The following is a 53,326-nucleotide window of genomic DNA, read 5'->3' as shown; positions in this document are numbered from 1 at the left end:
GAAACGATTACCGTGATAAACTAAAGGATATCAGGGTTCGTACGAAAAGATATTGGTGTTCGTTCTTTCCGCGCTGTACGACATTGGAATGATAGAGATTTGTGAAGGTTGTTCGATGAACCCTCTGGTAGGCACCGAAATGTGATTTATAGATGCTCCTGTGGATGTAGATGTAGATGTGGATTCACAATGACAATTTTAAAAATCAGTAAATAACAATAAAATAATTTTTATAGTGATAGTAGCAAATTATTACAAATGATTGCTAGTTTAGCTCACTTAATGATTATCTCTACGTAATTAAATAAAACTAAAACATCAATAAGTATCTGTTGAAGAATATAACATAGATCGAAACTGTTTAAAATTCTTCAAATTATATCCGATTAATCACGTTGTGAAAGTCGGTTTTTGTGAAAGAATAAGCTGTAAAATAAGAGGAAAGACGCTTTACCAGGCTTTTAAGAAACCAATCAGCATCATACAGGTCATGTGTCATGGTGATATGAGGGAGGAGAAAGGGTGAGGTACTGGTGCGACAACTACACTGTGCTTTCTGCCAAAGGCCATATCAAAAGACCGAAGGAGCGGACAGAGTTTCATGGCACTCTCTTATGCTTATGGTGGAAAACTGCTCCAAAAAGGCGGAAATGATCAACGAAATGAGGATGCAGAAGGCAACGTAAACCGCTGAATTACAGACGCATAATGTATATTCACGGTATTTCTGATCTGTAATTGAAAAAGTGTCAGAATCTTTTCAACGGCAAAAGATTCCATAGTAGTCCCTCATTCCAGTCTCTGAGAGGGGATTGAAAATGGAGAGAGAGGTGACCATGAAAAAAAAAGGAATAACCAATGAATGAATTTAATTCTACGAGTCAGAGCATGGAATGCCAAATGCTTGAAGATTGTACAATGCTAGAATATAAAACAAGGACATGCAAAGGCTCAATCTGTATGTAGTGGGTGACAGTGAAGTGAGCTGGAAACTAGACATGGATATCATTTCAGGCGGACATAGGATCAATAACAGCAGAAAATAGAGTAACGGGCGTAGGATTTGTTATTAATAAGAAAGTGAGCTACTGTAAACTATTCATTAGTAGATTTGTTCTCATCATATTCGACAGCAAATCAAAGCCCATAGTGATAGTTGAAGTAAACATGCCGCGTTGGAGGGAGAACTTGAAGAGAGAGGGAAACTATATGACGATTTTGAACGGGTAATTCAGTATATAATGCCAGATGAAAAGCTAACAATCGTGGGGGACTGCAACGCAATTTTATGGGGAGGAACAGAGGAACAGGTTACGTGAAAATACGGACAAGGAAGTAGGAATGAGACAGGAGAATGACTAATTGAGTTCTGCAATAAATTTCAGATGGTAATAGCTAATACTCGGATCAATAACCACAAGAGGAGGATGTATACTTAGAAAAGACTCGGAAATTCCAGCTGGATTACACCTTAGTAAGACAGAGTTCCGAAATCAGATATTGGATTGTAAGATGTACCAATGGACAGATATAGATTCAGATTGTAATTTAGTAATGATGGAGATTTGACTAGTTTAAGAGATTCATACGAAAGATTTTGTGGAAGGAAGAGGGATACTGATGTACTGAGGAATGATGAGGGGAGTTTGAGGTGCACTGGGGATGTGGATACTGCGAGAGGGAATATCACAGCAAGTATTTCAGTCGAGAAGGAGTGGAAATCTTAAAAAAGTACAATAATGGCTGTTAGACAGTCAGACACAGGTACAAGGAAGGTAACTTCGAACAAACCTTGGATGACGGAAGAAATACTTCGAATTGATCACTGAAGGGAGAAAATGTTCAGGGTAAGACATGAAATAAAGAAATGAAATAAACAGGAAGTTCCCGGCAGCCAAGGCAAAATGGTGGCAGGGAAAATGTGAAGAAATTGAAAATGATATGATCGTCCGGGGGACTGACACAGCCTATTGAAAAGTTAAAACCACTTTCGATGAAACTGAAAACAAGGGCGGTATTGGCTCTGAGCACTATGGGACTTAACATCTGAGGTCCTCAGTCCCTTAGAACTTAGAACTACCTATACCTAACCACCCTAAGGACATCACACACATCCATGCCCGAGGTAGGATTCAAACCTGCGACTGTGGCGGTCGCGTGGTTCCAGACTGAAGCGCCTAGAACCGCTCGGTCACACTGGCCGGCAAGGGTGGTAACATCAAGGGTGCAATGGTAATTTCACTGTTAAATGAAGAGCAAAGAGCAGACAGGTGGAAAGAGTACATTAAAGACCCCTATGAAGGGATTTGTCTAATGACATGACAGCAGAATGTGGAATCGATTAGAAAAGATAGGAGGTCCGGTATGAGGGTGAGAATTTAAAAGAGCTCTTGAAGAGATCGTGTAAAGCAGAGGGGAATGACAACCAAACGCTATTCAAATTGGTGTCTAGACTGCTGACGAAACCTCACATTTTCAGAAAAGTGTCATCCACACAGGTCCGAAGAGAGAAAATGCAAATAGGTGTGGAAACCATCTCACAACTGGCGTAACGTCTCATGATTCCAAGCTGCTGACAAGAATAACACACAGGAGAAGAAAAGAAAACTGAGGTATAATATGTGTGATCAATTTGCCCTTAAGAAAAATAAAGGCACCAGAGAGGCACTTCTCACGTTGCGGTTGATAATGGAAGCTTTACTGAAGAAACATCAAGATAGACTCATAGGATTTGTTACTCTGGAAAAAGCCTTCGACAGTGTTAAATGATGCAAGATGATCCAAATCCTGAGAAAAATAAAGAGTAAGCTACAGGCAAAGTGTGGTGATATACAATGTCAGCAAGAACAAAGAGGGAACAATAAGAATGAAAGACCAAGAAAGAAATGCTTTGATTAAACAGGGTGCCAGGCAGGGGTGCAGTGTTTCACCCCAACCGTTCAATCTATAAATACAAGAGGCAATCACGGAAGAACGGAATTAAAATTCAAGAAGAAAAGATGTCAATGATAATATTCGCTGATGACGCTGATATCCACACTGAAAGTGGAGAAAAATTACAGGATCTGTTGAATGTGATGAAAATACTAATGACTACAGAATATTCACTGAGAATGAATCGAAAACAGAGAAAATTAATGAGTAGTAGCAGAAACGAAAATAGCTATAAGCTTAACATCAAACTTGGTGATCAGGAATTAGCAGAAGTTAAGAAATACTTCTGTCTTAGAAGTAAAATAACCTTTGATGGACGAAGTTAGGAGGACATAAGAAGCAGAATGCCGCAGGAAAAAATCGCATTCCGGTCCTGAGGAAGTTTATGGGTCTCAAACATAGGCCTTAAAATGGGGAAGAAATTTCTCATAAAGTACTTCTGAATCACAGCATTGTACGATACTGAACCATGGACAGTGGGAAAACAGGAAGAAAAGATAATTGATGCGTTTGAGATGGGGTGCTACACAAGAATGTTGAAAATCAAGTCGAATGGTAAGTAATCAAGATGTTATCCTCAGAGTCGGCGAATAAAGGAAGAAATGGAAAATACTGACCAGAGGAAGAGAAATAATACATAACAGGACATTTGCAGAGGATTCAGGGACTTACTTCCATGGTACTGGAGGGAACTGTAGAGAGTAAAATAACTGATGATGTACGGTGCGAGCGGTCATCTCAAAAAGTTTACTCTCTACAAGAGAGGAAGTTTTGGTGAGCTGCATCAAAGTAGTCAGAAGACTGATGTCTAAAGAAAAATTAGAAAATGTGTCAAAAATATTTTATAATTACTAATTAAAGTTTTGTCCTTAAACATAAAGTGCCAATAGTTTTCTCCAGGGAGCGTCTGAGTTGTATGCTTCTGCCGGTGTAAGCCGAACTCAATCTGTCCGTGGCTGTACTGCCGCGATGCCTACCTAGTGCGGCGAACCGCTAAGACACATGGTCTCCAAACGCTCTAATACTTCATAGTTAAAATGGACTCAGTAATGCCGGCATCCTGACCTGAATACTGTTTAGGATAGACCTCGCATTTAATTAACTTAATTTTATACGCACCAGGTGCCTCGAAGTTCTTCATTTCTCTTTGCCTTCCCTTATTTTGAAACGAAGCATTTCTGTTGTGAGAAAGTCTGTTCTTACCTTAGTTTGCGATATCATATCTGACGCTCTTCAAATGGTTCAAATGGCTCTGAGCACTATGGGACTTAACATCTGTGGTCATCAGTCCCCTAGAACTTAGAACTACTTAAACCTAACTAACCTAAGGACATCACAAACATCCATGCCCGAGGCAGGATTCGAACCTGCGACCGGAGCGGTCACGCGGCTCCAGACTGAAGCGCCTAGACTGCACGGCCACACCGGCCGGCCTGACGCTCTTCCTCTGTGCTCCTATGGATATCAATAGTCTTTTTGCGCTTAATGTCTCTCTCTTCATGAAATACTACCTCTTCTCCATTTGTGTCCTATTTTAATTTTTTGAAATTTTTAGTGACTATCTCAACATTCTAACCATTACTTACACTGACTTGCTTGAGAACGGGTTTCTTTTCTCCTCCCTGCTCACTTAATGGTAGTTTCAGTAGTCTGCTGATTAGTGAGCGAAAATATGCCACTTCTCACAGAGTTGCATGCTATGATGTACATTCTATGAAGAAACTGCAGTCTGACGAAATTTGTACAGGTTGTTTCCTTTAAATGCTGAATTTATTACTGCTATTTTCTTCGGAGGTAGTTATATCAAGAGAGTTAACAAGTTCTTCATATTCATGTTCGAAAGTGTAGTGTATTTTATGACGGAAAGCACGAAGCTTCAAATTACGTCGTTAATATCATTTTCATTCCTTCTCAGTCAAGGAGCTTAAGGGCGCCCAACGCCGATTTTGTCATAGTTTTTCAGTCAAAAAATGGATCCGGCAGCGTATCCTTAACGATATATTATTTTCTAAGCTGATTCTGGGTACTCATATAAACATTTTTGCTCCATGTTGTTCATGGAAATTTCTGCTATGACAACAGTGAAGGCGTTACCCGTTGCTAAACACTTTTGTAGGCAGTAAAATTTTCCGTTGAAATGGAAATGAAAATAATCTAAGGTAAGTTCTAATAACTGTACAAATCCTACCGTTTATCGTACACATACCTTTTTTATAGATCAGCATACACCTAACTGCTTAATATCACCTCCTAAGTTCAAGTAAACTCCTAAGTTCAAGTAAACTAACGAGTATCACTCACTACTCGCCAGTTACAATGGGCTCTAAGTTAACCACCCGGTTGTGGCCACACATGGTAGCTGAACTACCACTGAATTCTCCAGCAAACAACCTTTCTGAGTAATGTATGCACGTTTGGTCCGTATTACCAATCCTGTGTTTTACGCTGATATTTTGATGGAAGTGAAATAGATAGGTTGGTGGCACAAAGCCATTGTCTTCCACTAATTGTTACCCTCAAACCCTAAATCTTGTCTATGACTGCCCTAAGCTTCTCCAACAAGCTGAAGTCGAAGTTTTGGTTTTTCGTCAATCTTTCTAACACTTCTTCTTTCGAGATTCGATGACAGCTTCCAATCGTGTGGAATGCATTGGCTTTGAAATCTCCCTCTCCGTCCACACGTTGTGTTCCGTCGCAGCGTAGAAACGTGAAATACAGGAGAGGAAAAATGGCAGACATATGGAAGTTTCTGGTTTTTGTTAATTATACACTTGTTAAGAAAAATAATAAGAAATAAATGTTCTCGGCAGAAGTGATTGTTTTACTTTTGCTGCCGATTCAGATTATTGGTATTGAGAGCCAGAATGACATTTTCACTCTGCAGCGGAGTGTGCGCTGATATGAAACTTCCTGGCAGATTAAAACTGTGTGCCCGACAGAGACTCGAACTCGGGACCTTTGCCTTCCGCGGGCAAGAGCTCTACCAACTGAGCTACCGAAGCACGACTCACGGCCGATACTCACAGCTTTACTTCTGCCAGTACCTCGTCTCCTACCTTCCAAACTTTACAGAAGCTCTCTTGCGAACATTGCAGAACTAGCACTCCTGAAAGAAAGGATATTGCGGAGACATGGCTTAGCCACAGCCTGGGGGATGTTTCCAGAATGAGGTTTTCACTCTGCAGCGGAGTGTGCGCTGATATGAAACTTCCTGGCAGATTAAAACTGTGTGCCCGACCGAGACTCGAACACGGGACTTTTGCCTTTCGCGCGCAAGAGCTCTACCAACTGAGCTACCGAAGCACGACTCACGCCCGGTACTCACAGCTTTACTTCTGCCAGTACCTCATCTCCTACAAGAGGTGACCGAGACGTGTAACCAATGGCACCCCATACCATCACGCCGGGAGATACGCCAGTTTGGCGATGACGAATAACGCTTCCAATGTGCGTTCACCACGCAGTCGCCAAACACGGATGCGACTATCATGATGGTCTAATCAGAACCTGGATTCATCCGAAAAAATGACGTTTTGCCATTCATGCACCCAGGTTCGTCGTTGAGTACACCATCGCAAGTGCTCCTGTCTGTGATGCTGCGTCAAGGGTAACCGCAGCCATGGTCTCCGAGCTGATAGTGCATGCTGCTGCAAACGTCGTCAAACTGTTCGTGCAGATGGTTGTTGTATTGCAAACGTCCCCACCTGTTGACTCAGGGATCGAGACGTGGCTGCACGATAAGTTACAGCCTTGCGGATAAGATGCCTGTCATCTCGACTGCTAGTGATAGGAGGCCGTTGGGATCCAGCACTGAGTTCCGTATTACTCTCCTCAACCCACCGATTCCATATCCTGCTAACAGTCATTGGATCTCGACCAACGCGAGCAGCAATGTCACGATACGATAAACCGCAATCGCGATAGGCTACAATCCGACCTTTATCAAAGTCGGAAACGTGATGGTAGGCATTTCTCCTCCTTACAGGAGGTATCACAACATCATTTTACCAGGCAACTCCGGTCAACTGCTGTTTTTTGTATGAGAAATCGCTTGGAAACTTTCTTCATGTCAGCACGTTGTAGGTGTCGCCACCGGTGGCAACCTTGTGTGAATGCTCTGAAAAGCTAATCATTTGCAAATCACAGCATCTTCTTCCTGTCGGCTAAATTTCGCGTCCGTAGAACGTCATCTCATGGTGTAGCAATTTTAATGACCAGTAGTGTTTGCATACTTCCTTTAAATAGATGTAATGGACCTACCATTGTGGTCATTCTATTTGTAATTTCGCTTTCTGTCAGACCGTGTGAGCTTAATTTGTCTGGATTTATAAACTACTCTTTATTTTTAAGGGTTTGATGTAAAATTTGGCTTGGTCTCGCTCCGGGAAAGTCTGGTAGGATGGAATTCACGCCGTATCAGTTTATTCAGTGCTTAATATCTTTCTGTAGCACCACGTTTCCACATCATCCAGTTTCTCATTCCCATGAACTCTGGTGCTCCAGTTTCTTTCTGGCACATTTAGATGGGCAGCTTCTATAACAGCTTCCTCAATTACATATACACGTAACACCAAGTGGAGCCCTTTCATTGTGGAAATTTTTCTTCATCTAATGTAGAATTATGGCACAAGTTTTGTGCTCACGGTTTTGAAGAATGTAAATCTTCTCTAATAAAATCGAAGTGGATTCCGCAGACAGAGATCTTGCGAAAATCAGCTCGCTTTGTTACTCCAAGAGATCCATAGCACTGTAGTCAGCGGTACTCTGGTTGATGCCGTGTTTCTTGATTTCACGAAAGTTTTTTATACCGCCTCGCACTGCCGTTTAGTGAAAAAAATACGAGCTTACCGAGTATCGGACCGGATTTGCAAATGGATTCAAAACTTCATTACAGACAGAACTCAACACGTGTTCTTAACAGATCTAAAGCTGACGTCCGGGGTACCACAAGGAAATGTGATAGGACTGTTACAATTTACAATGTATATAAATGACCTAGTAGAAAGCGTCGGATGTTCTTTCAAACTGTTCGGGGATGCTACGGTTGTCTATAAGAAAGTAGATCGGTTTGCAGAAAATTATGTAGGTTCTGGCTATTGAGCCTGAACATCAATAAATGTAACATATTACGCTTACAGACGAAAAGAGGAGGTGGAGGAGATTAGCGACTAACGTCCCGTCAACAATGAGGTCATTAGAGACAGAGCACAAGCTGGGATGCGGAAAGGATGGAGAAGAAAAGCGACCGTGCCCTTTCGAAGGAACATTCCCAGCATTTGACTTAAGCGATTCAGTAAAATCACGAAAAACCTAACCATTGGCCCGAGGCAGGTTTTGAAGTGTCGTTCTCCCAAATGCGATCCCGGCGTGTTTAGCCACTGCTCTACCCTGCTCTGTTAGGAAAAGAAATCTACTATTGTACAACTACACTGTTGATGAGAAACTGCTACAAGCTGTGTCTACTATAAAATATCTAGGAGTAACTATCCAGAGAGACCTTAACTGTAATGACCACATAAAAAGCGTTGAGTGCTATTGAGAAGGGATTTCGGAACGATTCCGTATTTCTGGATTTCGAGAAGGCTTTTGACACTGTACCACACAAGCGGCTCGTAGTGAAATTGCGTGCTTATGGAATACCGTCTCAGTTATATGACTGGATTTGTGATTTCCTGTCAGAGAGGTCGCAGTTCGTAGTAATTGACGGAAAGTCATCGAGTAAAACAGAAGTGATTTCTGGCGTTCCCCAAAGTAGTGTTATACGCCCTTTGCTGTTCCTTATCTATATAAACGATTTGGGAGACATTCTGAGCACCCGTCTTCAGTAGTTTGCAGATGACGCTGTTTTTATCGACTAATAAAGTGATCAGAAGATCAAAAGAAACTGCAAAACGATTTAGGAGAAATATCGGAATGGTGCGGAAAGTGGCAGTTGACACTAAATAACGAAAATTGTGAGGTTATCCACATGAGTGCTAAAAGGAACTCTCTAAACATCTGTTATATGATAAATCAGTGTAATCTAAAACCCGTAAATTCAACTAAATACCTAGGTATTACAATTACGAACAACTAAAATTGGAAGGAACACACAGAAAATGCGGTGGGGAAGGCTCAACAAAGACTGCGTTTCATTGGCAGGACACTTAGAAAATGTAACAGATCTACTAAGGAGACTGACTACACAACGCTTGTCCGTCCTGTTTTAGAATACTGGTGCGCAGTGTGGGATCCTTACCAGATAGGACAGACGGTGTACATCAAAGAAGTTCATAGAAAGGCAGCACGTTTCGTATTAGTGGCAGTTGACACTAAATAACGAAAATTGTGAGGTTATCCACATGAGTGCTAAAAGGAACTCTCTAAACATCTGTTATATGATAAATCAGTGTAATCTAAAACCCGTAAATTCAACTAAATACCTAGGTATTACAATTACGAACAACTAAAATTGGAAGGAACACACAGAAAATGCGGTGGGGAAGGCTCAACAAAGACTGCGTTTCATTGGCAGGACACTTAGAAAATGTAACAGATCTACTAAGGAGACTGACTACACAACGCTTGTCCGTCCTGTTTTAGAATACTGGTGCGCAGTGTGGGATCCTTACCAGATAGGACAGACGGTGTACATCAAAGAAGTTCATAGAAAGGCAGCACGTTTCGTATTAATGCGATATATGGGAGAGGGTGTCACAGAAATGATACAGAATTTGGACTGGAAATAAAAAAAGAAAACCGTTTTTCGTTGCGACGGAATCTTCTCACAAAATTCCAATCACCAACTTTCTCCTTCGAATGCGAAAATATTTTGTTGAGACCGACTTACATAGGGAGGAACGACCACCACGATAAAATAAGGAAATCAGAAGTCGTACGGAAAGATATAGGTGTTCATTTCCGCACGCTATACAAGACCGGAATAATAGAGAATTGTGAAGGTGGTTCGATGAACACTCTGCCAGGCACTTGAATGGAATTTGCAAAGTATCGATGTAGATGTGGATGTAGAAAACAAATAGTAGGAAAAATCGGTGCAAGACTGAGATTCATGGGAAGAATGTTAAGGAAATGTAACTCTGCCACGGAGGAAGTGGCTTTCGAGGCGCTTGTACGACCAATTTTTGAGTGTTGTTTTTCAGTCTGAGATTCTTGCCAGATAGGTCTGATAGAAGAGACAGAGAAGATATAACGAAGAGCGACGCGTTTCGTTATGGAACGTTTCGTCTGTCCGAGAGTGTTACAGAGGTGCTCAATAAGATCCAGTGGAAGACGATACAAGAGAGGCGTTATGCATCACGGAGACGTTTACTATTGTCATTTCGAAAGAGCATTTTCCGCGAAGAGTCGGATGATATATTACTTCCTTCATATACGTCTCGCGAAATTACATAAGATAGAAACATCGACAACTACTGTTCCGACACGTCATTCGCAAGTGGGACGGGGGAGGGGGAATCAGTTAGTGGTAGCAGACGTATCCCTCCGCTGCACCGTTAGGTGGCTTGCGGATTATGATGTACATGTAGATCTGTTTCTGAGATCTTCCTTGACTTATCCGTCTGGTGTATTAGAGTTCTCAAGATATGAGAATTTATTGACTTATCACTGTGTACTGATCTTTATAAATTAACTATCAAATGGTACCATTCTTCGGCACTTTCATAATAGTTTTGGGTTGAATGAACTAAATCCTTTGTTAAGCAGGGCTATTAGATTACACGTGTACTTTACACTGAAGGCTCTGTCAGAGTGAGCCATAGAAATGGTATGTCTCCTCCAAATAGTTTTGTTGGGTATCACCAATTGAGGCGGAGCATTGGTTAGGATCCTGCGCCGGTATTCTAGAGATATGGTGTTCACTTTTTGGTTTATCCATCCAGGTTCAGATTCCTCGTGGCTTTCCCAGATCACTTCAGATCAAAACCGAAATGGTTGCTTCGCATGTGCTTTTCCCGAATTTAAGTCTGCATCCTTGTCGATATGACTAAGTGGACCATTTCAGCTATGGAACATTAGATTAATTACCTTCTGTAACCAGATCCTGGGACTTTCTTTGACTACCTACATTGTTTCCTTCAAATATAAGCTAGTCAACGGCCGAGACAAGTAGCGTTACAAGCATTCCATTAAACTTTCTCGATTTTTTACCTTAATCGCAACAATTAGAATTTCTTCGTTATTGCATCTTTTTATCCATCCTCGTCTCAGAATTCCATACATCTTGTTCTACCTTGCATCGTTGAGATTTCTCCCAAAATCGATGTAAAACAACGACACGGAGTAGTGGCTTTCACTACGATCTCCCAAATCACCTTTCCCCACTGTTGTCACCAGATATCCAGTGTATCAATTATGATTGTATTTCCAAACTATGGAATACCGAATGGTACTGCATGTGCTGTACTGTGCGACTCAGGTCTCACAAGGCCTTTCTGCCTTTTCACAGTGAGCGTATCTTGAGGCCACCTGTCGTCAGAATGGATACAGTGAAAGACTGATCAGAAGTACATTGAGCTATCGACTAACCGTGCCCCGGAACAGTTACGATAATACCAGGGTGGTACCAAGCTCTACGGCCTTTCTTCCTTCCACAGGGATCATCTCCAACAAGACATCGTATTTCGAGAACTATTATATGAATTTTTACGACTTCTATCCAACATTAGCGTCTTTTATGTTCCCTTAAAGACGGTATTGGTTTACGTAAAGTGGGTGTCTATCGTATTCCTTGCAGTTTCGGCATGTCTTATATCGGTCAGACTACCAGGACTGTGGACGACGAGTGATTTGAGCACAAGAGTCGCATTCACTTACACAACAGCCGAGTAAATGGGCTATTGAAGAACAATGTCTCGGCACCGGTCATCTTATGGTATATAGCAACACGGAAATTCTAGTGTTATATAGGAATCAGTTGAGATTTAATTAGCAAGTTCAAAAATGTTTAAATGTGTGTGAAATCTTATGGGACTTAACTGTTAAGGTCATCAGTCCGTAAGCTTACACACTACGTAACCTAAATTACCCTAAGGACAAACACACACACCCATGCCAGAGGGAGGGCTCGAACCTCCGCCGGGAACAGCCGCACAGTCCATGACTGCAGCGCCTTAGAACGGTCGGATAATCCCACGCGGCGATTAGAAAGTAACTTTGCAAATAGAGACTGAAGTTTTTCCTTAAATTCTGGTGGGAAACCTGCTCCCTCCATTGTCTAAGAGCAGAGAGACTGAATTAATGCTATCTTACCTGTTCTTTAGTAATGTTGACTATCAATAACTTCTGGTGTTGATCGCACTTAGGATGTAGTGGCACTAGCGTTGACAGTGTGTGTGTGTCTGTGTGTGTGTGTGTGTGTGTGTGTGTGTGTGTGTGTGTGTGTGTGTGTGTATGTGTTTTATCATTCCGGAATTACTCTGCAAACTGAGGTTTTAAGTTCAGTAGCATAGGGCCTACATGCTGCAAATTTTTCTTGAAAATGACAGGTTGCTGACCTGTCCAAATATCGGCAGTTGTTGATGACGTTATCCAGCTGCATTCCCATAAGTTATTTGACCAGAGAGTCTTCCAATAAATGATGGCGTCGCAAGAGCTCAACAACTGGAAATGTATCATTCCAGAGAAAACTTGTTGAACTAGATCCCATTGCCATCAACGGCACCCACTTAAATTATTGCTGCAAACAAACGTTTTTCTGTATTGACATCTAGTAAAAGGATATGGGACTCTTTTTGCACAGATTAACAGTGGTTGAATGGATAGTGCATTCCGTTTATCCAATATCGTTTAGATAATTGAAGGTTTTTCACTCTACTACTATTGATTAAGTAAGTAGGTTCCAGAGAGGAGAACACACAAATAAATTTGTACATTTAATTATAAATATCTATGTACATGAATCTCTGTAGCCTCTGTGTGGTGCTCTAATATAAAGCTCTAAGACATATTCATTTGTGCTCAGTCGACATAGAAGTTGTTGTGGAGTGCAGTTCAGCCCAGCAGGGCAGCCTTGGCCTGCAAGTGGGCGGCAGCAGCCAGGGCTCCAGGGGCGCCAGCCACCGCTGGGCCCAGGGCGGCGATCGAGGGGGCGAGGCCGCCGATCAGCGCGGGGGGACCGACCGCGTAGGCGGGGGCGGCGGCAATGGCGGCGGGGGCGGCGATGGCGGCGGGGGCAGCGATGGCGGCGGGGGCGGCGAGGATGGCGGCCGAGTTGATGATGGCGTCGCGGGCCCGCGTCTGAGCTACGGTGGCCAGGTGGGCGCCGCGGGCTGCCGCCACCTCAGGGGTGTCCAGGGGCACACCACCAGGTCCGATGATGATGTTGGCGGGGGGCTGCGGGATCGCCGGCACGGCGATGGGGGCGGCTGCGATGGCCGGGGCTGCCAGACCAGCACCCAGCAGTCCAGCGCCCAGGTATCCGGGCTTCGCCACTGCCACGGCCAGCACCACGCTCAGGACGATCTATGGGACAGAAAAATCATACTCAATATTGTGTTTTAACCTTCTGATTTTCAGATCAGTTCAAAATAGAAGCATATGAATTCATAACTATCTAAGACAGAAAGCAATTTGATCTAAAACCGTGTGTTCATACTGTTGCAATAGTCCTCCGTCCTACTCTCTACAATGTAACTCACTTGATCTCTGCATAAGTACTGCTACTTACACTCATCTGAACCCGCTTGCTGTAGGCGACTCTTGGCATCCCCCTAAACGTTTTTGCCCCATACTCTCCTCTGTAGTCAAGAGCTCGTGGTCTAGTGGCTGTCGTAGCTGCCTCTGGATTATGGGGACCCGGGTTCGATTCCCGGGCGGATTCTCCCCGCCTAGGGACTGGGCGTTTGTGTTGTCCTCATCATTTCAACATCATCATCATCCTCATTCATGACAGTGGCTATATTGGACTATGACAAAAATGGGACTGTGTAAGCATTGGGACTTTGTAATGGCACTGATGACAACGCACTTGAGCTGCCCACAAACCATGCATCATTATCATCATCTCCTCTGTAATCAAGCTTGAAGCTTCTGTTGTCTTCTTGTATGGATTTGTTTTACACGTTTTACGTGTGTAAAAGATTACAGTCCTCACAAATGCCTTCAGAAAAGATATGCTTGGTCGTAAATTTTAATTTCATGTTAACAAAGATATATTTTTCCATAACCCGTTTTTTACTAGTGCCAGTCTGCGTTATACACCCCCTCTACCTTTGATTTGTCAGCTACCTTTCTGTCCAAATAGCAAAAAGTCATATACTACCTTCAATGTCTCACTTCCTAACCTAACCACCCCAGTACTGCCTAAATAACCCACATCCTCTATTTATTTTCACCCTCTATCACTTGTATGAGAGTTCCTATTAATTATGAAATTTATATCCTGATAGTACAGCAGAATTTGTTATATCTGAATTTGTGGATGACGATTTCATGCTAGATTACGTTGCATTTCTGTTGCACGTTGATCGTTTCTGAAAGTAACCCACTGCTAAACTTGCTGAAAGTACGGTAGAGCGATGTCAGAAATGATCATTCCATGATGCTGCTATTTTATGCTTATCTGTGCTATAAATTAGTCGATAGTGATAGCACCTTTAGGGATAGCTTAATTGCATTTCCTGTTTTTGTGTGTTAGGCCATTATGGGCAAACGCCACAACTGCATGACATGCACTGAACGTGTATCATACGGATATTTTATTCTAAATAGTCCTAGTAGACTGACTCATGACCATCTTGTCGAAGGGATAATGCTCCAAATTACTAGTGATTTCATGTTCTTAGAACTAGTAGAATAGTTCTTTGTGTGGTTTAGGTAGTCCAGAGATAATGCAAATCATGGTGAGAACAAATCTGGTTAGAATGCACTAGAGCTATAATGTACCACCTCAGTCAGCTTTTACTGAGAAATGGAACAAAATGGAAACCACAAATACAAATTGTGGGTTCGATACTACATAAGTATGTGTGGCAAGCCACATCATAGTGATCAGACGTTTCCGAGACCAGCTGCGAACACTAGATGACGCTATTGCACTCACCAGAGTCTTCATTGTTGGCTCTTGGGGTTGTTGGCTGTTGCAGCTGCTGAACTGTGACTGGGCTCCAGCTACCACGCTATTTATATCATTGTCCGGCGGCGCCTTGACGTGAAAGTACTGGACGCTGACCTTCCCTCCATGTACTCCTTGGACGAGAACCGTGCGTCGAGGCTGATGCAACACTTAGTGCGTACAACACTCGTAAGGCAGCGATATTGCCTCTATTGTACTGAGGTGAATCGACTAATTCGTTGTCGAGTGATTGGGATGACAAATTCTACGAATATATTTCACTAGAATGCCAAGTATTCATATAACAATGATTCCAACCCAAACAGTTCGATAGTACAGTTGGCAATCTTAGCTCTTTGTGGAGGTTTCCACCAATCGTAAATGCATATATGATCGTATGGCATTTATTGGCCGGGATGTCCCCTTCGGCGTTCGGCCGCCGTACTACAAGTGTTTTTAGTTGACGCCACTTTGGCGACTTGCATGTCAATAATGATGAAACACCCATTCCTCTGCCGGGAATCGAACCCGGGCCCCCTTGCATGATAGGCGGTAACGCTACAGCTGCGCTACGGAGGCGGACATTGTAAAGGTAACTACGGCTTTTATGAATTTAAGAAACATCTTCAAGGTGCACGTGTTATGTTTCAGGAGGATGTAAATCTTCTCGATAAAAATTCAAGGAGAGATCTTGCGAAAATCAGCTCGCTCTATTAGTCTGTGAGAGCCACGGCTGTATAAATGCCGGCACCTAGATGGATCCAGAGACTTCTTAAGTTTTGGAAGGCACTGGAACTCCGTAACACCGTTTAATGAGCGAAAGGTCAGCTTACCGAGTATCGGACCAGAAATATGGTAGACTAAGGGTTCCTTGCGGACAGAACTCAACATTCCTCTTTTAACGGAATAAAATCGAAAAATGTAGGGAAAACTCAAGGAATGCCAGAGACGCCCGCTAATCCCGCTGGGAAGAACATGTGATTAGGATTGTGGAAAGGGCCAATTAAGGTTGGAGTCAGTTTCACCTTAAAATTGTAATTTATTTTAATTTAATAACACAATTACAACCAAAGCGGCACATAGCCGAACTTTTACAACAACGAGTTTCAGACTCCAAATCTTTCACGGCTGAAGGCCTCCAAACAAGAAATCTTAAAAATCAACAACCTAAAAATACAGTTAAAATAGCAAATAAAATAATTAATATATATATATATATATATATATATATATATATATATGTGTGTGTGTGTGTGTGTGTGTGTGTGTGTGTGTGTATGCATGTATGTATGTATGTATGTATAACACAGCTACGTTGAAAGCCTCAAGGCAGGGGTGGATAGGCAAACATACTGAAGATGCAATACAAACGGCTGAAGGAAGACAGTAAAACTTTCAAGATTTTAAAATAAATTACGATAACCTTTCCAAGGCAGAGGGCTGCAACGTTTAAGCTTGAAAGGTAATTTTAAGAATAAGGATCCTAGGCTGAAGGCCAACAATTAATTTTCTAAAATTAAAAAAAAATATAACCATAAGCCTTAAGTTACAAGTAGCTGAAACAGGACTGAAGAAAAGACAATACAACGGCAATAAGCTTGCAGCAAATATCTACTTGCCGGAATTCAGACTTACTTACATAAAACACAGTAAAACCAAGAATTTTTTAAATCATTGGCTATGATCGATTATAAACAGACAATTAAATACTGGTGAGAAGGACAGTAAACAGCACTCAGAACCTCCAGGGGGTCGGTCTGCCATCGTTTAAGTGACACAGGTGGTGAGCCCAATTACACTTGATCCGCCGAATCCCATCCAAGGGACAGCCACGGACCGACCAACAAAGGACTTGCTTGCCACCAGTCGGTACATGAGAAATCAAACACAAAATGTTACGGACGTGATTATCCACAATGAAATATGTATATATGTTAAACTACACACCGTGTTGGACAGCGACAACAGGTGAGGAAAGAACACTGGCCCAAATTAGGTTAGTGGCCAGGGCAGGTAACCGAAACACTAACGGCCACAAGACAGAAAATTCCGCTGGTGCACTTGAATTGCAATCAAACAATATAGTTAATTCCGCCGCATGGCGGCTAAATTTGAGCAATAGCAACACTCGGTGTTGCTAACAGGAAAACCTCCCCAACAGCGAACCACCGAAACAAACCACACAACATGAATGGACGTGGCTTCGTTACTTGAAACCACTACTCAACTTTGACGTCCTGGGTAGGTGAACCACGAAGCTCGTAGCGACTGGACAGCTCCTCACACCCTGCGTCACTGCGCAGGGACCGCCAGTGGACCCAGCCATCTGCACCGCGTGGAGATAACTTCCCTGGTCCGCAGCAACCGACCGACTCCCTCAGAATGCCGACATCATCTAGAATAGTCGTCAGTGCAAATAACGCTAACTACACACACAACCTGACAAACACTTGCACGAAGACCAGAACGATACCCATCAGTAACTAAGCACGCACTAAGACAAATCAGCAATGGATGCACAAACACAGCCGGCTCATGAACGATCGGCGAGCCAAAACGTGTCGTCCGGTAGGACGACCGACCGACGATCCACCAAGACTGTGGCCCAGCTCAAGTGATGCGTGGCGGCAATGTTCGGGCGAGCCATGTCGACGCAAACCTCACTGCTGCTCCAATCCGACTGCACCAGTGCCGTATTACAACTCCCCGACAGGCAGGTCCGGACTGCGCTCCAGGCGCGTTCCAACTGACTGGCAGCCCGAACTCCGGGACCCGAACTCCATACGACAGACAACGACTGGGAAGAAATAGCAGTCGAGCAAAGATTCTACGAGAGGGGATATATCGATACGCGCTGCTAGCGCCGGTCGCGGTCAGGAAAAGCAGCAACTCAGTGACAGTAGTAACTAAAATTAACGTAGTGAGGTGGAAGTACGTTAAAAACAGGGTGTAAAATACATGATGGTGGAAACATGAGCCAAACACGAGCCACTCACGGCTTAATGCCAGAAGAGGGTGCGGCAGGACAATTACTGTTTGCAGTATATGTAAATGACTCAGTTTATAACATTGCAAGAGCCGTAAGTCTGTTGGCAGATGACGTAGATGTATATAAGAAGACTGTAGCAAATTGCAGAAAGACCTACAAAGAGACTGGTAGTTGATACTGAACTTAAATCATTGTAGGATATGGCTCATAAATAGGCGAAGAAATTCATTATTGTGCAGTTTCACAAGTGTCGAAAAACCACTGAAGACAGTAAACAGCGTAAAATACCTAGGAGCAACCACGCGCCGCGACCTAAAGTGGAATGAACACATAAAACAAACTGTATGAAAAGCAGGTACCAGACTGAGACCCATTAGAAGAAACTAAAGAAAGTGTAATTTACCCACAAAAGGTGTGGCTTACAAAACGTTTGTTCGTCCGATTCTTCTGTTTTTACTGCTCAGAGTACGATCGTTAACAAAGTTAGTTTAATACACTCCTGGAAATTGAAATAAGAACACCGTGAATTCATTGTCCCAGGAAGGGGAAACTTTATTGACACATTCCTGGGGTCACATACATCACATGATCACACTGACAGAACCACAGGCACATAGACACAGGCAACAGAGCATGCACAATGTCGGCACTAGTACAGTGTATATCCACCTTTCGCAGCAATGCAGGCTGCTATTCTCCCATGGAGACGATCGTAGAGATGCTGGATGTAGTCCTGTGGAACGGCTTGCCATGCCATTTCCACCTGGCGCCTCAGTTGGACCAGCGTTCGTGCTGGACGTACAGACCGCGTGAGACGACGCTTCATCCAGTCCCAAACATGCTCAATGGGGGACAGATCCGGAGATCTTGCTGGCCAGGGTAGTTGACTTACACCTTCTAGAGCACGTTGGGTGGCACGGGATACATGCGGACGTGCATTGTCATGTTGGAACAGCAAGTTCCCTTGCCGGTCTTGGAATGGTAGAACGATGGGTTCGATGACGGTTTGGATGTACCGTGCACTATTCAGTGTCCACTCGACGATCACCAGTGGTGTACGGCCAGTGTAGGAGATCGCTCCCCACACCATGATGCCGGGTGTTGGCCCTGTGTGCCTCGGTCGTATGCAGTCCTGATTGTGGCGCTCACCTGCACGGCGCCAAACAAGCATACGACCATCATTGGCACCAAGGCAGAAGCGACTCTCATCGCTGAAGACGACACGTCTCCATTCATCCCTCCATTCACGCCTGTCGCGACACCACTGGAGGCGGGCTGCACGATGTTGGCGCGTGAGCGGAAGACGGCCTAACGGTGTGCGGGACCGGAGCCCAGCCTCATGGAGACGGTTGCGAATGGTCCTCGCCGATACCCCAAGAGCAACAGTGTCCCTAATTTGCTGGGAAGTGGCGGTGCGGTCCCCTACGGCACTGCGTAGGATCCTACGGTCTTGGCGTGTATCCGTGCGTCGCTGCGGTCCGGTCCCAGGTCGACGGGCACGTGCACCTTCCGCCGACCACTGGCGACAACATCGATGTACTGTGGAGACCTCACGCCCCACGTGTTGAGCAATTCGGCGGTACGTCCACCCGGCCTCCCGTATGCCGACTATACGCCCTCGCTCAAAGTCCGTCAACTGCACATACGGTTCACGTCCACGCTGTCGCGGCATGCTACCAGTGTTAAAGACTGCGATGGAGCTCCGTATGCCACGGCAAACTGGCTGACACTGACGGCGGCGGTGCACAAATGCTGCGCAGCTAGCGCCATTCGACGGCCAACACCGCTGTTCCTGGTGTGTCCGCTGTGCCGTGCGTGTGATCATTGCTTGTACAGCCCTCTCGCAGTGTCCGGAGCAAGTATGGTGGGTCTGACACACCGGTGTCAATGTGTTCTTTTTTCCATTTCCAGGAGTGTAGGTGAGACAGGGAAGATCCGACAAAGAACGGCACTTTCATCACAGGATCGCTTGTTCGGGCCGAGAGTGTTACGATGCTCAACAAACATACGTGAGAGCTTCTACATTAGAGCCGTTGGGCAACACAGAGATGTTTCATGTTTACATTTCGAAAATGCTCTTTCCGGGAATGGACAGATGACATATTGCGTCATTTCACATACGACTCGCGAAGTGACCATAACGAAAAAATCTGAGAAATTAGAGCTAATACTGAGGTGTACTGGCAGTTATTTTACCTACGAGCCGTCCGCCAATGGAACGCTGAAGGGAAGTAAAGTTAATGGTGCCAGAAGTACCCTCTGTCACGTATCATGGGTAGCGTGGATGTAGTAGAAGTAGTAGTAGTAGTAGCTTTATTCATCCGTAGATCTCTTTTTACAAGGATACAGGACGTGTCAAAGTATTTACAAGTGTAGATCAATTTAAAATAAGCTAATTCGTATACATATATATTTACAGACTTCTAGTTAGAGAAAATCATTAGATTTACTCCTGGTATACAATACTTTTTTACAAAGAAGTTATTAAATAATGTAATGCCACACTGTTCACTCATACCTCACTATCAGTCACTACACATACTATACACACATTGTTTCATAACACTTCACTCACTCCACTCACTACACACACAAACACACACACACAGGCACACACACACACACACACACACACACACACACACACACACACACACACACACACAAACACATACAAACATACACACTGCTGATCTCTGGGCCATTTTCTGCACCGCAGCTTCCCATCTGCTATCCTGAAAAACTGAGTCAGCATCCATTCATAATGAGTGAGATATTGAGCCCAGAAAGAGGAAGACGTGTTAGTATTGTGCTACGCATAGCTTGGGGGTAAGTATTTCAAGAAAGGGAAAAAGAAGGAAAAAAAAACATAAAGTAAGGGTATACGTGGAACGTTCGATGTTTTATAATCATTATCATTTTTATTTATTTGTAAAACAGTTTTTTTATCAAACCACTACTCTGTTTTATCTAAGTAATGCATCAATGCATAAAATATATTACATAACATGTACCTTTTAGCTGCCTTTTTAAATAATTGTATTTTTGCAATTTCTTTAATCTCGCTTGATAATTTATTGTACAGTTTATTCCTTGGTAGAAAATGCTGTTTTGGGTTTTATGTTTATTTTTTCTTATAAATGTAAGCTGAGTTTATCTCTTGTTGCATGATCATAGACAGAGGTGTTTCTGCAGTAATTACCAATGTAAGTTTAGATACTTCATCATGCTAATGCCTCTTTGATGAATTGTACTGTAAGTGAATGGATACATAATGATAGAAAAACATCAGCCACTGACGATAACAAAGTCGCAACACCAAGAAGGAAATGTACGACATAAACGAAAGTTCCTATGTCTGTTTCTACATCTGAAATATAATATCTATTCTGATTTGGCGCCAGTCGCGTAACAGGAGCGCTACAGTGCCGCTATGAGAGAGCAAATCATGTTTGCTTTAAATACACACAGGAACGGTCCTGAGCGGTACTTACCTTTGACATTGGACATGGTGAGTTGGTGTTAGTCAAGAATGCCTTTACGGTGACAAATACGCCATTATGAACAACACGTTACTTAGTTTGAACGAGATCTTGTAAGAGGACTACGAGGATCTGGAAGTTCCTTCTGCGATATTCCAGAAAAACGTGACGGGACTGAAGCCACTGTACATGGCTGCTGACAGCAGTGGTCGCTCCAGACGGCCACGTGGACTGTAGAGACTGACGAGCCTCGCCCTCTGTGTATGGCTGTAGTGCGTCGCACTGTATATGCAGCAGTAATTCTAGCAGCAGCTGACACCACAGCGACGCAACAAACTGTTACAAATCAGTTACTTCAAGGACAACTCCGTCTCCAGACGTGTTCTAGCGTGCATTCCATTGACCCCAAACCACCGCCATTTACGACTTCAATGGAGTCAAGCGAGAGTTCATGTGAGGGCAGGTTGGAAGCCTATCACGTTTCCGATCAAACGCGGTTCTACCTCGGTGCCAGCCATGGCTGTAGATTGGTTAGAAGAACGCCAGTTGAAGACCTATAAACTACCTGTCTGCGTGCTAGACATACCGGACCTAGACCTGGAGCTATGGTCAGGGGTGTGTTTTCGTTCGGCAGCAGGAGCACTCTCGTGAGTATCCCACTCACAGTAACTGCAAAATTGTACACCCGTCTAGTAATTCGACTCGTTATGCTGCCATTAATGAACAATATTTCCGTTGCTGCTTTCCAACAGGATAACGCTCGCCCACATACAGCTATTGTAACCCAACATGCTCTACAGAATGTCGACATGTTGCTTGTCCCGCTCGATCACCCGGTCTATCTCCAGTCGAGCATGTATGGGCATCATTGAACTACGACCTCAGCGTAATCAATATCCAGCATTAACTGCCCCTCTATTGACCGACAAAGTGCAACAGTCATGAAACTCCATCCCACAAACTGACGTCCGCCACATGTACAACACAATGCAAGCACGTTTGCATTCTTGCGTTCAACATTCTGGCGGTTGCAAAGCTTATCATTGTACCAACGTTGCACAGATGCCATGTCTCTTCTTGACCGTACATTGGGCTGTCATCTTGCAATGTTAATCACTTAAATATGTTGCCTAGAAAAATATAACCCCCAAATTTCATTACTCTACATTAATTATTTTTATTGTTGCAATTTTTGTTACTTTAGTGTATTTCTAAACTGGCAAGAGCTACTTATAAAGTAACTGTTTATATACTACCGGATTCGATTATACCATCCTCTTCAGGTATCATTTACCTGATATCTGAAGGTGACCAAAGGACTGAAACCAGCAGTGACAAAAGTATTGTACTTGTAAAAAAAACCATTACTTTCTCAACATGTCTTGACTGTTTCCAACTCATTATTCAATTACTTACGAGGTGTGAGTAGCACCTGCACCGTATACTATTCGACTATCATACGAATAGAGATTGCAGGTATTGTTTGCAGGAATATAGGCCATATTTGTAAGTTTTCAATTCTGAGAGAGAGAGAGAGAGAGAGAGAGAGAGAGAGGGAGCAGAGAGTGCTAACAACAACAGTCGCTGTAATTTTGGTCTCCCTTCCTACTGGTCCAGGCGTAACAAACAACAACGGAAACGACTGCACAGATTTTTCTCGTCTATCTCGACCCTTTAGGAAACATGTACAATTATATCACAAGTAAAGGAATATTTACATGATTGCAGTGTGTCGTAGATCTCTGTTCTGCTTTAAAGACGAACAAAAACGGCCGCAGAGCAGACAGATTGGTATATCAGTTTATTTGTATAGATTTTCTTGGACAAACAATATCAGTTCTGGTTTGATACGAATCTCGTAGACCTTATCAGACGTAAATGGTAATTGAAATACACTTAACTGATAAACTTGAATTGTCTCATCCAACCCCAGAAAATTGTTCACGCAAGTATATTAGTCTGTCCAACTTCAGTGACTGCCATTTTGAGAGATATCTATTCTTCTTTAACCAAAGGCCTTCTTTAGTTTTCAGTGTCCCTGTACCTACAGCCTAAGAGAAGTTCGAATGCACATCATAATGCCTAGTATCCCACTCCTTTCCACTTTTTTCATCCAGACGAGACCTTTAAATTTCTGCCGACTCTTAATTTTTTTTTTTAATTGAGACATAAGTTCTTTGTCTGGTTTGATTCGGCCCACCACGAATTCTTCTCCTGTGCCAAGTTTTGAGTTTCTGAGTAGCACTTCGAACATACGTCCTCAATTATTTCCTTGATGTATTGCAATCTCTCTCTTCCTTGACTCTTCTATGAAGAACTTGGCCCCACCCTCTCCCCCAACACCCTGCCCATTTCAGTCCAACTAATTTTCAACATTCTTCTGCAGCACCACATCGAAAATGTTTTGATACTTTTTTGTTCCGTTTTCGTAGATTCCATATTTCAGTGCCATAAACGTACAGTATCAGAAATTTTTTCATCTATACATAGTAAAATTAAAGGCCCCTCCATTTTTCCCGTTTGTTTTTAAGAGCTGATCTCAGGAATTACTGTAGGGATTTTCATGCGATTCCCACTAACAAATTGATTCACGAGGAAGGTTTCTATGCTGCGTACATTTTACAATTATTGTTTATAATTATAGTAGTGATGAGTGTTCAACTGGCATTTGAAGTGATACTTTGTATTAATGAGAGGAGATATATGACAGATATGAGAGAGAATGAGACTGTAAAAGCACTAAAGTAGACAGCCGCCGCATCTCCACAGCGTAGTGAAGCTTGAACAGAATTTATACACCTCGTCAGTCCGAGAAGTTTTGAAACTGGATTATTAAAAATTTTTCCTCTTTTTAGTAAAAGTCTAGAACTTTCATACAACCAGGTGAAAGTGTCAGAAAGGTCTTTGTTTGTGATGTCGCTCAACTCTCGCGTCACATTTGCTCCTTCTTCGGTGTTGGAAAACGTCCAGCGACAAATTCTGCACTACGTCGTTTTGTAGTGGGTTTGTATTGATAACACAAAGACGCGTCACTCGATGATTTTTCTTCGTTTCATTTAAGTTGCACTAGTCATCTTCGCATCGTTGTTTTTAGTTCAGGAGTCAAGATGTGCGATACAAACTTGGATCACATTTTTCTCCTTTTCTAAAAAGTCAACAGAATATCTTCAGCACTTTCCTGCATTGCAATTTGTGACGTAACAACGTTGAGACACTAGGGTGACATTTCCATTGGTTAACACTGCCTGCTCACAACTGGCATGTCGAAGGCGCCTCTGTTGTTTACAGTTCTTAGTCCAGCTGCCACCAGAGTTACTGCTCTGACGCTGCTTATTCGCAAGGAATAGAATCAGTCTCTGACCGTTCTGGACGGTCGGCATAAAGTAACTCGCCGCCTTTTTCTGTCCGTATGTGGGGACTAATTTCAGGAATTACTGTAGGGATTATAATACGGTTTTCACTTACAGACAGACTGATTTGCGAGGAGGTTTTGTGTATATAATGTATTATATAAGTAGGCCAACCGTAGATACTCAGTGCTACCTGCACAATGCTCCTGATTAAGCCTTACAATCTAGTACCTCATTTCGAGTTCTCTCTTACTTGATGTAACCAGACTGGAGTCTTCCTCTGTTTCCAGCCTTTTTCCGAGTGTACCACTTCCTCTTGAGATTGGCTCTGAGCACTATGGGACTCGACTCATTAGTCCCCTAGAACTTAGAACTAGTTAAACCTAACTAACCTAAGGACATCACACACATCCATGCCCGAGGCAGGACTCGAACCGGCGACCGCAGCGGTCTCGCGGTTCCAGAATGCAGCGCCAGAACCGCACGGCCACTTCGGCCGGCCTCTTGAGATTTTTGAACAGCGTATTCCCAACTACTGGCGGAGGTCTCATTCTTAGCATAATTTCTCCAGTAACACCATTTTCAGTTTCTTACAACACCACAATATTCCTGTCCCCCACAATTAAATGGTTGTCATCTCCCTTTACACAATAAGCTACCTGTTCTATGCCTTCATATATTCTCCCAATCTCTTCACCTTCTGGTTGTGAGATCGTTATTTATATCTGAATTATCTTTGCTGGGGGTGGTTTTCTGGCGATTCTAGTGAGAATAATCTTATTATTCAATTGTTCAAAGTAACCCATTCTCTGACCTACCTTCCTATTTGCGAAGATTCCTAGTAGCCTTATCCTCGTTTCTGCTGCTGTTCATATTATCATACTTACTACAAGACAGGAATGCTTATCTTCTTTCTGTTTACTTTACTGACCCCACTACACCTGCACAGTGCCTCTGAAATTCAATTTTCAAATTTTCTAGCTTCCCTGGCCTCCAAATTGTAGAATGTTAGTTATTCAATCTTTTTCTCGTTGTTGCCTCCCCCTCGTCATTCTGTCCCACGGATCCGAATCGGGAACTGATTCGGAATGTTTCGGCAATGGAGATGTCATCATGACGCTTTCTCCATTGTGGACCACATGACCTGAGTACACAAATTATGCACCTGTAACGGAGCGGTTACCGATGTCTTCTGCCTGGCCATGCCGTTGATCATTGCAGATTATTCCAAGTTTAATGGAACTATATCACCCCATTGGAAAGGGGCCATCCGGACCCTCCAACCACTACAACGCTCTCTTTCATGTGGTCGTTGGTAGGACAAGGGTGCTAACTGATGCATAAGTCTTCGGCCGCACTTGCTAAAGAATCTTTTTTTTTTTTCAAAAATTTAAGCAGTTGCTCCAGTCGAGATCGGGACCCAAGGCATTTGATACTATCCATAGGCACATGCTTACCAAATGAATCTGCAACCAAAGGCGCTGTACTACTTTGGATCTTCTCCATTCACGCTCTCAATCCCATCTGGTACGGATCCCAGTCTGACGAGCAATATTCAAGTAAGAGGTCCTAGGATGCCAGGGATCTTTACGGATGGACCAACTTGTGGTTGGTACATAACTTCAATTTCAACTAAAGAACAAATTTCAGAATAACAATATAAAATTTTAATTCGGACCTTTGTCTTCTTAAGAAAATATACAACTGGCATTCACAAATGGCAGAAGCTTCTACTTAAATTTCTAAATTATTTACACCCGTGAAGATAATGATTCTAACAAACGTAAAAGCACACAAATTCAGAATCTTCAGAAATTTGATTTAAATCAGTTGCTAGCTGCATCAACAAATGAAAAGGTCAGCTCTTAAAAAACAACTGGATGAAGTTGCCTTGTAAACATATTCATGAGAAAGGTTAACAACGCCAACTGAAATACAGCAATAATAGAATGTTTAAGCTAATTACGTAGTTGGCCAAGGCTCTGCATGGACCCGCAGTGAGGTTACTGTCAAGTAGGACGCCAACACTATTGCCAGGGAAGCAAGGGCCGGGTCCGCACGGCAAGGCAAACTGACCACAGGCCAGACCAGAAAGAGCGCTTCCGTCATCTATAGAAGACTAAAACTAAAGTCAGAATACACAGTGGCAGACCAAATACACACAAGGGAATGCTACATAAGTACAGCACCCATAGAGGGTGTGAGAGTAAGACGGGCAGGATCATGTGACAATGTCTAATCCTACAAAAGCCTTTTATGGCTTATCAGTGGTCACAATGAAACTGACTAATCGAATGCTCTGCTCTTCATATATCAAAGTAAGCCTAAAATCAAAACTGGGCGAAGAGCACAATAATTAACATACTACATAAAAATTAACACTGCAAGAAACCTTGAAAGCAATCAGTAAAACTTTAGTTAAACTGAGTTCCGCGGAAACAACACTTCCAACCCGTAGACTTCGTAAATTCCGTATAACACTCTCTTATTCAGAACCATCCTTACCGGATCTCCGGTAGATGTAACACGTCACCATAAGTCCCACAAATCTTCACAGGTTAACAGCAGAATACGAATCATACGTAACTTAATGCTTCCAGTTACGCGATGAGAAGACGCCACCTTTTCGCACGCAATCGCGCTGACTAATCAGCTCCATCTACCCGGCTCACAGCAAAACGGCAGTGACGGCGGGGACAGCGAGTCCCAGGCCCAGCGGATAGAGGTGAGGGCGTGCCTTCAAAACACGTTGCCTCGCTGAACGCCGACCAGAGAGAGCACTCAGCCACACGCCCAGCCGGAAAACCAAAGGCGGAACAGTCAGAGATACAAGACCACACGAGTGTCGATATCAGCGACGCAAGTGGAGCATAACTAGCGCCAGTCGCCACGGCTCAAAAATTCAAGCAGTTGCTCCAGTCGAGATCGTGACCCAAGGCATTTGATACTCTCCATAGGCGCCTGCTTACTAAATGAATCTGCAACGAAAGGCGCTGTATTACTTTGGATCTTCTCCACTCAAGCTCTCAGTGCCATCTGGTGCGGATCCCAGACTAACGAGCAATTTTCAAGTATTGGTCGGCATTATTCAAGTATTCGTTGAGTTATTGTTTTGTAAACTACTCCTTTTTGGTGTGGCTTACAATTCCTGAGAATTTTTCATATGAATCTGGCATCTAAATTATCCGCGATTAGTTTTATGAGATGGCTTCACTTTAAATCACTCCATACCTATACTCCCAGACATTTTATGGATGTGACTGCTCCACTGATTGTTCTGAGATTGTTTAATTATACACTACAGAATGTTTGTGCTTCGTTATCTGAGATTCCTTCAGTTTGTTCACATCGAATGTCAACTGCCAATCACTGAACGAAACGACGGTCCTCAGCAGGTGTTCCTGCGACTTGGCACAGTTTTCACCCCTTGCGAGTTCTTTATATATAACATCATTATCCGCGAAAAAGTCTCGTCGAACTTCCGTCGTTATCCCCTAGGCATTTATACAGGGTGTTACAAAAAGGTACGGCCAAACTTTCAGGAAACATTCCTCACACACAAAGAAAGAAAATATGTTATGTGGACATGTGTCCGGAAACGCTTACTTTCCATGTTAGAGCTCATTTTATTACTTCTCTTCAAACCACATTAATCGTGGAATGGGAACACACAGCAACAGAACGTACCAGCGTGACTTCAAAGTCTTTGTTACAGGAAATGTTCAAAATGTCCTCAGTTAGCGAGGATACATGGATCCACCCTCCGTCGCATGGAACCCCTGATGCGCTGATGCAGCCCTGGAGAATGGCGTATTGTGTCACAGCCGTCCACAATACGAGCACGAAGAGTCTCTACATTTGGTACCGCGGTTGCATAGACAAGACCTTTCAAAGGCCTCCATAAATGAAAGTCAAGAGGGTTGAGGTCAGGAGAGCGTGGATGCCATGGAATTGGTCCACCTCTACCAGTCCATCGGTCACCGAATCTGTTGTTGAGAAACGTACGAATACTTCGAATGAAATGTGCAGAAGCTCCATCGTGCATGAACCACATATTGTATCGCACTTATAAAGGCACATGTTCTAGCAGCACAGGTAGAGTATCCCGTATGAAATCATGATAACATGCTCCATTGAGCGTAGGTGGAAGAACATGGGGCCCAATCAAGACATCACCAACCATGCCTGCCCAAACGTTCACAGAAAATCTTTGCTGATGACGTGATTGCACAATTGCGTGCGGATTCTCGTCAGCCCACACATGTTGATTGTGAAAATTTACAATTTGATCATCGGTAAAGAGAACATTTGCACTGAAATGAGGATTGACACATTGTTGGATGAACCATTCGCAGAAGGGTACCCGTGGAGGCCAATCAGCTGCTGATAGTGCCTGCACACGCTGTACATGGTACGGAAACACCTGCTTCTCCCGTAGCACTCTCCATACATTGACGTGGTCAACGTTACCTTGTACAGCAGCAACTTCTCTGACGCTGACATTAGGGTTATCGTCAACTGCACGAAGAATTCCCTCGTCCATTGCAACTGTCCTCGTCGTTCTAGGTCTTCCCCAGTCGCGAGTCATAGGCTGGAATGTTCCGTGCTCCCTAAGACGCCGATCAATTGCTTCGAACGTCTTCCTGTCGGGACACCTTCGTTCTGGAAATCTGTCTCGATACAATCGTATCGCGCCACGGCTATTGCCCCGCGCTAACCCATACATCATATGGGCATCTGCCAACTCCGCACTGACTGCAAACCACGTTCGTGATGAACACTAACCTGTTGATGCTACGTACTGATGTGCTTGATGCTAGTACTGTAGAGCAATGAGTCGCATGTCAACACAAGCACTGAAGCCAACATTACCTTCCTTCAATTGGGCCAACTGGCGGTGAATCGAGGAAGTACAGTACATACTGACGAAACTAAAATGAGCTCTAACATAGAAATTAAGCGTTTCCGGACACATGTCCACATAACATGTTTTTTTTATTTATGTGTGAGGAATGTTTCCTGAAAGTTTGGCCGTACCTTTTTGTAACACCCTGTACATGTGAGAAAATAGTAGTTGAGTATCACTATTTTGGGGCATGCCTCGACCTTGATGCTCATCTCTTAATGAGAAGTTATCAATAATGTAGGGCTCTATTAATTAGTGTTGTCTAGGAGGCCCAGAGAGGAAAGGTTCACTTACAAATTCTTCCCCAATGAAATCTAAAGGAGTAATCAGTCACTGTAACTGTGACGCCTCTCTTATTACAATGCAGTGAAAGGGGTCTTTTTAAAAAATACTAAATTACCTCTGCAGGTATTAGTTCCTCAACACAGTAACACGATGCGAATCCCATGTTCTTACCATGACCAATGATCAACGCTCTATTTGATGCCTTATCCATGCTTCGTGTGAAAGTATTCCACGTCCAACTTGGTCCAAAAGGTTTTAACGTCCAAAGCAGCCTCCGAAAAACCCACATCTCCGGGAACTTGCATCATTCTAATTCGACAACTGTCAATCCAAAGAAAATCGCAATATTTATAGGTCCCGAGACCTATTAACTATCAAATATCACCAGTGCCTGCCAAAATATAGAAAATTTAACATCATCCAAAATATTCTGTTTCATGACTTAGTAAACTACGACGAATTTTCCAAGTCCGCATAAAACTATCTCACTGCTCATCTCATGACACTCGCCCACATGGCCGTTTGCAGCAGTGCCCAGCAAACAACTTCATGAATAGATGTTTCTCTCCCCTCCTAATAGCTGAAGTGACCGCTTCTCAGTTCCACTCAGTTCACATGATGCTTCGCCATTTAAAATTTTATATGAACCTGTTCACAGTGCTAATGCTGACTGCAGTCATAACATGAATAAGTGCATTAGCTAAAACAGCTTTTATATATTGGCAACATAATTTCTATTAAGATAGGATAACAGTATCTAATTCATTGTTTTATCATCTGATGGTAATGATTTTATATTTCACGTAACATGATTCTGTGAATACTTTTTATGAATCTGGCGATAGTCAGTCGACCGAAACTGTTGTTTCAGCATCTCAAGTAGGTACCATCATTTTTTCAAACGTTCGTTTAAGTTAATGTATGTTGCACATATTAACTTAGTCGTATTTCCATCGCGCAACTCGTGATGCGTTTATAAACCTGTTATTTACATGTGTCGGAATACCAAAGGCAGGTTGGATGGAAACCCACACCCCTCTGCTATCCAGACTTTAGAAAACCTAAAACCAAATCTTAGAACGATTGTAGTAGTCGCAAAGAATGTATGCCAAATTCACATTTTCTGTTTCTGTAGCAATAACGTGTTCCTTTCGAAGCTAGAATATCCCAAGCCACTGTCAAGTTTCTCCATCTAAAGTGAACTCAAAATGTGGTGTAAATAATAATACTCATAATGTTAAACAGATGAATGGTGTCATGAGCAATTGTCAGTAAGCAAACTAATTCTTAGTTAAGCAAACCAAAATTTGACTGCTGTATCTTAATAGCTGATTGACAATGAAAAAAAAAAAACATATTAAACTATGCAGCACACGTACTGTATTTGAACATAATCAAACCACAAAGAATAGACAACCCTGCAAACCAAAATAATATATTTCGCAAAAATTAAAGTGACCCAAGCATCGTAAGCAACAACTTCATATCGCTGTTATATTCTTTACATAATCATCATCAGACCTTCCTCAATTACCTGCTGGACTCCCACGCACCAAAAGAAGTATTGGTGTGTCCAAATCAAAATTAACCATGTAACTAAACTATGCAATAATTCTCATTTTAATTCAATCTCTTTGTATTTTCATATTAACATTTTCATTTATCATTCTATAATTACAGCTTTTGCAGCTTATTGAACAACACTTTTCTCTCTCTTTGGTTTGTAGCTCATATTTTCAACCCCCACAATCAAATAAAAATGCATATAGTTAACCCATCCAAAACTCTTACATCTAACAATTTCCCAAGAGATTTACCCCCAAAATATACCCACAAAAGAGACATATTACAACAAAAAATACACCTCCAAAAATATAAAACTTAACATACTATATACAATAAACTTGTCCCCAAAACATACACGCCAGGCAATAAGATCCACAGAATTTTAACATAATCACAAGAAAATTATCCACTTCAAACATCCATCATCTTAATTCAACACCACTCTGGCTGTTAACATCTGCTCCTTGCATAGTGTAGCCTCACTCTCACGGCTTCCCCAAAAATCTTATCCCTAAACACATACACATAAGTATGTTCAAAAACAGAAGTCAAGTCAACTACAAGCTAACTTTTGCTCTACTATGTGCACTACTTTACAGAACAGACAAGCCACCGAACCATTAGTTCTCTGAACAGTCGTGGACGAACCATTGCGCCCCTAGTGTTAGTTCCATTGTCCTTCTACCTCTTTCCGTAGATGCTCACGACAGTAGCACGTGAACATTAGACCAACCTCTCCGTTTTCGATATATCCGTCCACAGTCTCTGCATAATAATAATCTGCCCTTTGTCAAACTCGCTTACCTCAGTGGGTTTCACCAATTGTAGCCCATATCTTCGCTAGGCTGATCTCCCTTCCGTGTCTGCTCCGCCTACATACTTTTGTTACTGCGTCACGTGCTCGCAGCCCCACGAGGTGGCAGCCAGCCTCGCAGTGGGCACTGATCGTAATGTTCTGACATGTCAGTGTACACACATAAGTTGGCCACCAAGACCTTCCCAGTCAAGGTAGTCTTACACTTAACTTTCTTTCTCTCAACTCTAGCATTTACTTCACATACCTGTTCTTTAAAATCTATGTGAGCCCTATGATTACCCAGTAAATCTGTATCTAGCACCATATTTATGCTCAAATCGGTACATACGAAATGAATTGTCTACAACTAATATTACTTCTCTTCTTAATGGCTTATTGTAATTCAATGTAGCATTTTTTATTTTTACTCCTGTGACTGAAAATTCAACTGTTCTCTCATACTTAATGTGCTCACAAAAATAGTCTGCTGTCCCACAAGTAGAACTCCCAGTATCCAGACAAGCAATCTCATATACTTCCCCCACTTCAGTATTTATTAAAGGCTGAACCTTATCAACAAAATTATATCTTGCTCTCTGCTAAAAGGTCCTACTCCACCTCTTGTACACAGTCTTTTATCATAGAACACATCTCATTGACACCAAATGGTTCTATCTCATCACACTCAGCAATTAACATATGAAAAGCTTCTTCAAATTTTAAATTTCCTACACTTAATACCCCTTACATTCTCCCAAAATCATAACTTCCTTTCTTCCAAGTGCCTAGTATCAACTGTTGGTGAAAGTTTTCAAATAATATCCAATATCAAGAAGGTTTGAATCTCATCATCATTGTTATCATTTTCACTGAATGGATTGTTACCGTCTCTGCTATCATTCCCCATACTACCTTTCCTCATCATAAATGCATAATCTCGCCAAAATAATTTAAAATTTCTTGTCCCATTTAAATAATTCTTTAAAAATATCCTTGTAGTCACAATTCTCTTCACTTACCTCCCTGATCTGCCTAGCATAGTCATTTTTACTAAGTTTCCAATCCTCAGGTACCCAGTTTTCAAACCACTTGGCCCTGGCTGTCCAATCTCTAAAATCAAAATCAGCCCCCTTCTTATTATCAAGGTTCAACAAATAAAGGTGCCTGTCCCACTTCTTCATTCATACTATTTGCAACAGAATTTTCATCAATAATATTACTGGTAGTACTCACAGCTTCTAACACAAAAACTTCATTATCTGCAACTATATTCTGCATATTACAAAAATCACCACCTACATCATCTTACACAAGATCAACCGCCTGACCACAAAGATCATCATTATCTGCAGCTATATACCACATATGGCAAAAGTCACCATCAACACCATTTGATACAGGAACACTACTTGGCCCTATTAAAATCACCCACATTAGCGGAACAGGTGCCTCCTTGGAGATACCCGCTTGTAAGAACCATAGATGCAGACTTTATTGCCCCTTACACAGTTAATATTTACGCCCACCATAGGAAATTCCATCTCTTCTAATTCAATAATATTTCTGTTGCGAATTAAACTCTCATTGTCAACATCACAATACTCATTTATTTGCTCAGGATCCACAGCTGAATCTGATTCATTATTTAGAAGAGATGCCAAACCAATACTATTTTCCTTTCTAACACAACCATCGCCTTCATTAAATAGACCCGAATATAAATCCTTCCCACTGGTTTCTAACCTCTATTCAAAAACTTCTCTTATGAGGATTCTTTATATCATCTTACCTCCAAAAAAGTTAGTATTTCCAATGTATGACTGCCTCCATCCCATATATCTTCTTTTTTTATTACTTCCTTGCTGTCATTATTACGAAATATCTTTCTATTGTGCCTATAATCACTATTCCATCTCTTGATCCTATTTCGTATATTTCGTCTTGACCAAAAGCGAACACTAGTTGGACCATAATTCAGTCTTCTGAATCCTGTGGCTGTTTTTCGAGTGATGTTTCCACCAGAGCGAAGGCTGGATAGGACTGGAAGACTGATGTCCCCATCAGCCACAGCCTCTAGTCCCTCACAACGTCCCACGCTATTACCCCCTCCGCCGTTGTCGTGCTCCCTGTACGACGATGGTCCTTCGCTTTGGGAGACGGAGGGGGGGGGGCGGGGAGGGGAGGAGGAATGTTACTGTGTAAAGACAAGCACCAGCATGCCAGCAGAGAACGATAGAGCAAAGAGGGCTGTGGGAAAACGTCAACCAATCTCGCACGGAACGAACCCTCTCCAGGATGACAACGCGACAGCAACGGCCCCTATGCGAAGAGGACATATGCGCCGCGCCCGACTGGTATTTCTTCAGTTTGTAATAAAATTCTTTAACACGATTTGTTTGTATGTTGTCTAGCGATCCCAGAAAGCAAAAAAATGGTTCAAATGGCTGTGAGCCAATTTTGTTCAGAGGTTACATTAAAATCAATTTTGTTCTGAGGTTACAATATTAGAAAAATTCATTTAATTATTAATTTTGTGGGGAGTTTATTCATGGTTCTTGGTTCACTATTTAATTAATATTACTGTGTGGTTCATGGTCGATTTTCAGTTAATAATTATTCTGTGGGAAGGTTACAAGCTGTGCGGATCAGCACAACGAAAAGGCGAGGGGTCTCGCTCGTATTGTCCACGACTGTACGCGGCGCACCAACGTCCGAGGGCTTCTCAGCGATCATTTCCGCTGCGGTTCTCTTGTTACCTGCGACAGTCGTTCGCTGCAGCACCAGAAGCCAGGATCCTTTACCTTGAGCCTTTCTTCTTTCCTGTTGAAGCTATTTATTTTTATAGCTTTTCTGGACAAACGAGTGTTATAGTTCTTCTCTACAGCCAGAACTTCCGTGTCGGCGAATTTTACTACGTGTTTCGTCTCACACAGAGCGTGCTCAGTCACAGCCGATTTCTCCACCTGCCCCAACCTGCAATGTCGCTTATGTTCTATGATCCTGGTGTTGATTGATCTTCCAGTCATTCCAACTTAGCCGGCCGCTGTGGCCGAGTGGTTCTAGGCGCTTCAGTCCGGAACCGCGCTGCTGCTACGGTCACCAGTTCGAATCCTGACTCGGGCATGGATGTGTGTAATGTCCTTAGGTTAGTTAGGTTTAAGTAGTTCTAAGTTCTAGGTGACTGATGACCTCAGATGTTAAGTCCCATAGTGCTCAGAGCCATTTGAACCATTCCAACATAAACTTGGCCACATGTGCATGGTATGCGGTATACTCCTGACATTGAAAGAATGTCCCTTTCCCTCCTTTGCTGATCTGAGACACCCTTCGATCATCTTTGTCGGTTCGTAAATAGTGTTTTCGCCTTATTTGCGCAATATAGGCCAATTCTGTCCGTCACTTTGGGATTGTATGGCAGAAGGGTCGTACCCGACATATTTTTCCGATTTGTCTCTTCGCCTAATATTTGGCTCTGTTATACTTGTAATATAACTTGTGGAGTACCCCACTGCTCCTCAGAACACTTTCTAAGTGTTGCATTTCGCGTCTGATGTGCTGCTGCTCACACATTCGCGTTGCTCGCGTTACGATCGTATTAATCATGCCTCTTTTCTGGCTCGTGTGGTGATTTTAATGTTTGTGCAGGTATGGGTCCCTGTGTGTCGGTTTTCGGTACACGCTGTGTTAAATCGAGCCTAATCTTCACATATGGGTTGTATAGGGAACTTGCTTTCTCGTGGCCGGCCGGAGTGGCCGAGCGGCTCTAGGCGCTACAGTCTGGAACCGCGCGACCGATACGGTCACAGGTTCGAATCCTGCCTCGGGCATGGATGTATGTGATGTCCTTAGGTTAGTTAGATTTAAGTAGTTCTAAGTTCTAGGAGACTGATGACCTCAGAAGTTAAGTCCCATAGTGCTCAAAAACCATTTCAACCTTATGAACCCTCTGTAGGACACTTCTCATCAGAATGGATATACTGAAAGGCAGATGAGATGTACGTTGCCCTAGTGACCAACGTAGAACCAGATGAGTGATGATAATACCTAATTGCTGCCAAGGTCTACGGTCTTTCTGCCTTATGCAGACATCATCTCCAATAACATTGTTCGCATTTCGAGGATATATGATTTCAATCTTTTTCTGACCTCCATCCTAGATTAGTGTCTTTTAGGTTCCCTTGAAAATGATCTTGGGTGTCTATCAAATTCCCTGCAGATGCGGCATGTTTTACATTGGTCAATCAGGACCGTGGAAGACACGTGTATTGATCATAAGCGTCACGTAGACTTACAACATCCGAGACAATCGGCTATTGCAGAAAATCCTAAGGATTATAACAACCCGGAGATTCGGGCATCTATTGGGATAGTGTTGTTAAGGAAGCAGCTGAGATTAAAACTGCAAGTAACTTTGCAAGTCCCAGGTTCGATTCCCGGCGTGGTCAGGGATTTTCTCTGCCTCGTGATGACTCGGTGTTGTGTGATATCCTTAGGTTGGTTAGGTTTAAGTAGTTCTAAGTTCTAGGGGACTGATGACCATAGATGCTAAGGCCCATAGTGCTCAGAGCCATTTAACTTTGCAAGTAGAGACTGAAGTTTTTCCTTCTGCTTCGAAACCTGTTCTCTCCATTAGCAAAAAGCAGACGGACAGAGTTAATGCCACCTTAACCTTTGTTAGTAATTTATTGGTGAGGATCATTTTTGGATGATATGTTGGCGCTGACAATGTGTGTGTGTGTGTGTGTGTGTGTGTTTGTGTGTGTGTGTGTGTGTGTGTGTGTGTGTGTGTGTCTGTGCGTGTATGTCTGTGGGAATGCTTGTGTGTTATCCTTCCGGAATTGCTCAGAAAATCGAGGTTTTAAGATAACTAGCATAGCGCTTACGTGCGGCAGTTTTACCTTGAAGATGACATAGTGGTGACCTGTCAAAACATCGGGAGTTACCGATGATATCACGCGGCTGCATACCGATAAATTATTTGACCAGAGTATCGTTGTTAGCAGCTTGAAGTATATCATATCAGGAAAACTTGTTGAACCAGACCCATTGTCAATAACGGCACTCACGTAAATGCGTGCTTTAAGAAGAGGTATACCTGTATTGACATCTTGGAGAAGGTCATGGGACCTTTCTGGACTGATTAGCAGGGATTGCAACGATAGTGTATTCAGTGTATCCAGTATCGTTTAGGCGATTAACCGTTTTGCACTGTACAATTATGGATTAAATAAGTAGGTTCCAGAGAGGAGAAGACGAAAGTAAATTTGTAAATTTAATTATAAATATCTCTGTAGCCTCTGTGTGGTGCTCTAATATAAAGCTCTAAGACATATTTATATGTGCTCAGTCGACATAGAAGTTGTTGTGGAGTGCAGTTCAGCCCAGCAGGGCAGCCTTGGCCTGCAAGTGGGCGGCAGCAGCCAGGGCTCCAGGGGCGCCAGCCACCGCTGGGCCCAGGGCGGCGATCGAGGGGGCGAGGCCGCCGATCAGCGCGGGGGGACCGACCGCGTAAGCTGGGGCGGCGGCAATGGCGGCGGGGGCGGCGATGGCGGCGGGGGCAGCGATGGCGGCGGGGGCGGCGAGGATGGCGGCCGAGTTGATGATGGCGTCGCGGGCCCGCGTCTGAGCTACGGTGGCCAGGTGGGCGCCGCGGGCTGCCGCCACCTCAGGGGTGTCCAGGGGCACTCCGCCAGGTCCGATGATGATGTTGGCAGGGGGCTGCGGGATCGCCGGCACGGCGATGGGGGCAGCTGCGATGGCCGGGGCTGCCAGACCAGCACCCAGCAGTCCAGCGCCCAGGTAGCCGGGCTTCGCCACTGCCACGGCCAGCACCACGCTCAGGACGATCTATGGGACAGAAAAATCATACTCATTATTGAGTTTTAACCTTCTGATTTTCAGATCAGTTCAAAATAGAAGCATATGAATTCATAACTATCTAAGACAGAAAGCAATTTGATCTAAAACCGTGTGTTCATACTGTTGCAGTGGTGCTTCATCTGAGGAGCAGCTTGCTACAGGTCTTCACACTAGTCTCTCCTGCGCAAATCTCTTGATCTCTGCATAACTACTGCAACCTACACTCATCTGTACCTGCTTACTGTAGACAAGTTTTGGCATCCCTCTAAAAATTTTTGCCCCACGCTCTCCTCTGTAATCAAACTGGTGATACCTTGATTCCTCAGGATAAGTCTCATCAACCGATCGCTTTAATGTCATACTTTTTTTCATAATTCCTTTCAGTTCCTCCTCATTAGGGTTTTGCAGCACCTCATTTCACAAGCTTCTGTTCTCTTCTTGTATGTATTTATTTTACTCGTTTTGGATGTGTAATAGGTTACAGTCCTGACAAATATCTCCATAAACGATACAGTTGTATATAAATTTGTATTTCATTTTAACACACATCTTTATCCAAAACCCATTTTTTTCTAGTGCCAGTTTGTATTAAATACCCTATCTACTTCTGATATGTCCGCCCCCGGTATCTGAGCGGTCAGCGCGACAGACTGCCAATCCTAAGGGCCCGGGTTCGATTCCCAGCTGGGTCGGAGATTTTCTCCGCTCAGGGACTGGATGTGGTGTTGTGCTAGTCATCATCATTTCATCCCCATCGACGCACAAGTTGCCGAAGTGGCGTCAAATCGGAAGACGTGCACCAGGCGAGCGGTCTACCCGACGGGAGGCCCTCGTCACACTACATTTATACTATTTCTGATATGTCAGTTATCTTGGTGTCCAAACAGCAAAAACTCATATGCCACCTTCAGTGTCTCACTCCATAATCTGCCTATCCCAGCACTGCCTAAATAAGCCATATCCTCTATTTATTTTTACCCTCTATTACTTGTATCAGAGTTCCTCTTGCTTAAGAAATTTATATTCTGATAGCGCAGCAGAATTTGTTGTACCTGAATGGCTCAATGATGATTTCATACTAGATTACGTTGGATTTCTGTTGCACGTTGGTCGTTTCTGAAAGTAACCCACTCCTAAATTTACTGAAAGTAGAATAGAGCGATGTCAGAAGTCTTCATTTCATGATTTTGCTATATTTTGCTTGTGGGTTTTAAAATTAGTTGATAATGGTAATACCTTTAGGAGAAACTCAACTCAATTTCCTGTTGTTGTGTGTTTAGCCTTTATGGGCAAAGTAAATGTGTATATAACATGCACTGAACCTGTTTCATATGGATATCTTATTCTAAGCAGTCCTAGCAGAATACCTCATAATAATTTTGATGAAGCAATAACACTACGATATACTATCAATGCCAGTTTCCTTAGAACCATTACAAAAGTTCTTTGTGTAGTTTAGGTAATCGATTGATAATATAAACCATGGTGAGAAGAAATCTGGTTAGAAGGCACTCGAGCTGTAATGTATTGCCTCAGTCAGCTTTTTCTAAGAAACTGTCCTCCCACATGCCTAGCATGGAACAGTATGGAAACCACAAAAACAAATTGTTTGTTCCATACTACATAAGTATGTGTGGCAAGCCACATCATAGTGATCACACGTTTCCGAGACCAGCTGTGAACACTCTATGACGCTCTTGCACTCACCAGGGTCTTCATTGTCGGCTCTTGGGGCTGTTGGCTGTTGCAGCTGCTGAACTGTGACTGCGCTCCGGGTACCACGCTATTTATACCGTAGTCCGGCGGTGCCTTGACGTGAAAGTACTGGCCTCTGTCCTTCCCTCCATGTACTCCTAGGACGCCAGCCGTGGTTCGAGGCTGATGCAACACACAGTGCATACAACGCTCGTAAGGCAGCGATATTTCCTCAATAGTACTGAGGTGAATGGGCTAATTTGTCGACGAGTCACTGTGATGATTAATTATAGGCATATATTTCGCTAGAACTCGAAGTATTTGTACGGAAGTGAATCCCACTCAGACAGTTTGGTAGTACAGTTGGCAATTTCACCTTTTTGTGTAGGTGTGCACCAATCATAAAAGTTACTATATTTTTATATATATTTAAGAAATTAGTTCAAGGTGCACGTGTTAAGTTTCAGGAGAACAAAAATCTCCTCTATAAAATTCAAGTAGAGATCTCGCGAAAATCAGCGCGCCCTATTCGTCCATGAGATCCATGTCTCTATAGACATCGTCACCCAGATGGATACCGAAATGTCTTAATATCTTGTAGGCATTTCATACAGTTCCGTACCGTCCTTAACTGAACGAAAGGCGAGCTTACCGAGTGACATTCCTTGGTGACAGAACTCAGAACGGCTCTCTTAACGGAAAAAAATCGAAAGATGTACGATAACTCCAGGAATGCCAAAAGGGAGTGTGATAGGACAGTTACTGTTTACAATATATGTAAATGGTCCAGAGGATAAAATCGGAAGAGCATGTTGGCAGATGATGCGCTTGTATGCAAGAAGGTTGTAACGCCAGAAGACTGTAGCAAATTGCAGAAATACATGCAGAAGGACTGTAATTAACCCCGAACCTAAATAAATGTAGCATGTGGCGCATAAGTAGGCGACGAAATTGACTATTTTTCAGTTACAATAGTGGCGAAACATCACTGGGAACAGTAAACAGCGGAGGATATCTAGGAGCAACCACCCGTAGCGTCCTAAATTAGAATGACCACATAAAACAAACTATAAAGAGCAGGTATCAGATTGAGATTCATTAGAAGAATGTAAAGGAAAAGTAATTTATCAACAAAAGGTGTGGTTTACAAAATGTTTCTTCGACCGATTCTTCTGCGTATATCCTTAATGTGGGATCGTAGCAAAATTGGGTGAATTGATGAGATATAGAAGATCGTCAAGAGATAGCTTATTCGGGGCGAGAGTGTTACGATGCTCAAAAAAACTTACGTGGCGCTTCAGTCCGGAACCTCGCTGCTGCTGCGGTCACAGGTACGAATCCTGCCTCGGGCATGGATGTGAGTGCCGTCCTTAGGTCATTTAGGTTTAACTAGTTCTAAGTCTAGCTGACTGATGACCTCAGATGATATGTCCTATAGTGCTTAGAGCCATTTGAACCATTTGAAACTTACGTGCGAGCTTCTACAATATAGCCGTATGACAACACAGAGAGGCTCACTGTTCAGATTTCGAGAGTGCTCGTTCCGGAAAGGAACAGACTACATACTTTTGTCTTTCACATACGTGTCGCGAAATGACCATAACGAAAAAATATAAGAAATTAGAGGTGATACAGAGGTTTACGGACAGCTATTTTACGCATAAGCCATTCGCTAATAAAACATGAATGGAAGTAAAGTTAATGGTGCCAGAAGTACCCTCTGCCACACGCCGTGAGTTGCGGAGTGTAGATGTAAATGTAGATACTTCATCACGTTAATGACTCCTTAATGATTAGAGAGATTAGATTAGATTAGTACTTGTTTCATAGATCATGAATACGACACCTCGTAATGATGTGGAACGTGTCAGGTTAATAAAAGGTGTCTATACAAGATATTACATTACACAAAATATTGCATGACACTTGATATTTTTTATTTTTTGTGGGGGTTGGGGAAATTACCCACTTACTATATACAAAAATTTATCTAATGAGTAGAAGGAATTACCATTAAGAAATTCTTTTAATTTCCTTTTAAGTGTTATATGGCTGTCTGTCAGACTTTTCATGCTATTCGGTAAGTGACCAAAGACTTTTGTGGCAGCATAATTTACACCCTTCTGAGCCAAAGTTAGATTTAACCTTGAGTAGTGAAGATCATCCTTTCTCCTAGTGTTGTATATACACTCCTGGAAATGGAAAAAAGAACACATTGACACCGGTGTGGCAGACCCACCATACTTGCTCCGGACACTGCGAGAGGGCTGTACAAGCAATGATCACACGCACGGCACAGCGGACACACCAGGAACCGCGGTGTTGGCCGTCGAATGGCGCTAGCTGCGCACCATTTGTGCACCGCCGCCGTCAGTGTCAGCCAGTTTGCCGTGGCATACGGAGCTCCATCGCAGTCTTTAACACTGGTAGCATGCCGCGACAGCGTGGACGTGAACTGTATGTGCAGTTGACGGACTTTGAGCGAGGGCGTATAGTGGGCATGCGGGAGGCCGGGTGGACGTACCGCCGAATTGCTCAACACGTGGGGCGTGAGGTCTCCACAGTACATCGATGTTGTCGCCAGTGGTCGGCGGAAGGTGCACGTGCCCGTCGACCTGGGACCGGACCGCAGCGACGCACGGATGCACGCCAAGACCGTAGGATCCTACGCAGTGCCGTAGGGGACCGCACCGCCACTTCCCAGCAAATTAGGGACACTGTTGCTCCTGGGGTATCGGCGAGGACCATTCGCAACCGTCTCCATGAAGCTGGGCTACGGTCCCGCACACCGTTAGGCCGTCTTCCGCTCACGCCCCAACATCGTGCAGCCCGCCTCCAGTGGTGTCGTGACAGGCGTGAATGGAGGGACGAATGGAGACGTGTCGTCTTCAGCGATGAGAGTCGCTTCTGCCTTGGTGCCAATGATGGTCGTATGCGTATTTGGCGCCGTGCAGGTGAGCGCCACAATCAGGACTGCATACGACCGAGGCACACAGGGTCAACACCCGGCATCATGGTGTGGGGAGCGATCTCCTACACTGGCCGTACACCACTGGTGATCGTCGAGGGGACACTGAATAGTGCACGGTACATCCAAACCGTCATCGAACCCATCGTTCTACCATTCCTTGACCGGCAAGGGAACTTGCTGTTCCAACAGGACAATGCACGTCCGCATGTATCCCGTGCCACCCAACGTGCTCTAGAAGGTGTAAGTCAACTACCCTGGCCAGCAAGATCTCCGGATCTGTCCCCCATTGAGCATGTTTGGGACTGGATGAAGCGTCGTCTCACGCGGTCTGCACGTCCAGCACGAACGCTGGTCAAACTGAGGCGCCAGGTGGAAATGGCATGGCAAGCCGTTCCAGAGGACTACATCCAGCATCTCTACGATCGTCTCCATGGGAGAATAGCAGCCTGCATTGCTGCGAAAGGTGGATATACACTGTACTAGAGCCGACATTGTGCATGCTCTGTTGCCTGTGTCTATGTGCCTGTGGTCCTGTCAGTGTGATCATGTGATGTATCTGACCCCAGGAATGTGTCAATAAAGTTTCCCCTTCCTGGGACAATGAATTCACGGTGTTCTTATTTCAATTTCCAGGAGTATATATATATATATATATATATATATATATATATATATATATATGTGTGTGTGTGTGTGTGTGTGGGTGTGTGTGTGTGTGTGTGTGTGTGTGTGTGTGTGTGTGTGTGTGTGTGTGTGTGTGTGTGCGTGTGTGTGTGTGCAGTGTACTCTAGAGTGAATGGATACATAATGATCGGAAAGCCTCACACACTGATGGAAATTAAATCGCAACACCAAGAGTGAATGGTGCAACATAAACGAAAGTTGGTAGGCGTGTTTCTACATCCGAATAATGATGTCTATTCAGATTCAGCAACAACGAAAACGACTGCACAGATTTTTCTCTTCTATCTTGATTCCTTAGGAAGCTTGTACAATTTCATCACAAGTAAAGGAATTCTTATACGACTGCAGATTTTGGCAGGTCTCTGTTCTGCCTTAAAGACCAACAAAAACCGCCGCAGTGCAGACAGATTTGTGGTTCAGTTTATTCATACAGATTGTCTTGGACAAAAAATATGAGCATTCCCTTGATACAAGTGTCGTACACCTTAGCAGACGTAAATGATAACTGGAAGATAGTTTATTAATAAACTTTCATTGTCTTTACTAACCGCAGCAAATTGTCCAAGCAAAACAATGTCATGTCTGGTAGATATTTGGCTGTTTACAAGATGATTTTACTAGTATTCTTCTAACGATACATAATATGTCACGAAATATTGTAACCGAGTAATGCAAGTTATTTAATAATTCACCAGTCGATTAAAGAACGTAACACTCATTCTTCAGAAATACTTCGTTATCTTTATCATCACATACCTACCGTCAGACGACGAAACAATGAAACCACGCCAGGCAAGGTAAAGCTTTTGCCTGCCTCTCATGAATGACTACAGAAATATTCCTCTACTATAAGATGACAACATTGTGAGATGTATTGGTATTGTTATTGCTTTTATTTTGGTAATTATCTGTCAAATTAGTAGGATTCTGATCTTTACTAGTATTTTGTAACTCTGCGTACCTTCTACACCAGACTTCCAGAATAATTCGACGCACATACCATAAGCTATCTCGCTACACCTACCACATCTGCTGTTCGCGCCAGGTCCTGTTAAAGTAATACTGGATACTCGACTGTGTGTCATATTGCCCTGTCCGTTTTGCTGTTAAGGGTTTTCAATAAATTTTTGTATTATTACATTACTTATGTTACTTAAAATTCTGTACTGCAATATTCATTTATTTTAACATAATGCTATTACAGCACACTTCAGATACATTCAGATCCTTTTCCTGTTTTCACTTCTCCTGTTACAGGATTTAGTTTCTTCATTTCATGTCAAGATTTGGGAGCATCTGAATTTTTGATGCTTAAGGAAATATTACTCGTGTTGGGCAGTCTGCTTCAGACGTCTCCTATTTTCTTGCTGCGTAATCTTGTTTTGTTGATACGGTAATCATTTCCTCTCGTTTAGTACTATGTCTTCCAAGAATTAGAGTTCAACTAATCGCTTTTTCCCTTTGTCTACTCTATTTTTCTCTCATATCAGCTGCCGCTCCATTCAACAATTCCTCAGCGTATTCTTTACTTTTGGCCATAAGACGCATCCAAGCCGCAGGGCACTGGCATGCTAACTTTCCTATGGCGGTTCATAACATTGATCTGAAATTTGCAGTACACTCGTCCTAAGAGGCTGAATGAAAGATGTGGTATGAGTAATATTTCGTATTCACTTATGATCATTTCAACAACAGTAGCTGTATTATAATTATTTTTCTAATAAAATTTGATGTAAATTGTGCATATTAGTTCGAAAGAAACAGTTGTGTCACAAATTAGAACATTAGAAGAAAAATAATTTTCCACTATCTGTTTGCTGAAGTTGGTTTGATCTCAGTGAGGAATTATCTTCTACCTCATTTAGGTGTTACGTAAGAAATGAGTTCCAGTACGAATTGCTTCCTTGTTTATCCTAATGTTACGCACCCTTATGTCCTCCTAATAAATTTCCGTATCACTAACTGTCACTGATTCAGAACCTTTACACTGCCTGTAACATAATTGTGGATTCTTCCGCCTCTCATTGGTAGAACAATTCCGATATTTAAAACTGAGAAACAAAATAAGTGCGTTTTCGTTCTACTAATGTTTGTTGATTTTGAATCGGCTTCCGACCATTGTCAGGAAACAACTATCATTCACAAGGAACACTAGTTTGTAAACACTAGAAACAAAGATACTTTCACTACGCATATAATCAAACAGAGCATTGATCACACCAAGTATGACAAATTACAGTTTTAACTGAATAATTTAAATACACTGTTTTGGGTAGCGGTGGAGTGGATGTGATATCATCAGTCCTCTGGCTGGAGTGATGCAGTCCAGCGCGGCTATCTCTGCTATGCCTGCCTCTTAACTACCACTTGCCCCGAAGGCCCTCCTATCATCCCGTCCTTTCATCTAGTCAGTTTTCTGTACATTTCTCTCCTCACAGATTCTGGGGAGAACCTCCTCATCTCTTATCAGTCCATTTCATTTTCAATACCTTTCTGTAGCAGCACATTTCAAATGCTTCGAGTCTCTTCTTTTTAGAGTATTCTCACAATCCTGATTCACTTTCATACAACTCGTTGCTACAAATGTACATTTTCAGAAATTTCTTCCTCAAATTAAAGCCAGTGTTTGATAAAAGTAGAGTTTTTTTGGATATTATGCACGCTACTACAAACAGCATAGTGAACGCATTATTGTGGCCAAGATAGATACGAAGCCCACACCTACTACAGTAGTACAAGTTTATATGCCAACTAGCTCTGCAGATGACGAACAAATTGAAGAAATGTATGATGAAATAAAATAAATTATTCAGATAGTGAAGGGAGACGAAAATTTAATAGTCATGGGTGACTGGAATTCGAGTGTAGGAAAAGGGAGAGAAGGAAACATAGTAGGTGAATATGGATTGAGGTTAAGAAATGAAAGAGGAAGCCGCCTGGTAGAATTTTGCACAGAGCACAACATAATCATAGCTAACACTTGGTTTAAGAAACATGAAAGAAGGTTGTATACGTGGAAGAAGAATGGAGATATTGACAGGTATCAGATAGATTATATAATGGTAAGACAGAGATTTAGGAACCAGGTTTTAAATTGTAAGACATTTCCAGGGGTAGACGAGGACTCTGACCACAATCTATTGGTTATGACCTGTAGATTAAAACTGAAGAAACTGCAAAAAGGTGGCAATTTAAGGAGATGGGACCTGGATAAACTGAAAGAACCAGAGGTTGTACAAGTTTTCAGGGAGAGCTTAAGGGAACAATTTGACAGGAATGGAGAAATGAATACAGTAGAAGAAGAATGGGTAGTTTTGAGGGATGGAGTAGTGAAGGCAGCAGAGAATCAAGTAGGTAAAAAGACGAGGGCTAGTAGAAATCCTTGGGTAACAGAAGAAATATTGAATTTAATTGATGAAAGGAGAAAATATAAAAATGCTGTAAATGAAGCAGGCAAAAAGGAATACAAACGTCTCAAAAATGAGATCGACAGGAAGTGCAAAATGGCTAAGCAGGGATGGCTAGAGGACAAATGTAAGGATGTAGAGGCTTATCTCACTAGGGGTAAGATTGATACTGCCTACAGGAAAATTAAGGAGACCTTTGGAGATAAGAGAACGACTTGTATGAATATCAAGAGCTCAGATCGAAACCCAGTTCTAAGCAAAGAAGGGAAAGCAGAAAGGTGGAAGGTATATATGGAGGGTCTATACAAGGGCGATGTACTTGAGGACAATATTATGGAAATGGAAGAGGATGTAGATGAAGATGAAATGGGAGATACGATACTGCGTGAAGAGTTTGACAGAGCACTGAAAGACCTGAGTCAAAACAAGGCCCCTGGAGTAGACAACATTCCATTGGAACTACTGACGGCCTTGGGAGAGCCAGTCCTGACAAAACTCTACCATCTGGTGAGCAAGATGTATGAAACAGGCGAAATACCCTCAGACTTCAAGAAGAATATAATAATTCCAGTCCCAAAGAAAGCAGGTGTTGACAGATGTGAAAATTACCGAACTATCAGTTTAATAAGTCACAGCTGCAAAATACTAACACGAATTCTTTACAGACGAATGGAAAACTAGTAGAAACCAACCTCTGGGAAGATCAGTTTGGATTCCGTAGAAACAATGGAACACGTGAGGCAATACTGACCTTACGACTTATCTTAGAAGAAAGATTAAGGAAAGGCAAATTTACGTTTCTAGCATTTGTAGACTAAGAGAAAGCTTTTGACAATGTTGACTGGAATACTCTCTTTCAAATTCTAAAGGTGGCGGGGGTAAAATACAGGAGCGAAAGGCTATTTACAATTTGTACAGAAACCAGATGGCAGTTATAAGAGTCGAGGGACATGAAAGGGAAGCAGTGGTTGGGAAGGGAGTAAGACAGGGTTGTAACCTCTCCCCGATGTTGTTCAATCTGTATATTGAGCAAACAGTAAAGGAAACAAAAGAAAAATTCGGAGTAGGTATTAAAACCCGTGGAGAAGAAATAAAAACTTTGAGGTTCGCCGATGACATTGTAATTCTGTCAGAGACAGCAAAGGACTTGGAAGAGCAGTTGAATGGAACGGATAGTGTCTTGAAAGGAGGATATAAGATGAACATCAACAAAAGCAAAACGAGGATAATGGAATGTAGTCGAATTAAGTCGGGTGATGCTGAGGGAATTAGATTAGGAAATGAGACACTTAAAGTGGTAAAGGAGTTTTGCTATTTGGGGAGCAAAATAACTGATGATGGTCGAAGTAGAGAGGATATAAAATGTAGACTGGCAATGGCAAGGAAAGCGTTTCTGAAGAAGAGAAATTTGTTAACATCGAGTATAGATTTAAGTGTCAGAAAGTCATTTCTGAAAGTATTTTTATGGAGTGTATCCATGTATGGAAGTGAAACATGGACGATAAATAGTTTGGACAAGAAGAGAATAGAAGCTTTCGAAATGTGGTGCTACAGAAGAATGTTGAAGATTAGATGGATAGATCACATAACTAATGAGGAAGTATTGAATAGGATTGGGGAGAAGAGAAGTTTGTGGTACAACTTGACCAGAAGACGGGATCGGTTTGTAGGATATGTTCTGAGGCATCAAGGGATCACCAATTTAGTATTGGAGGGCAGCGTGGAGGGTAAAAATCGTAGAGGGAGACCAAGAGATGAATACATTAAGCAGATTCAGAAGGATGTAGGTTGCAGTAGGTACTGGGAGATGAAGAAGCTTGCACAGGATAGAGTAGCATGGAGAGCTGCATCAAACCAGTCTCAGGACTGAAGACCACAACAACATGCACGTTACTTCGTCTATCATGTATTTGCTTCCAAGATATCACAATTCTATCTCTTTTCCTACTTGTGAACCTAAATTTTGATATTAAGTTTATCACTAATTTCATTTCTCCTGCTACTCATTGCTTCCATGTTTCTTTGGTTTGCTATCAATCCATTTTCTTTGCTCAGTACACTGTATATTACATTCAGGATGCCCTGTAATTGTTACTCGCTCGCACTGAAGATAGCAATATCATCAGCGAAACTTACCATCGACATTCTTTCTCCTAGGATTTTGTCGCTTTCCTGAACCTGTCTTTAGTTTCCGTTATTGCTTCTTCGATGTTGACATACTCTTTCTACGGGGTCAATCAATAAACTGTTCTCCCAACCAATTTCAGTAACAAGCGACAAACAGTTAGTTATCTTTAACGGTAATGACAAGGGAAATAATTAATTTGCCCCAACGCTTCACTTTAGATTTTGTATTTATTGTCACACCCTTCAGTGTAAACAACAGAACAAGCAAGTGTAACAATGAGAGAATATTTGCACTCGTAATATTTGCTATATAGATTAAGAATTACTTAATAAACAATAGGAATCTAAAACTATTGCTTTTTATCAAAATATTTTTAAGACCATAAACAATAAAGATCAACGGTTAATAAAGTCCCATAAACATTTTCAGTCTCCGAATGAAGTCAGTAAGTGACATAGGGGACAATCAGACGAACATTAAATGTTACACCATTAAGGACGATCACCCATTGAGAGTTATAACCACAAATTAAAGAAGATTCATTTAAAGCAATTAACATCAGTAGCAAGTAATTAAGTCATGTCTCAGCAATGTATCAAAACCAAATCTTTCGGTTCTATAACTATTTTGGATCGTGAAATACGCCTGATTACCGACACAGAAGGCTTAATTTTACCAGACAGCAATTTCTCCAAACCGAGAACTATCTTAATAGTGCACAATACTTAGGTTATCCAGAACTACTCTAATTCGCCTTTTTAGGCATAACGGTAGAGTAGATAATTAACCTCTTATCTCGTTCTCCTGGGACAGTGAGTGGCAATAGACACTCGGGTAACTCTTACCTCAACGTGGCTCGGGAAAGAAGATGGCTCCACCAGGAAACATTTATCCGAACTGGAAAGGGAACTCGTCTAACACAAGCCACTAGGTTGGACAAAGACAGGGATGGTGAATTTTAATCATTAACCGAAGCTTGCTGGCCAGAAGACGAATATTACAGAGGCAAAGTTAGCTTTATTTGTGCTCACAAAAATTGATAACTTCTGCAAGTGAGATTCCAGCAGAACTACCGCCGTAGTATCAATACAGGACTTCGGAGCCGAGGAGAGAAAGTCAACAATGGTCTCTGTCCAGTGGGCCCAACATTTCAGACAGACCGAGCAACCTACATCAGTCGTGGCTAGGCGGATTACCAAATAGAAAATCTAGCACTACCTTAAATATTATTAAATATAGCACTTAAAAGCTGCGGACCTGACGGGATACCAATTCGATTCTACACAGAGTACGCGAAAGAACTTGCCACCCTTCTAACAGCCGTGTACCGCAAGTCTCTAGAGGAACGGAAGGTTCCAAATGATTGGAAAAGAGCACAGGTAGTCCCAGTCTTCAAGAAGGGTCGTCGAGCAGGTGCGCAAAACTATAGACCTATATCTCTGACGTCGATCTGTTGTAGAATTTTAGAACATGTTTTTTGCTCGAATACCATGTCGTTTTTGGAAACCCAGAATCTACTATGTAGGAATCAACATGGATTCCGGAAACAGCGATCGTGTGAGACCCAACTCGCTTTATTTGTTCATGAGACCCAGTAAATATTAGATACAGGCTCCCAGGTAGATGCTATTTTTCTTGACTTCCGGAAGGCGTTCGATACAGTTCCGCACTGTCGCCTGATAAACAAAGTAAGAGCCTACGGAATATCAGACCAGCTGTGTGGCTGGATTGAAGAGTTTTTAGCAAACAGAACACAGCATGTTGTTCTCAATGGAGAGACGTCTACAGACGTTAAAGTAACCTCTGGCGTGCCACAGGGGAGTGTTATGGGACCATTGCTTTTCACAATATATATAAATGACCTAGTAGATAGTGTCGGAAGTCCCTCGCGGCTTTTCGCGGATGATGCTGTAGTATACAGAGAAGTTGCAGCATTAGACAATTGTAGCGAAATGCAGGAAGATCTGCAGCGGATAGGCAATTGGTGCAGGGAGTGGCAACTGACCCTTAACATAGACAAATCTAATGTATTGCGAATACATAGAAAGAAGGATCCTGTATTGTATGATTATATGATAGCGGAACAAACACTGGTAGCAGTTACTTCTGTAAAATATCTGGGAGTATGCGTGCGGAACGATTTGAAGTGGAATGATCATATAAAATTAATTGTTGGTAAGGCGGGTACCAGGTTGAGATTCATTGGGAGAGTACTTAGAAAATGTAGTCCATCAACAAAGGAGGTGGCTTACAAAACACTCGTTCTACCCATACTTGAGTATTGCTCATCAGTGTGGGATCCGTACCAGATCGGGTTGACGGAGGAGGTAGAGAAGATCCAAAGAAGAGCGGCGCTTTTCGTCACAGGGCTATTTGGTAACCGTGATAGCGTTACGGAGATGTTTAACAAACTCAAGTGGCAGACTCTGCAAGAGAGGCGTTCTGCATCGCGGTGTAGCTTGCTCGCCAGGTTTCGAGAGGGTGCGTTTCTGGATGAGATATCGAATATATTGCTTCCCCCTACTTATACCTCCCGGGGAGATCACGAATGTAAAATTAGAGAGATTAGAGCGCGCACGGAGGCTTTCAGACAGTCGTTCTTCCCGCGAACCATACGCCACTGGAACAGGAAAGTGAGGTTATGACAGTGGCACGTAAAGTGCCCTCCGCCACACACCGTTGGGTGGCTTGCGGAGTATAAATGTAGATGTAGATGTAGATGTAGATGCGGGGACTAAACTCCTTAACACAAGAATATATACACAATAACAACGACTAAAATTAAATATACCTACGTACTAAAACACAACAGATATTGGCGAACATTAACATACGCTCGCATTTCAGACATCCATAAAATTAATTGGCTCTATCTCTCCGCCAGACAGGACAACGACTAAAATTAAATATACCTACGTACTAAAACACAACAGATATTGGCGAACATTAACATACGCTCGCATTTCAGACATCCATAAAATTAATTGGCTCTATCTCTCCGCCAGACAGGACAAGGTTATTTAACAACATTTTACAATGTGCTTATCCAAACAGCGACTATGCCGTACATGTGAAAACAACGGCTTGCAGAAGGTCCACAGCCTAAAAATTTCCTTTTTTTTTTTAATTTAAGACGCGGGCTTTAAGTCAACATGGCGTTCAAATGCACGATCATGCAAGGGAGCAGTAACGCACACGCAAGGCAATTTCCGATCACAAACTCAAAGCAGACAAACGTTGCCACACAGTTATTAATAGCTCCCAAAACAACGGGAGATTGGCCCCGCCAGACGACGACCGTTGCAGTAACCAGATGAAAAATCTTACTTTTTGGTCACGACACCACCTTCTTGAGGTCATTGGCAGCAAGGGACTGAATTTATAACTTTCCCAGACCATGAACGGAATCCAAACGTTGTCCACAGATTTATGGCCTCTTGTGTCCTCACGCCCCAGGTTTTTGGGCCCATCCAGACTTAGCATAGAGGGACCGAGCGTCCCGCTGCAAAACGGTCGTCCAGGGCCAAACACTTGTCTCAACTCCTCGTCCGCCCTCGGCACGGCACGCAGCGCTTCGTCCCAGCGGGCGCGCTAGCGGAGCGCTCGCGGAGGCTCCGCAACGCCCTCTAGGGAGGCGCGGAAACTCCCAACAGGAGTAAACCGAGGGAAAAACAGGAACCGTGGCCAGCGACACGGTTCAAATGTGCAGACCGAACAGCAAGAGGTGAACATGCGCTACTCTGTCTTACACCGTTTTTAATCTGATCACTTCGTACTTGTTTTTCTATTCTGATTATTTGTTCTTGTTTCTTATACAAATAGCATATTATCCGTATTTCCCCATAGATTACTACTATTTTCCCCACAATTTCAAACAGCTTGCATACATTTACACTGTGCTTCTTGTACGAGAAACCGTACGAACATGTCTTGATTTTTTAAAGCCTTATTTCCACTATCAAGCCCAGGACTGCCTCTCATGTGCTTTTTTCGTTCCTAAACACAAAATGATTTTCATCCAAGAGATCCTCAATTTTTTTTCCATTTTTATGCGCATTATTCAAGTCAGCAACTTCAATTCTAGAGCTTTTGTGTTGATCTTAAGCTAATTCCTGATATCTTCGGAATTGTGTGGACGATGTTTTCCCGAAATTCTAATGGTACTTCTCAACTCTCATTGATTCTACTCATCAACCTCAAGAGTCTTTTGATTTCCACA

At 42.7% G+C, this 53,326-nt stretch overlaps 2 protein-coding genes across 2 annotated transcripts; both read right to left on the bottom strand.

The window, feature by feature from the left end:
- Positions 1 to 12,927: 12,927 nt before the first annotated feature.
- Positions 12,928 to 33,544, bottom strand: LOC124606499 (cuticle protein 38-like). Its single transcript, XM_047138482.1, has 2 exons — positions 33,383 to 33,544; positions 12,928 to 13,398 (listed from the first exon to the last, which is right to left on the bottom strand). The coding sequence occupies exons 1-2, from the start codon at positions 33,542 to 33,544 to the stop codon at positions 12,928 to 12,930; spliced, it is 633 nt and encodes a 210-aa protein (XP_046994438.1).
- A 4,078-nt stretch (positions 33,545 to 37,622) lies between these two features.
- On the bottom strand, positions 37,623 to 40,017 carry LOC124606935 (cuticle protein 38-like). Its single transcript, XM_047139049.1, has 2 exons — positions 39,930 to 40,017; positions 37,623 to 38,210 (listed from the first exon to the last, which is right to left on the bottom strand). The coding sequence occupies exons 1-2, from the start codon at positions 39,939 to 39,941 to the stop codon at positions 37,740 to 37,742; spliced, it is 483 nt and encodes a 160-aa protein (XP_046995005.1). The 5' UTR covers positions 39,942 to 40,017; the 3' UTR covers positions 37,623 to 37,739.
- Positions 40,018 to 53,326: the final 13,309 nt, after the last annotated feature.

This window comes from Schistocerca americana, chromosome 3 (genome assembly GCF_021461395.2).
Source record: "Schistocerca americana isolate TAMUIC-IGC-003095 chromosome 3, iqSchAmer2.1, whole genome shotgun sequence".
Taxonomy (NCBI): domain Eukaryota; kingdom Metazoa; phylum Arthropoda; class Insecta; order Orthoptera; family Acrididae; genus Schistocerca; species Schistocerca americana.
This window is presented reverse-complemented; position numbering and strand designations above follow the sequence as displayed.

What these genes read in the sequence shown, in the direction of transcription:
- LOC124606499 (XM_047138482.1), bottom strand. Translation starts at nt 33,544, where the DNA reads ATGAAGAAGTGGGACAGGCACCTTTATTTGTTGAACCTTGATAATAAG. An exon ending in ATGCTAGGCAGATCAGGGAG is followed by an intron (nt 13,399 to 33,382) that starts GTAAGTGAAGAG and finishes TCTGTCCCATAG; the next exon opens with ATCGTCCTGAGCGTGGTGCT.